The sequence below is a fragment of the Poecile atricapillus genome, chromosome W, assembly GCF_030490865.1.
Source record: "Poecile atricapillus isolate bPoeAtr1 chromosome W, bPoeAtr1.hap1, whole genome shotgun sequence".
In the NCBI taxonomy this organism is placed as follows: Eukaryota; Metazoa; Chordata; class Aves; order Passeriformes; family Paridae; genus Poecile; species Poecile atricapillus.
The window spans coordinates 25724363-25778414 of record NC_081288.1 but is presented as its reverse complement, the minus strand read 5'-3'; the positions used below and the strand labels follow the sequence as shown (position 1 = coordinate 25778414).

The following is a 54052-nucleotide window of genomic DNA, read 5'->3' as shown; positions in this document are numbered from 1 at the left end:
TTCATTGTTTATCTGGGGACATGGCTTTTTGAAAACAAGTCAGCAGAAACTCTCAGACAAATTGTCTGTGCAACTGCTCTGCTGTAAGATGAGTAGAACCAACTGAAAGCAGCTCAATTCCACTACTTTCTACTAGAGATTACAGCTAGTAATAATACTAACTTGACAGAATAATGCTAAACCTACTAAGAATGTTTATGATTCTGCAGTACTTTCTTGTTCTGATCTCAACCAAAAAAAAGGATTGCTTTTCTGACAAAAGGCAGATTTCTACCTCAGAAGAGTGGACAGCTGATTGGTTAGAGGGATCACCAAGGCTGTGAGACTAAGATTGGAAACACTGCTTTGACATGTTCTTCTGTGCCAAATCAGTGCCTCAACTACCATATGTTTTCTTTCCATTTCTACTATTCTGCTACTATGGTAGAAATAACAATTCCTTTTATCTGGGCCAAGAAAATAGGCTGTCTCTAATCAAACATACCTCCTTTCTCTGTTCAAATAATTATTTTAAGAATGAAATAAATATCCACGACAAATCTGATAGCCTAATGACAGTACCTATGTCAAGAGATATGCCTGCAGTAGGAAATTTCATCAGCTGACATGGCCAGCTCTCAGTTTTGAGAAACCCCATCTTTACACTATGGCTGGCATGGTCATTGTGGTGCTATGCACTGACCCAAATGCATGTGCAAGAGAAAGCAGGAATTCATCCATGTGCACAGAATACAAAACAAAAATTGTTCCATTAAAGGAGACTACTAAGAGAATCCTCAGATGACTGAATCATGACCATATGCTGCCACCACTATATGCCTCTTCACAGTTCACAGTCTCCTCTATTATTTTGGACATGCCTGTGAGCTGTGAAACTGTGGCCTTCTGTCCAATGCACCTGTTGTTAGAAAACACATGTACAAGGACACATAGCACCCTGTAAATCTGACAGTATCAGTTAGAACCAAACAACCAAACAAGTCAGGAATTTCAATGAAAAATAGGAATGTAGTCCCAAATCATCAGAGATACATGAACTACTAATAAAAGGTAAACCAAAAATTGTAGCAGAAATACTCAGCTGAATCTTTTGGATGACAGCACTACATACCCATGTCCACTAGAGCAGCAGCTACTGTACCATTTTGCATGACTCTATAGAATAATGGATTCTCTCTGATGCACCTGATCTTACAAAACTGCTGTGCAGTTATGCTCAATCACCTGCCATAGAATAAATCTTTCAAGTGACAGGAGAAAGTAAGCAAGAATAAAAATGTTAAAAGATGTCTGATCACAGATTAATCTGCAAAGGAAATAACATTAGCTATCACTGCAAGGAAGCTGAACATCAAATAGAAACACATACGGCAGAGTTGGCTTGCAAGATACTTTCATTCAACCTATTGTTTTTAAAAGAGATGTGGAATGTTTGTTTCTGTAGCATACACATCATTAGCAGTTGGATGCCTTGTCTCCTGTGGTTGCTTGAGACTGAGCTGCAACTGTAATAACACTGATTTGGGAAGTATTTGGGGATCTTTTCCATTTTCCTTTAATAATATTTGTACAGACCACCAGCTTTACAGAATGCTTTAATAGAATTTTACAATATTTCTTTTCAAATACAGCCATGTATAAGCTAGCTATTATTTTTATTATAGCACATTAATAATTAATTACAGTTCTGTAAAATTTCTGGACAAAAGTTACATTAGATAAGCTATCCGTGTCTGTCCTGCAATCTTTGGAGCTCTTTTGCAGGTAATGTTATAAAATCCTTAGGAGACAATTGGCACAATGGTAAGTAATAAGACTGTTTCTTCCCCATATGCTATCAGGACAGTGAAAAATAAACCATTAAAAAAAAAAGCTGAAGTTGTCCTATCTTTCTGAACTTGAAACTTTGAATAAAAAAACCAAAGGGGACATAAGTTGAGAGCTGAGCTGATTTGCTTTGTATTCTTCATTTGATAATGGCTTAATTCATAGTGTCTGAATGTATGGATATTCTCCCTGTCACACATTGTGTTGGGATTAAAAAAGCCACAGGAGCATGGATTGATAGATTTTGGAAATGTGCTTTGAATTAAATCTGGACACAATTTCCATGATTGCTTTTTTAGGGTGAAAAATAGCTAGTAGGTATTTGCAGAAAAAGACTCTTTTCATGCCCTGCTGATATAAACACAACAGAATAATCCATCTTGGACTGAAGAAATCTAAAGGTCAGCATCTACCACAGTTCCTGACAGTGAATTTAATGGTGTCATTCCCAGAATAAAGAATGGAACATGGAAGAGGTTTACAGAACCAAATGTTAAAGAAAGAGCAGCATTTTTTTAAAATTACTTCTTCTCAGAACATCAAACTAAATCATATACCTGAATCTTGGCTTTTTCACCTCTACTGCTTGAGCAAAATAAGGAATAACTATTGCAGGGGGAAAAAAAAGACACCCCAAAAAGTGAGGTTTTTCTTTTGACATTATCAGCTATTTTGGAAATATGCAACCAAAAGTACCATTCTGAGGTTTGAGAGTTCATAATTCAATAGGCAGATCTTCCCAGCTTTTCTTATGCAGGGAAATATCACAAGCAGTATTATGATCTTCCTCTCTGTGGAAAACAATTCTTCTTTTAAAATAAACCTGCTTCCTTTAAAAATCTTTTTAATTATACAGGATTTCTTCCTGATAGGGCAGAATCACCTAGATTGGAAGAGTTAGAAGAAACTTCTTCATGAACAGTGGAGCTTTTTGTTCTTGCAGAGCTCAGATGGATATTGGATGCCCAGGACTAAACCAAGTGAGAAAAATGGAAGCTCAGAAACAAGAAGAGAACATTTCTTCATCCAGATCACATATCACTTCCTGGATAAAAGAGGCAAATAAGGAAGAAATAGGGCAGAGCTTGTCACTGCTATTGTGCATGACAGATGCAGGATGGAGGTGGAGCCCTGTGCTCCAGTCAACTTCTCCAATGTGAAATTCTGGTAACTGGCCACTGCAGACAAAAAAACAGGAAAGTTCCATTCAAGCAGTCCTGAGTTATGCCTACAACCATCCCTCCAGGACTTTAAAACCTAGTTTTAATGCCCAGCAGCAGAGCACCTTTGTGGCAGGGGGTTTTTGTGTTTTAAGTCTCCTATTTATCTCGAGAATTAAAAATCTGTCAGAGTTATTGCTACTCAAGACAAAGAAATTCTGCTTCATCTATTTCACAAGTTCAAAAGACCTATAAAAATTACCCAAAAAAGTTTCACTGTACTTCCCCAAATGGCAAAACAGGGTTGGGATTTGCTAAAATTTGTGCACTGATGCATTCAAATCAGCCTACACTGTTCCTAACAGTTTAATTTCTTCATCCATTTGAAGAAATCTTGTGACCAAATTCCTTTTACCTTAGTAAGAAACTTTAGGTAAGTGCCTGTAGTTAAGTGAAGTTTTCTAAAAAGTTAAGAGAAACTGGCACCACTGGCCAGTAAATAAGACCCCAAGTGGGCCAGTTCTCCCTATGAAGGTTTTATCTCTCTCCTAGGAATATATATGAATTATGAAATGGCTATATTCACAGCTTTGTCACCTCAGGTTTCTAAAGGTAAGGTAATAAATCTGTCCATTACTGTGGACCTAGTTATTACTGGTACAAAGGTACCTTCTCATTCGGGACTCAGCTATATTTGGATATGCACTTTTACACTGGTATAATTGTCTTTACCCTAGGGGAGTTGTACTACTTAAGATACACTGATATAGTCAAAGAAGCACAATTTTCTGGTGCAGAAATATCCAGTCTGCTCTTTATAGAGAGTTTATGGCTCATTTTCTAATGGTTCATAAATTGGGACAATATTCCTTAATAAAATCAGGGGGCAAGGGGGCTAAAGATTAGGATAGGCAGGCAAGTGGCAAATATAGAGGCAATAAATAGCAAAGCTCTGTGTTTTTTCAAAGTTCTGCTCTGTCTATTCCTCACAGCACATACTCACAGCCTGCCTCACCTGCTGCCTCACCTACCAGCCATTTATTACCTCAGCCTTCATTCCCTGAAATATAAGATTGTGGAATTAATGCACCAATTAACATTTCAATGAGCAATTCAATCCCATATCAGTGGCTGGACTGTCCATTTCAAGTGTGGAAGGCTGGAGTTTATGTCTCCCATACCTCAATAGGCAGAAAGCTGCCTCATTATGTGAAACTGGGTCTGAACAAGAGATCTCTTAATTAACTGCCATAGCAAGTTCAGCCACTGGTTTGCTGTGTGTAATTCCTTCTGCCTTATCTTTGCCATCTGTAAAACAGGGCTGACTAAGACTTTTCTCATGAGGGGGGAGGTGAGAAGGAAAAATGCTCAGTACAGGTATAATTCTTGGGGAAAATCAGGTAAAATGTGAGAAACTATAACCATTATTCTTTGCAACCCACCTACACTCAAAATCACCTGCAGTGCAAACAGAAAACAATGTAAAAAGGTTGCTCTTTTAAAATGTGCCAGTAATGTTCCAATGCCAGGCCTTAGAACAGATTCCCAAACCCTCAGAAAAGACTATAGTGGATAAACTATCACATATGTTAAATACCAGTAGCCAATAGGCCTGTCCTACTACAGAAAAGAACAAGGAAAGGAAATGAAGAATTACTTTCTTCAGAGTACCATTTAATTTTGGAATACATCATTGTGCTTGTGGATTGCTTCAATAATCTGAGCCAAACAAAGATATTGGAGAACTTTGAAGTTGTGATTTCAAGAAATGAGTATATGGTAACGGTAACAGCTTAGGAAATTCCCTGTCTTCACATACTCTTGGTGTTTTTTTCCTGCCTCACAGGATGGCACATCTGAGGTTATGCTGCAAAATATGTCAGCTAACTAAGACAGCTGTAAAAACACTTTTTTAAGCCACAGATCAATTTCCCAGCCCAGCTCACAGAGCAGACATCAACATGATGAGGAGAATGAATGGGGAGGAATACATTAAACAAGCACTACCTGATAACTTTGTCTTACAAAAGCAGACTGCTCTGACAACACAGTGAGTGTATGTGTGTACATGCACAGCCCCAAATAATTAATTTTATTTCTTGATAATCCATCTCCACATGCAGATACTAATGCAGCCTCTTTCATGCATATGCTTCAGGGCAACCTAACAGTAGCATGGCAAGAATTTTACCACTTTTAATGACGTATGGAAGAAGCCAAAGCACACCCCCAAACCATAACCTTTGTTGTAATAGCTTTTCTGAATGAGACAGCAGCTACTGAGGTAGTATTTACAGAACACAGTTCTTGAGTAGCTGTTCCTCTCTCCCTTAGTGCCTTTGCACTGTTTGCCATCACTTTATTCATTTGCCATCACTTTATTCATTTTTCCAGATTTCACTACAAACAACTTGTACAAGCTGTTGCACGATGTGAAAACAGTGCCATAACAGTGGGTTTCTCATCAGGAATCATAACACAGGTAGGTGGAAAAGAGGGCAGAAAACCGTATGTCAACAGCACTTTTTCATGATTGAAAGGTGTTTTCCTTGTGAAAATGCCAAAATAAAACTTAAAAATAAAGGAGGAAGGGAAGGGAGGGGAGTAAAAATCAAAAATGCCTGTGACTAAGACATACAATAAAATTTTTTTATTACCCAAATAATTCTTAGTCCAAACAAGGTGGTTATGACACTCTCAGATGTGTCTGCTAAAAAAACTGTAAAAGCTAGAGAGGGATTGATGTCCTGTTCCAGTTCTTTCTGTTCCACATCTCACCTCTTGAGTTCTGCTGAATGTGACATTTTTCCCTGGCACCTAATACACAGAGCTCTGCTGCTAATTTTGTGCACAGAGTTCTCATGCTGTGTAATTTGAGGCCAGAGACTCCTCCAACAGCCTGCCAGACGGAGTGCACACCCTTCAACACTGCTTCTGCTGCAGAGAAAGGGGGGATGGGACAAGGAAATGAGCCAGACAAGAAACAAGAAACAAGCTTCCAAACTTGTCCAAGATGTTCAGCCAATTTTTGGCTCTTAGATTTACCAGGGATCTATCTCCAGCTCACTCCATCCAGTTTGTCAGAAGATCCATTCAGTGGATTTGCCAGCAATTGCAAAGACTCAGTCAACTTAGGACGCTCAGTTTTCCCTTTTTTTTCCCATATTAGATTCTGTGTGGCTGCTCTAAAACTAAATCAGGCTGTTGGCCAAAAGGGTTTTTTAATACTACCCAGATGAGATAGTACAAAAACTGATTTCTGCAATATTACAATCAAGGATGTGAAAGAGAATCTGTTTCCTCTTTCTCCCCGCCTTGGTTAACATCTCTGCATCTCCCAGAGATATTCTGCACTGTTTTACATTCTACTAAAATGAGAATGGTCAAGTAACCTTCAAAACATGAGCAGATGTACTCAGTAGGGGATTGAACTGGACGTATTCTCATTAACTAACCAGAAAAAAACAGACTCCCCTCTTTGTTCCAGTGCCTTTTAGTGGAATCATCACTTTCTGCAGTATTGAATTAGATCCATTTTCAATACTACTTACTTTTTTCTTGGTGCTGATATTGCCAGAAGGAGAACACCCCACACCACTGTATTCTCTCCACTCCAACCTTCTTTCTCTTGACTGCATAAAAAACAGACAGTGAGGGGACTGCAGTATAAAAAGAAAAAAAAAAACAACAAAAACCTTTGAGAACAGAATTATATCAATAACTTCTTCTACTGTTAACACTTCATGTCAGAACAAAATAATCTGCACTGCCTAAAGATTTCTTTGGATGGTACAGCATCATCCTCACTAATGCTTCTTCTCTGATAATTATTTTGACCAGCAGTATCAAGAACAAACCTAGTCTGAAAAAAAAGGAAGACTTCTCAGGCCCTGCTGTACAGTGAGTACTATGATAATCCAAAGACCCATCTGAGACTAATTTAAATCTTTCTTTAGAATTTGAGAAGAGCTGGGACATCTTCTGCTGTTCACCTGCAAGAAAGAATCATGATCTTTGACATCCAGAGAACTTTCTTTGAACTTTCTCTGCAGTTATCTCATTGTGAAATATGTGCCTCTGGAAAGAGAACAAGGGAGGGAAGGCTGGAAAGAGGAACACAGTCCTTTATTCTATATCTGGGAAGTCAGATAAACAAAAGATTACACATAAAAGTCAGATAACTTCATATATTGATCTACCACAACCACTAACATGCTCCACTGAAGAAAAATAAAAGAATGAGAGAAAAAATCGGGACAATGCATAGCTGACAAAAAGAGTAACATAGAAAGTAAAAATAGGGATATGTAGAAACAAGCAAGTGTAAGGAAGAATTGGGAAGAATCTATCCTTTCTCTAAAGTAATGCAGTGCAAAGTCCAATGCAAGTCCAGACTTGACCCACAAGTGTCTGGCTATCTAATTTATGAGATGTGAAGCTGACCACCCAGAAGGCTGGCTATAAATTATATCTCTTAGACATGACATTATGATTTACATTCAGGCATAGGAAGGGAAAACTGATGAATAAGAATCTTGACCTTACCCTCTGGGGAACTGCCTGGAATATACTCTGTTGGTACCTGAAAGTCTGTAGATGCCCTGAGGTAGTACTATTCCTTGCCAAGACCTCTGCATCATAAAAGGTAATAGATCAGAGCTTTTTTTCCACTGTCTGACAGCATGGCTGGACAACTACAGTCTCAGATCCACAATATTTGCAATTTTGCTGACCAAGCTTTGCTCAAATCCTTGCTTTTTCCTCTTCTTTCATAGATCTTCGTTGTTTATAGCCTTTATTTCTCTCTCTATACTTCCACTTCAGTTTGTTAGGGTTTTTTGCAGTAGCGAAACAATAACCAGTAGGTCAAGAGTAATTATTTTTCTTGTCTTGCAAATGCTTCTCAGGCTGTATCTGGAATACTATAAGACTGTATCTGAAATACTATCACTAGTTTTGGACCCTCAAAAACAAGACAAATAGTGACAGTCTGATAGAGCTCAACCAAGGACAAATAAGGCTGGAGCACACAATATTCAAGGAAAAGCTGAAATAAATTACTTTGTTTAGCTTAAAAAGGAAAAGACTGGGAGGGAGATATAACTGCTACACCAGCAAAACAAAGTGAGATTAAAGAGCAGACACAGCTAGACTCTTCTCCTAGGTGGACAATGAAAGGACAGGAGACAGTGTTGCACAAGCAAAAGAATCTCAGTGGAGGTAAGAAAAAAATAATTCAACGTGACACTGGAACAAGGGCCTAGAAAGACTATGGGGTCTCTGTTATGGGAAATGTGCAAACTTTGACTAGACAAGTTTAACCTATCCTTTATATTAGGTCATCTTTGAGCTATTCATTGCATGTATGACACCTGGTGGCCCCTTCTAACCTTACTTATTCTATGTTCAGTTACCAGATGCTATCTTCAGACAACCAGAGTCTCCATCAGAGTTACTGGTCAGCCAATCTGCTTGACCTAAATTAAAATCTCACAGGCATTTGGTAACTGTGAACACTTCAGACAGTCTATGATACAGTGCTATAAAATTAAGTTTCTTGTATTAAAAAAAAAAAAAAGAATGAGCTGAAACTCAAATTCTCCTAAAGTCAACACTTCTAAAATCAGTACCTTTAATAACATCACAGTAAAATGTATTGATGCATATTCTCAGATTGCATTGACAGAAATAAGTAATCAACTGATCTCCATGCCTTGCCTATACTTCCTGTCTCATTCGTCTGCAAATTCTTTCCTCTTTGATCACAAGTTTTCCAGCTTCACCATTTTCTCTTGGTGGCATGCATCTTTCTCCAAGCCCATCTTCCTCCTCAACCTACTTTTCTCTTCACATAACCTTTTATTTCCTTTATTGATCCCAACCTTTGTTCTTCTAGTCTTGAACTTCTGAGCTGGAAAATAATTCCTCAAGGCACCTCCCCTAAATAGCAGCTAATTATTTGGCTTTGGGCCTGCTCCTACTTTTTCAGCTCTCTTGTCATCAAGTCTATCAAGTGTGTGTGGGGAAGCTCTGGAATGACCAAGAAACTTATAAACTGACCTGGTAATCCCAGGGAAAACCTGGTCTGTGTTAATGATACTTGTAAAATAATCAAGAGAGCTTGATGTGTAAAGTACCTTTGAGCAGCCTTTCTCAAATGTTGCCTGACACAACAAGTATTCAGTGCTCCAAAGGGGGGAGGAGGGAAATATGTCTGCCATGAAAATTAATAGAGAGATTAAAATTATGCACCACACAAGCACTAGACCTGCACTAATTTTATTAACAATTAAACATTTCTTTGTTTTCCTTTGCCTTAGTAGTTTGTCTCCCATTACCCTCAGTCTCTTTATTTTTGCTAATGCTGTGGCCTTTAGACATCAAGAGTCTTAGTATGAGAAATAAAACAATTATAACTTTCACCATGCCTGGCGTGCTTACACAGTGAAACAAAGGATGAAGAAACATTTACACAAGTTGAAATTGGGCTCTTTAGGCTGTTAACTAGTGAGCAGTCAGAAAGGCTGCAGAGTTTTATAAATAGACTTGATTGGGAGAGCAAGAATTACAGAAAATAACACTTTCACCCCATTAATACTTAATTCCAATTGGTATTTTAGAGATATAACTTGAAAAGTCAGTGACATTTTGCTCTCAGTTACAGAAAAGTTATTGTTCACATATTTTGAATGCAAAACATGGGGCTTACCAGTCCACCTACATCATAATGTAAGTATACAAAGAGTTCATGAAGATAGCAAAAATTTTTATGCTAGAAAAATTGTTCATTTCTTTCACTCTTGAATCCATATTATGATTCATCAGAGCAGACCAGTATTTCTAATGTGAATACTTTCTTTTCAATTGTTGTTGCAAAACACAAAAAAAATTTGAAAACCAAACACACTTGCTTGACTTGGCAATACAGTTTACATTCTTACAGATGATTGTCTTATTCTTTCAAAGTCTATCAGATTTAGCTAGGCTAACAACAGGCACTCTGCTTTTACATATAATCCTTCTGCAAATCTCAATAAACTCTTTGCTGAAATAATAGCCATCCAGCTGCTAAACCCACAAGATAATTAAACATTCTATGAAAGGACATTTCTTTTTAAGCAGATTGAAATGCTATCAAATGATTATTCCCTCTTAGTTTGGATAATAATTATTCAAATACTCTTTTCTTTTTAACCTTTTCTCACGTAAGTTCTCTCTGGGGCCCTTGGGTAACAGAAAAAATAAAAATGTAACTGTGGGATAGCTGAAGGCTATGTGAAGGCAGGAAAAAAAGGCATTAAATAGTTACTTCATTCTCATTTAAGCTCCAAATCTAGCTTCAGAGGGACTATTCATAGTCAAAAAGTTTAGGATAAAGAAGACTGTGCAAGATCATAGTGCCTTTGGCATAAGAATTGATTCTTGCTATGTGACATCTAAGTACAATACTTAAAAAAGGCCCCAATTACAGTTGGATCTAGAAAATTTGATGCAGTATAAAACAGCTGAGGAAGAAGCATGTAGAAAGAGAAACTTCTAGTAATTTCCAATAAGTCTATTCTCCAAATAAACATCCGAGTTTTCTTGTACTGATTTGGTTAAAAACATAATGGGGAAAAGAAAATAACAATAGCTATTTTTAAAGGGCTAGCATACTATGTAGAACCACAGGAGAAAGGTGGTTGCTATATAGTACTGATTCCATTCAAGATACCCCCTCCTTCACTTTGGAAAGGGAACAACTTCCTTAAACACACATTTGGATCTCTTTCTTCAAGTGTCTATATCTACAAAAACCACTTCTTGCCCAGCCTTATTTACTTCTCTAAAATATGACTGTATGGCGTGCTACCATTCTAAGGGAGAGTCTAGCAGATGTTTTTGTTTTGCTGTCTCATCTTCAGGCTCCTTTTAAGGAGCTATTAGTCTTCCCTAATCCCCCAACTAAATTTATCAGCAGTTGTTTGCAGCCAAGAGTTAAGCTAAATTAAACTTTGAAATCCCTGTACAGTGTATCAGATGCACTTCTGGTAGGGGAGCACAAAGTTCCAAATGTTCCACTTGCCAAAATGTAGGAGAACTATGTTTTTCTCTACAGGTTTCTCAAAGCTTCCATATATTTTTCAAGATGATCACAATTTCCCTGATTTTGTAAAAGCAGGAACTCAGCTATTGAAACAACTTTTCATTTAACTCTACATCAGGTATGTACTTGTTTTTTTCACATAGGCACATACCTTCCTCTACAAGTGTAGATTATGTGGGGAGGAGGAATGTACACACACACACACTTAGGTTAAGGCTTCATGCATGCTTGAGGCATCTGTTCCAGCTGACACCCACGGTGAAAAGGTATTTATCTACATCTCTCACAGCATGTATGTATCTGTTCCCCAGTCTTCATCCTCACACAATCAATCATTCCCTTGTTTGCTTCTCTCACACACTCATAACTACTTACCAGAACAGATATTCTTACTGGTCTTAGTGAGTAATAAAATACACAGTGTTTTAAAACTTTGTATGTCAATACTTGGTTAGTTTTGGTGACAATATATGATAATTCCTCATTCCAGAACTGTGGACTTCTGTGGTGCCTCTATGTTGGAAGATGGACAGTTATGTATCCTTACATACACACAAAACCAAAACTAAATCAAACACCACCACAGCAAAAAAACTCTCAAAAAAACCCACAAAACAAAACATAATATGACAGTCCAGAATGTACTCCTTCTTATAAACAAAAAGAAAGCACATGCATAAAATACGGATGCTTAAGACAAAACAGCAGAAGAGACAAATTTACTTGGTTTTTCTGCCTTCAGATTACAATATAAAACATCAGCAGTTTTCAGCAGTCACTGATATCAGAAAAGAGATCAGTACCCACCTAGATTTTTGGTGTCAATGAAACCCCTAAATAATTGGCCTTCTCTCTACAAAGTAATTATTCAGTGTTACTAATTGATCCCCATCACACTGCAGTTCTTGAGAATAGCTCTAGAAGAGGACCATGGTGAAATCTCCATTAAAAACACCACAAGAGTCTCAATGACAACTGTGGAAGATGGCTCAGACTCTCAAAAGACAACTGAGTTGAAAATGCAGCTCTCTGGATGTAAAAGCATTTCTTGCAAATCAGGTTACACTAAACTAGTGAAATAAAACCCAACTTCCTCTCCCAAGATTTCACAGCGTTTACCCTGAGGCCAAATCAAAGATTTGTTCACAAAATCATTTGCCTATCCTTTCCCCCAGTTTGGGGTTTTTTTTTCAGGAGAGAAATTGTGTGTGAAAAGTGTGATTTCTGCTGTCTCTATTCCCAAAAGAATAAAGACTAAAAACTGCTAGAAAGGGAATTGGGCACATCACACAAAATGTCAGGTTAACAAATACCAACACAACAGCTCAGAGAAATAGACGCTTTCTCACATCTTCATCCTCCCATATCACACTAAAAGAAAAGGAGAAAAAAAAAATCAACAGAAAACTAGCCAAAACCATGAAAGGCAATAAAATACATCCTTCAGAAATGTAAGCTCACCTAAAAATAGGATGAAAGGTTAAGCAAGTGACTTGGTTTTACTCATAGCAGTAATAAAGGTCTTTGTAAGAGATTTGCACAAGTTCTGTGCTGTTACAGTAGCATCTGACTCCTCATTGCTGGAGAAAAACAGTGGCGAGGATTTAGAACATGTATAACCTGAGAGAGAAATCATCTGTCATTCCCTCACAGGGCATTAGCAAACTTTCCCTCTCCTGGGAGAAGGAAGAGCCCCACTCCTCCCCCATTTCTTGTGAACACATCCTTAGGCATTTTTACAATGTGCTTATGAGTACAGGCTTATGAATAATATTAATAATTGGAACAAATCTAGCCCTATTAAGAAAGGGTAAAAGAAGCCCAGCTGAAAAGAGACAATGTCCTATGCAATAAACAGGGTGAACATGGTAGTAAAGAAGAGGTCAAGTAACAAACAAATCCTCTTATGTGAAAGCAATGATCTCTTTGCTCCACCCCAGTGAGACTGCTGTCACAAAATATAGTTCTCACCATCAAGACCTAGAGCAACAAAAAGAAAAAGGAAGGTCCATTTTGGAAGATACCACCCCATGACAGGATGCAACATGCAATTTCTTGTGCCACTATGCTGTGTGGTCTCATGTAAACAGTTGATTTGGTTTTGTTTCAGTTGTCTGCCCTTTAACAGGAGAAAGTGTTGGAAAAACAAGTCCCTAGGCAGCTGATAGTAACGGAAGACATAGAAGTACACTACCTCAGAGATCAACAAGGTTTTCAGTATGCCCTGATATTTGCTTTTTCCTTCACAAATTACAGAGCAGAATTGTCAACAGAAGTGCAGAAAAATAACTGAGATTATAAATTTCAGAGGCAAAATGCTGCCAGCCAGCACATCACTTACGTCATGCAAGTCTCTGCATCATCCATAAGCAAGCTATTAATGATCAATTTTCTGAAATACCTCATTCTTCAAGACAGCAGTTTCTGTATCCCAGTGAGATCAAACCTTAAAAGGCCTGGGAGGCTATTGCCTCTTAGAAACAACCATCAAAATACCAAAGCATGAGCCTAAAGTGCTGATGCATCTCTACCAAATGGATTGATGCTCTACTTCTAGATTACAACACTCCTTTGAGCTACACAAGGAATATATACAAAGTTTTGAAAGCAGAAATTCAAAAAGACCCTGCAATAGGGTGATTTTTGCAAGAGATTGCCACTGTGAACCTTTTGGGGAAGGAGAAACAATACAAACATCCAGGCAAAAAAAAAGTATGCCCATAATGAAGACCAATTCAGATGTGCAAAATATAAAAAACATAATGTAATTTTCTATTAAAAAGGTTAGCCCAATAAATCTATTTCTGTTTTGCAAATAATTTTTTTAATAATAGGAATAAACTTTTTCACTTTCATAGGAAAATAAAGAAATCCCCATACATAAAATCATTAACAATGTGATGATTATCAGAAGGAATATCTGAAAGAAAACTGTAAGAAGTTGAGATACAGTGGAAATGTCAAGGGAAACATACTTCCCTTAGGAATATGCCTGTGAATCTTTCTTTAATATTTTTTTCTCCTGAACACAGGATAAGGATGTTACAAGAGACAAACTCAGATTTTCAATTTGACATTTACCTGAGGGGATCCCAGGTGAATGCTGCTGGACAAGCTAGCACTTGAATGTCAGTCCATTCTCTTAAGAAGTTTAGAACAGGTAGCAAGAACAGAGATTTCTTTCCTGTAATCTTTCTTTTAGGCAACCTAAAGATATAGAAAAGTGAAAGCACAGGAGAATTCAGCATTTGGGTCAGATTCAGGCCATGAACAACATGGAGATATTCTTTTAGTGCAAGTAAGATAATTTTGTGTGTATTTGTTTATAAACAACTGGGCTGATGCTGTTCAACTCAATTCATCAGGGTGATTGAAACAGTACTACAGAATAATGACTTTTATTTACTATTATTCTCCTTAGCTGGATTCAAATCATCACTTAAACTTGAGAAGACGCCTCATTTACCAATTGTGCAAATGGAAGAACTGTTTTCTAATGAAATATTGACAATAAATAAACAGCTGACACAACAGTTCTCCTGTTCTGGTAATAGTTATAAACTTTCTTATCTAGCAATTTCCACTTGAGATGTTGACAGCAAAGCCCCAACTTGCCATTTGAGCATTTGAGATATAAAATTCTTCACACTTGCTGTTAACTTAGAAAGATATGAGCCCTTTACAAACCTTTGACTTTTAAATCCATCTCACTGGGCACTAACACCTCTGAAATGAATGATAAGTGCATTAATTTTTATTTTTTTTTAAAGGAAAAAAAAAAAAAAGACAAGAAAAAACCCAAACAAACCACAGATTAATTAAAGAATTACTATCAAAATTTGGGTTACCAAAGGATTCTGGCTGCTAAAACTAAAGTCCAGTTTCCCCAAAAGCTGTTTACCCTGATCTAAATACTTTGACTGTTCTCTTACCAGCAGCCTAGTATAAATAGGAATAAGTAATGAAACCATCTTTCTGCTGTGCTAGTTTTTCTGGAATACAACCCCTGTGGTAATAATTACATGGGGCTTATCCATCCCAGCATGAACACCACCAGAGTGTCAATTATAACAAATGTCTGGTACCCACAAGTGTGTGTAGTAAAGAAAACCAACTGTTTCCATTCACTTAACCTTGGGGTCAGGGTTTCCCACTGGGACTAACAGCTTTTTTTCCTGCTGTAAATATCCATTTGAAGTTGCTAGGATGTGTTATGATACACAGACCTACTCTTTCAGCACTTGCCTTTTTCTTGTTTGGTAATTTGAGCCTAACTCTCACCAGGGGTTTACACCTGTCTCTGGTTTTTATTTGTATTATCCCCTTTGGGTGAGACATTTCGCTTTCTTTTCCACACCATTTGCAATACAAGCTGGGGAGTCCCCAAAGCCCACTGGTAGCACAAACTGGTAGTGACCTATTTCTTACCTCTGGGGTATCTCTTGCAGCTATTTGCTATCTTCAGCTTTTGAGACAATTACCAGAGGAGTGGAAAAATCAGTAAAAATGGAACCACTGAGCTTTGATCCTAGGAATACAGACTTCCCTCAGGCAAAACCAAGAACAGGCTATTGCAGAGGAAATTATAATTACATATACAAAAGAAAGGACATTTTCAGTAGTGTAGACAGTGACAGTGGACATAGATAAAAGTGTTTGGAGGAATGTAATTGCAAGGCAGTCCGATTATTACACCTTCCTCTAATCCTATCCCAAATCACAACCAGTTTGGCTCAGGAGCTTCACAGGCTGGATGTGGCCTGTAGGAGTTTGATAACTTTCAGCGGATCTCTCTTCCATGAATTTGTCCACTTTCCTCTCCAACATGTATAAGCGCTCATCATCACAACATCCTTGGCAGACTAAAGCTTCAGGTTGGTCATCTGGAAGAATTTCTTCCCTGAAAGGATGGTTTAGCATTGGAATGGGCTGCTCAGGAAAGTGGGGGAGTAACCATCCCAGGAAGTGTTCAAGAAACAACTGGAAGTAGCACTTAAAGCTGGTAGTGTTCAGTCAAAGTCAGGACTTGATCTTGGAGGTCTTTTCCAACTTGAATGATTCTGTGATTCCATTACATCTTTAACAAAAAAGGAAAATCTATGGGGAGCAAAAGACGGCTGGCTGGTATCCTTGAAGACTGAAGCTGCTTGTCACAACACAGCAGACACAGGAGATAGCAGCAGGGCAAACTTCCTGTTTTAGGATGTTATGCTACTGCTGTCATGATACCATCCCAAATTTTGGATATGTTGGCTGAAAGGGATCCAGAACACCTTATTATTCAGATTACAGTTATATATGTGTGGGGGGAAAAGGAAAAGAAATTATAATGGATGAGCATCCCCAACTCTGCATTGTATATGCATCCTAAAGAGGAAACACAGCCCTAATTTTTTGTGAATGAACCTGATTGAGATGATAGTAAATATGCAACCACATTACCAAAACTGAAAAGTGCAGTAACACAAACTTCCTCCCTAAAATCTACCATTTCACATAGGTGAAATTTCAGAATCTCAGTGAGCCTATTGCCACAACTCTCCACACCTTCCAGCTTTGAGAAGACTTGTACAAATAATCTATATGTGTCAGATTTTGATTGTGTTCTTCTTACAAAAAGAAAAAAAAATCTGAACAATAAAACCCCTTTTAATTAATTAAATACTTGACATGTAACAAAGACCTCACTATATGCCCAACGTGGTCATAAATCTGCTTCTCTCTTTGTAAATAAGCCTTAGAAGGAGCTAACTAAAAGGATAAGAAAGGATTTCCACTAATCAGGATTGCTTTCACATGGCTTTATTACACAGAGGAATCACAATGACTGGCCCTGCACTTGCTCTCCTTTCACCAGTGGACAGATGCAGTCATTCCAGTGGAATAGACAGAAATGGAAGTCATGGCCCATTAGCCAAAAAGACAGTCCTACAATCCTTATCCTCTCTAAGCTGCCAAAGGAAGGTAAAAGAGAAAAGTTGTTCTGCCAGTTACCAAATGGAAATGAAGCATGCAGCTAACAACCATGAGATACTGGTATCTCTAAACAAGAATCTAATCTTGGGACTACACCAAGGGTTTATAAAATGGGAAAGTATAATGCAAACCCCACATGACTGAATTTAGCAATGAGTATACTGTTGATGACTTATACTGTTCCAAAGGCAACGCACCATTTGGTCGAAACATCTGGACCCACAAGAGCCAGCTACTGCACACTGTAATTATTGCCTGCTCTGAGCTAGGGTATGGACACAGTGACTGTGAGAAATTAAGAATGCTGCTGAAAAGTAGTATTCCTTCCCACACTACTGTAGCACACTGAAAACTCAAAAACCACTACAGGAAGTGTAATAGAAAAAAAATAAGAGAGAGAACACAAACGATTGAGTTAACCTTTGTCATGTTTGATTCAATAAAGCTGCCTCTTTAGAAATTATCTAAAGCTGCTGGAGTACTTCCAATTTATCACAGAACTCAGCATCTAAATTATACGGGCAGTAGAGAAACATTTTTAAATATTCCTATCCCATACATACCTCAATTATATTTCCTCATTTCTAGGATCAATTAATCAAGCTAGAAAAATCAGAGCTCGCTTTTGCAGCACCTGCCTTTCCCAGAAGATAATTTTCATTGTATCACAAAACTTTGGTTGCTTTTTAACCTAGGAAATGTTGGGTTTGAGTGCTGAAACAGAAAATAACTTTTTTTTTACTCATAAATGTACTACAGATAAATGCAGTGCATAATCCTTTATAAAATGTTTTCCCTTTCCAAAAAAACATTAAATATCAGGAAACATATCCCCAGATGGATTACAGAATGGCAAATACATTTCATAGGCATTTTTATTGTTGTTATTATTGCTTGACAGAGTAAAAATAGAAGTGTCTTCAAAGGTGTCTTTCCCTGGAATAAGCAACCCAACATAAAGATAATTTATATGCTGAAAAAGTTACAGTCAATGCATTATGGCTGTATATATAGGATCTCTTCATTTACAATTCCCTATCTCTCCCAAGAAAGCTCAGGTTGTAAATTTTTTAGACTTCCACTGCACCTTGCCCAATGGGGCCCTGAATGCAGATTTTGCTTGCCCCTGTAAGTATGAGCAATCAGAATTACACAATTGAGTTTGCTGTTGCCCGCAAGAAAAAAAAAAAAAAAAAAAAAAAGACAGTATTTCCGACTTCCTTCAGGGCCGAGAGGTAAAGCTGAATGTTGTAGCCTTCAGGTGCAGGAGGCAGTTTAGAGCTGTTCTATTTTGTTTCAAATAGTATCTGTCAAGGCTAAAGCAAGAGAAGGGCAAACTCCGGAGCCTATCTGTGCTTTCCCTCACACCAATGAGGGAGTTACATCTTCCCATTCCCTTCATGAGCAGAATCCCATCTCTCGAAATGAACCTTCTAATGCATCGTGATCTCCTCAATGCCACTTTCGTTTGATGTATGATTCATGGTCCTCTGCAAAACGTTTTCCCTTGCCAGAAAAAACATTAAATATCAGGAAAATTGTCCCTAGATGGATTGCACAATGGAAAATAGGCCTCAATAGAATTTTTATCATTGTCATTTGCCTATTTGTCCCTTAACAGCTCACTTTTACTGCTTGTCTCTCCCCTCGACATTGGAGTTTCATATGGACCATCGGTTTGCCAGTGTAATGGGTTTTCACAGCCAGGGGAAGGTAAGCGCCAAGGATTATTAATAGCGTTCCTCGATTAGTTAAGGGAAAGATAAATGTGACACCACCAACAAAACCCCTGAATATCTGATACCAGTGAGGAGTGGGTATCACCTGCCGAAAATAGAGCGAGAGAGATTATATAACTGGGGTTCCTACCCCGAGTTCCATCTCTTTTTGACCACCTCCCTATCTAACACCTTTTCAAGCGTGCTTACGAGAGGTACAAGAGGTAAGTAGCAAGAAAATTCTCAAATCCACAGCAAACATGGATTCACCAGCTCCGGGCAAGAAGCAGGACCTTCGCAGATAAAGATTATCTTCCATCACTCCGGCCTCATTCCCCTTTCCATAAACAAAAGCCCGGAAACAAAGAGATGCAAATCTCTCAAACACTGAGGAATGGCTTCCCGCAGAGAAGACTCCAAACGAGAAGAATGGATCATTAAAAGGAGTAAATAGGTGAACTCATTGAAGGAGAATGAGAAGAAAAGCAGGGGTGAAGGTGGAAATTACAAAACTGGGGAAGGAAGAGAAGAAAGTCAACGAGAACGAGAGTGCGGGCTTGCAAAGAGATTTTAGTGAAATAGCCAGCTGTGAACCGAAGACAAAAAAAACCCACGATATCCAGAACACGTCTAGAAATGACACGTCTCCTTCTGCACAGATGATTGTAAGCGATGGGATGAAATCGCTCTCTTTGGGGTGGTCACTAGGAAGCTAAAGGAAATGTGTCACCATTTTTGCAAAGGACCGCCGTCTTTCTGCTTCAGTTCTTGGTGTGAGGGCTTCGTGCTGCTCAGGAGATTCTCCCTGCATTGTTTGCTTTTGGCAAGGGTTGGCTGATTTCTCCTTAATTTATTTGGTCGTTTACTTAGTAACAATATCGTCATTCCGGCGCTGGTAGAAGGGGGAGTTGATCTACACAAAAGTTTTGGTTCAGACAACTTGGAAATCCACGGCGTGGATTTTGCAAATAGTTCGGGCAGAAAAATTGGCAGAATCTCAGAGATAAAGGAAAACGTGTCATTCATCTCTCAGGGATGATGAGAAAAAGATGAAGGGTCAAGTGAGAAACTGTCAATTCGTGAAACGCCTTTTTTATTAGAATAACAGTTTTGACTACAGGTTGGTGGTTAAAAGCTTCTAGAAATTTGCTAGCTATCCTTAAAGAGAGACACTGCTGAGGCTGGAGCTGGGCCTCACCGCTCCTCCATGTGAGATCCCAGCTGGCCGCTTCGCAAGCCCTGTGTCCCTGCTTTCACCTTTCTGGCTGTGGAGGGTACGCACGGCTTCTGAGCTGGGGGAAATGTTATTTACGCTCTACAGATGGCTCCACCTGATCTGAAGCCTCATTTTTCTGACACCTCTCACTTTTCGCCTCCACAGCATGATTAGGCCGTAGAGGGCTGACGGATCCGATGACGGAGGGAAAGCGGGGCAGTTCGCGCATCGTTAGGGATGCGGAGGGAGCCGCCGGGCTCCCAGCCGCAGGACACGGACAAGGAATGCGCCTCTGGCCGGTTTGCTTGGCATGAGGCTAGTTAACCTGATCAGCGTCTGCCAGCACAGCAGGCAGCGCTGCGCATCGCCTCTGCCAGCCACCAGCTCGAGTTCCCCCCGAGGGCAGCCTCCCAAATGGGCTCTGCCTCGTCAGCAGAGCGGGGTTAACACCGAAACACGAGTCACCCGCTAGGAGAGAGCATCTTCACTGGCGGGTGGGCAGGTGCGCTCCTCTTTGTAAGGACCTAAAAGGAAGCTCTGTGGCTCAACAACGGCTTTGCAAAAGATTCGCAAGAAAGGGAAAAAACCTGCGGAGACTGAGGCCCAACTCTTCTTCAGACTGCACCGATGCTGCACGCAGCAAAGCTGGGAAAGCAGAGGGCGATGTAGCACTGGGCCGGCGGTGTCTGCACTGGGAGCAAGAAGAGATTGTCCTCTCTTTCCTCAGTTAAGGAAAGGTAAAGGGACGTCAATTTCATAAGATATGGCATATTGATCTCTGACAAATAGCTGCATATTGATGGGTCCGCACTTATCCTACGTTTAAAATGGACTAACAATAGGGTTCTAACTCTGAATTCCGCTAAAGCAAGAAACCCCAGTACCCCGAGTGCTGTCTTTACTGCACCCTTCCACCTCCCAGCTCCAAAAAAACCGCTGAGCGAGAATGACCCATGCAGGAAGGTGCACAGAGCTCTTCTGTGGGGCTGCTGTTTATCTCGGTTCAGCATCCCAGTGCTCAGCTCCTCTGTCCCTGTAGAACAGGGAAGGATGCGTTCAGCCTAAGGAGAGGGACTTGGCTCCATCATCCATCTCCTTGTTTGTCCTTGGAGGAAACTAAGCATCTCTTGCATCTCGGGAAATACATGGAAAAGGGAGGCCGGGGAGAAAGTTCCAACGGGAGAAAAACGACAGTCCCTTCCACAATGAAGAGACTATTTTTAGGAAAGAAAAGAAGAAAAAAAAAAGGGGGGGGGGACTCCAATGTCCCCTCCCTGCTCCGTCCTTCTGCGTTCAGTGTCATGGTAATGACTTACCCATCATAGCTGAACTTGGGCCGTGGGAAAAAAAAAAGGGGGGGATGGGGCTCGTACTCTTCAAAGCACAGAGCAATTATCGACAGCACAACCCGAGGTTCTGCGCCAGCCGCCCCCTTTTCCAGGCTGCTCTCCAGCGGCCCCATTCAGAGGAGAGGTGTGATTGTGGCAGCAGGACCGGCCCGTACCCGTCGATCGCGCCTGGGGATCTCGCTGCCACCGCTCTGTCCTCCCCCGTCTCTCCTGGAGCAGTGATGCCAATACTCCTGCAGAGATCTGCCCTACTACTGGGCCCTAACCTTGGCTACCTCAGCCTAATGGCTCCTGCCCAAACTCTGAGAGAAAGTTGGACTACTTACCATATTTTATGTGAAAAATGGGCACAGATCCTTGGAGAGAAAAAAAAAAACCAAAACCCTAGAAAACACATTACAAATCCTAAATGCTTTCTTTTTTTGACTCTAATGGGAAGTGCCTGGTCCTGCCTGAGAAACCCACTACTGCACAGGAGCTCCTCACGAGTGTGTTGTCACCTCGCATCTCGTTTTGCCATACCCTATCGCGGAAGATTCTGCAGCATATTGTGCATTACAAACGGGATCCGTAGGATTCGCTGGGATGTGATAATTAATTCAGTGAGGATGATGCTTAATATGGACTGGCCCGAAAGAAACAAGGTCTAAAAGGAATATGTGTGTGAAGGGGAGGGGGAAGGGAGAAGGGGGAAATGTTTAAAGTGGTTGAAGGATAAGGCAAATGTTCAAAAGCTACATTACATTTGCTTCCCGACCTCAAGAGCAGCTTGAAGCTTGGCATATGCTGCAGTTCCTTACTCGTCACCGAATATAACTGGTAAAGCTCATCCTGACTTACTAAAGGAAAAGGCTCGGCTCTGCACCACTAGTTTGTCCACTGCACCCGAGGACTTGACCTTGGCAAAACTCTTTCTCCAGCCGGTATCACAGCAGACTCTGGCACTGTTCCAGTAAGGCTTAGGCTCCAGCCTCCCAGGGAGCGACCCCCACCCGCATCCTCCCCCACCCCAGTCCCCACAGAGGCATCCCCGTGCCCTCTCTTCAGCTGAACCCTCGCGGCTGTGGACTACTTGGTGCTCTGCAAACTGGAGAGCGACAGCCCACAGCACTTATCCACGCAGAGCTATAGAGCTGGCACAGGTCCAGCCTTTCCCGGTGTGCCATCCCCACACAGCACTGCAGCTTTGGTCATATGAGCAGAAATGATGAGAAAAGCACTTTTTAATCTTTTCGCACTTGCTTCCCTGTTCAAACAGTTGCAGGATGGCTATGACTGACTTGCTCAGCGCTGAGGATATCAAGAAGGCTGTGGGAGCCTTTTCAGGTGAGTACTTTTTTCTATTTTTTTTTCTTCTCTCTTTTCCTCCTTTCATCTCTTCAGGTTAGGATAGCTGTGCATTTATTTCAGCTATGGGAAGATTAGAGGAACTAGCTAGACAAAATTTCAAATGAGGATGTGTTTTCAGATGTTCAACGAATGCCTCTGACAGGTTTATGAAGTACAAGGCTGCATCCTCAGCAAAGTTGTCCTGCACATTAGGGAGGTGAAATGTTTATTTTAAAGGAAAGTAAGCAGCAACTGCGGACAGACTTTGCTTCTACTGAGAGGATACTTTCAAAGGGAACAAACCCCTCGGTGAACCAAGCTGCATTATATATTGGTGTGGGATAGAGAAGTCAGCAGTGGATGTCGGCAGCTTCCCTCTCACTCCTGAAATTTAGTTTCAGATGTTACAGAACTGCTGTTTCCCGTTTCAAGGATATAAGAAACCACTCTTGTACTTCCTATGCAGAATCCCCGGGTGGGCTTTGCTTTTCGGGATGGACAGAAGGCAACAGTACAGCAAGCGGGAGCACTGCTCGACTGCAGGGGCTCCCTGCAGGTCGAATGGCTGCAGTGGTCCACACTTCCCTCTCAGACTCCTCCGAGTATCAGATGTTCCCTGCCGCTCTCACTCATCGCGACCCCCAAACTGACAGCAAGCCCTCTTCGTGCTTACAGAGATTCAGGCAGTTAAGGTTGCTCCCAAAGAAAGGCAGAAATCGTGCTCCGGGATACGCGCTATGCCCCCCTCCCCCAAACTACCTGGCTGACCGCACCATCCCGGGGAGCCGCCTCTGTCTGTCCTGCTCTGTGCGATGACCTTCCCGAACAGACAGAAGCGCAAGACCCGCTGAGCCTGGCTCAGCTCAGAAGCCGGAGAGTGAGAGGGAGCGACAAATTGCTTTTCTGGATCCAGCAGCTGTTTTACTCATTAGCTTCCATTGTTCTATGGCCATCTCCAAGTCCCGGAGCAGATGCAATTAGCAGCAACTAATGACAGATCTCAGTCAGGCAGATCACGGAAGACTGAGCCTCCTTAATTTTATGTAATGGGAAAATTTAATGCGGCGGGAATAAGAATGCATGAGGAACAGAAAAAAAAAAGTCCACCGCACGTTTTGGAGGTCACTGCATGGTATTTCTAATCCACATCTCAGTTGTTAGGCTACCTGGGTGGGACAAAAGCGGCTGCGGTTAAAGGACGGGGGAGGTGGAGCAGGTAAACCGGCTCCGATTTCAAGGGCTCTGGGTTGTTTGTTTCTTTCCTCCCCGGAGACAGCTCCTCACAAGGTCTTGCGAGGCAGCGCGCCGTGCAGCACTCCCTTGCAGTGAGCTCACACACCACGATTGCACATTCCTTTAGCGGTTGAAATGCAAACACTGATTTCTAGTAAGTCTCCAGAAAAAAAAAAACAAAACAAAAAACAGACAGTGCTCTGAAATATTTCTCGCCAATGCTTGAGCACGAGCATTTTTTAGGTTTTTGGTTTTTTTTCCCAGGGGTGGAAATGTCAAAAAGTGACAGCTGTCTAATAGACTGCTCTCAGATGTCTGTTCTAGTGTACAACTTAGACAAAAAAACCCAAAAAACAACCAATAACAGAAACGAACAAACAAAAAAAACCAACCAGACAAGCAAAACCAAAAACCAAAAAAAGGTTTAAGACATTGAAATGAGACCAAGCACATTAGACCTCAGCTCCCAAAGCTTCCAAGTCTATCACAGACTTCTTGTGTGACCTTGGGCAAGTCTCATCCTTCTGTAGCTCAGCTCTTCATCTGAAAAACCGAGATATTGCCTCTCTGCCCCACTGTTTATTTCCATTAGCACCTGCGAAGCACGGACGATTACACTGAGTACACCCATCACCTACCAAAGCTGTGCTCCACTGTTCCTCCCGGGGCAGGAAAAACAGCAGCACGGAAGAAAACCACAGGTATGTGTTGGTGTGTGTGCTTCAATGACTGTTCTAAGCAGTTCTCTGGTTTTTCATCTCTTGTAGCGGCTGAATCTTTTAACTACAAAAAGTTTTTCGAGATGGTAGGATTGAAAAAGAAAAGCCCAGAAGACGTGAAGAAGGTTTTCCATATTCTTGATAAAGATCAGAGCGGCTTCATTGAGGAGGAAGAATTGAAGTAAGTAAAGTTACATCCCTTTCAAATATCCCCACCTAAGGAGTCTAATTTCCTGTGGGTTATTTTTACAAGACTCTAGGTAGTAACACACAGCTCAAACTCTTGACTAGTATTTGTGTGCTACACCAGTTGTTTGCTGAGCACATCATCTAAAGAGTGTTGGAGATAGCTAGTTGCCACTTGGATTGTGGGATTCCTGAAACACATGAATGGTCGATACCTTACAGGTAGTTCTTCAGCCAAATGCACTTTCAGAGTTAACTACTTCTGAATGTTAAAGAAGGTCAACAACAGAAGACACGACGCTGGATTCTGACTTGTGTCTAAAATCAGTGGTAGAAATAAATATGAAGTGCAATTGTTCTGTGGAAAAAAACAAACAAACCAAAACAAACAACAAACCAAACAAAAACAAACAAACAAAAAACCCAAAACAAACCTTCCTTTTTTTTCCTATGCCTCCTTCCCAGGTTTGTCCTGAAGGGCTTTACCCCAGAAGGAAGAGACCTATCAGACAAAGAAACAAAGGCTCTTCTGGCTGCTGGAGATAAGGACGGTGATGGTAAAATTGGCGCTGATGGTATGTAATTAGAGGAGTAAACTTTGACAGTAACAACCGAATGTTACCCTTACACACAAGAACTGAGGAAACCCAGGAATCACGGGGGGCTGTGACCTTCTGAAGGGCAAAAAACAGTTTGGGTTTGATGAATGCCAAGCCCTGCTCCATTTGCCATACCTTGCTTGGAGGCGTTAGAGGAAGAGGAGCCGAGTTGTGACACTAGAGGGGGCAGGAGCTCACAGAAGCCGGCTGTGGGTCGGGCACTCCGCAGCGCAGGACTGAGTACCCAGCCAAACTCTACCTCAATTACTGTATTTTCTCTGTTGATATCAACGGAGTGAGGATCAGGGCACTACGAGTTCAGGGACTGAGGCTTGACTATAAAGCTTGGAAAGAATAATAGCTGAGCGCCAGCATTTTTGCTTGATGTTAAGTTAGCAGGAAAGTAGTTCATGACTTAGCAAAGCAATGCCCTTAAAATTCAAAGTACACCCATTTTGCTACAGAATTTCTATACAATAACAGTCTATCCAGCTTATGCTAGTGTTTACGTGGGCCTTCACACCTAAGAAAGCTTGTCACTCCCTTTTACTGAATATGAGAAATACAAGAAAAGAACAATTTTTCCTCTCACAGCATTGCTTAAAAAGCTAGTGCTGTTTTCTATTCCCCCTTGGGATGAATCAGCTTAGCCCACATACAAAATTTCTCCTTTTTTCTCTTTTTTGGAGGTGAGAGTGAATGAAACACACTGAAGGAGACAAGAAGAGATGCAATTCTAAACTAAAGCTTTCCTCATTGCAGGAGAAGTTTGTGGCCAGAGTACTAAATCACCTAGAGAGCAGGCAATTGCTAGGGTTTTGACATATCAATAAGCCATATAATAAGCTGAAATCTAAAAAAATACCTAAACCCCCTCATATCTCTCTGTGTTTACCTAATCTCTGAGATTTTTCAAAAATGTTATCTCAAAAAAATAAAAAGGTCAATTAAAAGATAAATTAAAGGCAAAGTTAACTAACACAGTCTCCCAGCTTAGAAAATGACACACAAAATCAGCCACTGACATATCAGTCAGGTGATGCACACTGGCATATCAGTGACTATGGCCATGTTCCTAGACCAAGGCTCTTAATTTCTCCAATCATGACTATATTAAGGTTTAGGAAAAGCTCCTACACTTCAGCAGTGCCGCTGAATCCAGTATGAGTGCCATTTCTTGGATCTTCATATTCTTTATTATATAGGTCTTCTTTATACACACTAAAATAAGTGATAGTAGTACTAAAATCACTGGGCAAGTGTTTCAAAAGAAAATTTTATTCAGGTAAGTAAGCTTACAGCTGATCCACCAGCCTTAGATAAATTTTCAGCTATTCCAGAAGGCTGCAAATCAAAACTGGTCTTAATTGGAATAAAATATCAGTATTGCATAATGATTTTGGCTTGTACAGGAAAATACAGCATTAACCTTTATATTTAAGACTACCATAACTTTTTTCTTTGAAACAATGCCTGAAACCCAGTATATTGGAATAAAGCAATATGAAATGCCTCTTCTCCTTATATCTTTCTTCTGAGCTTTTACTGTTCCCTAACTTTAAAATGGAATTACTCTGTATTTACACTTGATAATGAGAAGAGAATTATGTGTTTTTTCCTATTGATTCTTCTGACCATATCCCTACATACAACATTACCAGTTTCTTTCCCATTTCTTAAATTTGACTTTAACAGCCAATTTTTACATCAGAAAAGACTGAAATACATACAAAACTTAACAGGATGAGGATGAGTAGGATACTTCCCAGCTTTTGCTTTGGCCCATAAATCCAATTCAAGACTATAACTGCAAATGTAAATAAAACATCAAGTCATAAAGGTACATCACATTCATATGCAGTATTGCAATGCTGTATTCCTTTTGTGAACCAATTTTGTTTCCTGCAGCTGAATTTTCAAGCTTTACTTCCACTTCTTGTTTCAAACATCAACTTCCTAAATCACTAAACGATGGCAAACAAGCAGCCTTTCACAGGGGTTAATGTTAATTCTCCTGATGGCCCTTGAATGCTGTCCCTCAGGAGCCCACAGCAGTTGTAAGAACTGATCTTTAGGGATTTTTAACACCACAGAGACAACTTTCTCAGATGTATCATCACAAACATTAATCCCAAACTAATCAGCCTTCTTCTAGCTGGGGTCTCACATTACAAATCTTCTCTTAGATCTCTTGCTTTAAACCTTTTCTCATTCGTGCAAGACCATTCAGCTCTGAAATAGCTTCAGCAGTTTACCTCTTGTCTGATCACGGTTTGAACTTGTGGCTGATGAAGCAAAGAGCTGAAAACTTGCAGCCAGTTCCTGTAAGACACGACCATCTTCTGTGCAGTGTCAAGGCCCCTCCATATTCCACCAATGTGGTCAGAAGATGATCAATCTGAAAAAAAATTGCAGGTCATGGCCAGGTTACCTCATTACACAAGCAACCTTAGTTTCCAGATCAGGCTGAAAAATGATGCTGAAGCAGCTCTAGTAGCTTCAGGAAAATATTTATTTGCCTTTATTTCTTTTATAAGAAAGAGGAGTATGAAAAGTATGAAAATTTCTAGTCATATTGTTTTAAATCTATTTTATTTATTGGCATTGGACATGCACATTGTGCTTTTTAGTTTCTTGATATTAATAGACTTGAGAAAATACATACAGAACTTTCAAAGATCATGCACTGTAGGCAACACAAATCCAAATTTGTATCCCTGTATATCAGAATGTTGTAAAAATATGACATTAAGTGTGAAAGATTAAGAATCATGACCTTGCCAGGTGAAAGCCATAACAAAACAAAACAAAAAAATTTGGAATTCCTTCTTTTCTTATCCTGCTTTGTGCTCTTGCATCTTCCAAAATAAATTAGTATAAGTCATTAGTTATAAAGTTTCCTAAACAGACTTGCTGTTGTAAAGAAAACGTAAAAAACACAGTCTGATGAGAGAAATCTTGAGCCTACAACATGTCCTCTGTAATCATGTCTGTCATTTCAGTAAAATACTAGAGGGCATGCATTAGGCTGCTATATAGTACTAAACTGTACTGAACACAGTGAAACAGTCCTCTCCTTTTAAGTCAGAGCTTTGATACAAAACAGCTAGTAAATTATTTTACACGACAAAATGGTCTAAATCCTTGCAATTTAAAGCCACTATTTGTGCAAAGAAAGACATAACTTAATTTTGTTTGGAAGGATAACTACAACTGGAAACAATGATATATTAAATCACAAGGATTCCCTTATTAACAGGCCAGTGAGAGGCAGTAACCATTTACAAGGGAATGATATATAGTGCATTATCTCAGAAGTTTTGCATATATCAGTACATTTTGTAACAATGCTTCCACAAGCCACCTGTGGTTGGACTAACCCTCATGCAAAAATGAGTACTGAATTAATTTAGAAGATTATTCAACTGGAACATCTTTGAAATATTTAAAATACATTGAAAATCCTGGGAAAAGTGAAATTGTTGCAATTATTCAAGAAGGACTATTTTATGGCTTGCTGGCTATCAGAAAATACCTGTGAAATATATTGCTATTAAGTGATAATAGTACTATGAAAATGTATTATATAAAATATTTGGCTGCAAGTCTGAATAACCTTTTCCAAACATAGTCTGTAGACACAAATGATTATAAAAGGTATTTAATTTAGCGGTAATAGGTATGACAACTTGTTTTAACAGTATATGCATAGTTAGTTTTCCCTTTTGGAAAGGTTTGATCCATTGCGGTTCATGTTTCTCTCTGTGGGATTTATTCACACAGAGATTTAATAATCATAGCCTTTCTCCTTTTCTTCCCAGAATAGTTGCGGTTTTTATCACAAGCACTTTATGTTATCTCTTAAATTCAGTTTGCAACACTTTCAGTCTATGTACCCACCATGTACAGGATTTATACATGTTTTGTGTTAAGTAATCTGCATCACTAATCCTAATTTGGATTTACATCTTTCAAAACGATGGATAAATTTGGAATTAATTTAAACCCTCTGACATTTTTTATTTCTCAGTCTGGTTTGTCTGCATTTGGCAACATGTATTTTGGACACGCCATCAAAAGTGCTATCTGTTTGCACACAACAGTCAATTAAGATCTCACTTGTTTAGAGATTAGCATTTTTCAACTGAACACTAGAATATTCTTTAAAATGCCTAATTTTCATCTTCTATCTTTTTCAGTTGCCAGACTTTACTCTTCATTATGTCAAACTTCAGTAATTTTTTCTTGAGCCTTTACGGACTACTGCCTCCCCTATTTGTCATTTTCCTCTCAGCTGATTATGTTAAACCCATAAACCACTCTCTCTGCATACCCTCTAATCCCTTTATCATCTTTGTTGCCCTTCTTGGGATTCCCTCCAGTCTGTCATTTTCAGTGCTCTGAGGCACATACAACTGTGCAAGGTATTCTCATGTGTAACTCTTCCAAGGTTAGATGGAGTTAGGAATTATAACCAGGCAGCTATTCACCAGGATACAAATGTGCCTTTTCCATGCTTTATCTCCCTGCTGAAAGGCATTATATACACTAAAATAACCCCAAACTGCAGATAGATAAGTTTATGTAAATATTATGGATGTACCACTAATAAAAGCCACAGGGTAAAATCCTGGCTCTCTGACACCACAGGAATTTTTCTAATTCTTATAACACAGTCAGAATTGCTACATAGGTTGGTATGAGCCTTCTGTTTTTGTAATCTGTCATTTTCACTCAATTTACAATTACAAAATTGAGTTTAAATGCAATAGAATTATAATATGGGACACGAATACTTTGAAAGTCTCATTAATGATTCTCTTTGCCAAACTGTGATAGAAAGGAAATTTATCTCACTGAAAGATTAAATTTCTAGTTCTTGCCTTCATCCCATTGAGAATTACAAAGAAATAACTGAGAACTAATCAAGTTCTTCAGATGAAGAGTGGTAGAAGTCTTACAGTCTGGCATGTATAGCATTTCTCCCTTTCATTTCTCTGTAAGATTTCCCAAATCATACTTTCCCTTTAATTAACTTGGATTTCTTTGCTCTTCTTTATTGTGATATTTCTGCTACACCAATGACTCTGTATTCCTTGTAATATGCTTCCTCCTTCTTTAAATTTTGGTTTTTAAAATATTTTTTAAAATTCTTTCCCTTCTCCAGAATTTGCAACTATGGTGGCTGAATCATAAAGGCTTTGACCAATGCAAACCCTTCACCCACCCTTCACTGCCCAATTCCAACCACCTCCTGCTGACTGCTTTGGCTCCTGTTCTATTTATTTATGTTATTTTATACTCCAGCTCTGTTCTCTGCAATCCTGCAACTCTGTAATTGTGCTGAAAGACACTGTTAAAATAATAAAGGTCACATCAATCTGGGCTTTCTTCTCTCTCACTACAACTTGTTTCTTATTTCATGTAGGCTTGGCACACGCTGAGAGAAAATGTTACTTGTTTTGTTTTGTTTGGTTGGTTTTTTTTTCTGACATCCCTGCTGCTTTATCCCTAGCTAGGGTAAAGTAGGAAGAAATTTAAAAAATTATTTGGGATAAAACATGCATATAGTAAGTCATTCAGTCCAAGTCCTGAACTGTGGCAAAACTGACTGCATTATTTTTAAGCCACCCCTGCTAAATGGATGTGTACTCATAGCGTGGAAAATCTCTAGTGATGGAAAATCTCTTGTGATGGCAATTACCCAACTTCATTTGGCAGTTCGTTCTTTCAACTTAATCAGTATTATAGCAAAAAAGTATTTCCTAATATTTAAACTACATCTCCCCTGCTGCATTTTGGTGATCAGTAAGTTGATCTGTATAATTTTTTTAATTTACCCATTGCAGGGGGATTTTTGCATAAAAGGTTTGACAGGAATATCAGTTGGTGCCAATCATACATGAAGATAACTTCATAAACTATTAAAAAGTAGTCACTTCTGAAACACAGGGTATGTTTAGTAGTAGTGTTACACAACTATCTAGGACAGGAAGAATGGCATACTCACAAGAAATAACAATATGAATTTCAGGAAAAAGAACACTGAGATTCAGGTGTGATGCTGCAGTTGATAATCCCACTGTTAAAACAGTAAATCAGAAAATCCCATCAAAAAGATTTTATTCTAAAACTTTACCAGGGAAGTGAACGTCTTCTTTGGAGTTATATATAGGAAACTGAGACTTATGCTAAGGAAATTATTAGCCAATAGTAAGCCTATGACAGAGCTCAATATTTATTTCCCAAATCCTGTTCAGTTACTTTGGCACCAATCTTACGCTTTTTACCAGTGTTGTTGGGGGTGTTTTGCTTTTAAAGCAAAGACTAAAGCAGGGGGAAAATATTTTCAGGCAACATCTCCCCAACAACTTGACAAAACATTGATTATTACTGCAGTATAAAGGAAGCATATTTTCCATTTCTGTATTCCAAACTATTCCCTGCAGCAATAATACCTTATTCAATTTAGATTTATTATCACCAATTTAGTGGAGACACAAAGATAAGGCTGAAACCCTGTCATCATCCCACTGTACAGAATACCATCCTCTGCCACAGCGATTACCCAATGCTACTCGGGAAGCCAATAAACGTTCCCTAAAGCCATTCTAGATCCTCACTCTGTAGTAACTCGCAAGGAAGACTTTTTGCTGAAGATGCTGTGCATTCAAAAGAAACCCTTTGGTTTTGCACACTGTATATACGGTTCTGAAGGATGTATTGATTTTTAAGTATTCTAAATAAAGCAAATGAAAACGGATTGCGGTGAAGCGAGTTTATTTCCTGCTTTTTCTCGGCAGCTGCTGACCTCGCGTGGCAATAAAACCACATTACAGGAGCGCACAGGGCTACCCAAAAGGCATCAGGCACCACGCTGCTGCAGCAGCGAGAATGAAGGGCCGGGGAATTCGAGAACCGACATAAAACAAAGCCCTTTATACTCCCTTTTTATTCTCTTGAGCTGCAAGGATTTGTATTTTAATGCTTGCTTCACTGGATGGCACGAAAGCTGAGATTTTATCGAGGGGTTTGGCAAAAAAAAAATAAAATAAAGACTATAGAACAAATAGCAAATAAATAAAGACACTAATGAGACTAAAAAATAATTGTAGCAGATTATGTCAAAAAAATCAAATTACAGCAATATCAATGGCGATATTTCACTAGCATAGAAGTCTGAATACCCCAATGATCCCTGTTTCAGTCTTTCTTCATGTTGTTACCTCAATCACTCTGGAACAAGCAACACTGAGTGCCTAATTTGGCCTGTAAAATTTCAGCCATAGAGTAATGAAGAAGGTGAAAAGAAATATCCTTTATTTGCAAACTGAAAGAGTTACATTGAGTAGAAAGACCTCCAAAATACCATCTCTACTTTTCATGCTGACAGTAAAAGATATTCTAAACCTGCATTTGGTAGATTTATTCAAATATGCAACTGGTATACTCAGATCCTGTATTCTGAGATCTTATACTCAGAATTCTCAAAAGCTCTATTTAAACATTCTTTTTTCCCCCTCCTCCCAACTGCATGTTAAATTAAAAGTTCAAATTTCAATATGCATCTATTGCCGAAGAAAATAAAAATTCAAATACAAGTGTAATATAAGTAAATCTCTGCCCAGAGGCAAAATGACTGGTTTATCAATTGCCATCAAACTACTGGTTTCCTTCCACTGCCGGATCTTCAATGCTTCTTTTAGACTCTTATTTTTCCCCACACAAATTTCTTCTAAATCTTCTCCAATTCTTCAAATGTTTTATTTCAAATTTTAAAAACATTTAAGTTTTCCTTTTATTTGGATGTTATCTAGCCATGACTCAAAATACAGCAAACAAATGTCAAATTTGAAATACAATAAAATATAAAACAAAACATTTCATATACAAAATATTAAATTATTCATTCTTATATATAGCTCTTGCTTTAATGTCTTTGAGACTGTCACAGAAACCACTGTAAAGCCTGAAGAAAGCAGAATTTGCTACATAATTTAATCAGGCTTTCTGCAGTGTGGATTACAGTATGCTTGACAAATACAAAAAATCCACACTACCCTGCAATTTACTGTTTCATGAAGAAAGATGTTTTAATTTTCAGATGCATAAGCAAAGGAGCAAAATTACATTTCTCCAATAAACATTTACCTTAAATTTCTTAATTGCCATCTTACATCTTCTTTGCCCTGAACAGTAAGCGTTCCATAATTTGCTTCCCTGTTGTAATACAGTAGAAGTTATGAAAGAAAAAAAATACTGTAGCCATCCTGTTGAAGACAAATTTTTAAATAATCAGTACATATCCTTTACTTAGATTAATATCCAATGGTTTGCAATGAGACATAATTGAATGACAAATAAAAAAATAAACATTACTTGTTCATACTGGAATTCTGTATTGCTAGAGAAGAAATTGCTTGCTCTGAGCTACAATTCAAGAGGAAAAGCCAAATCTTCAAGTCATAGCTGAACCATCACTTCCTGACAAATTACATCAGCATTTAACAGAAAGAGTTTGCATTAGCAGACTGTCACCAACTCTTAAGATTTCTCCAATCACCATTTACCATTTCTAAATCCTTTACCAACAAATGCATAATTGTTTAGGCTTTAAGGGTCCTGCCAAGCTCTTAATGGAGCTTCATGGATCAGCAATTTTCCACATGTCTTATTTTGGGACTCAATGGACTGCAGGCCATAACACCTGTTCACCTTACAGAAACTGAGCTAGGATTTATATTTACAGTCTAACTACCAAGTCCTGAGATCAACACTGCCTAATGTCCTGAGATTGCTTCCACACTTCCTTCCTTTTATCAATGCAAAGGTTGTTTGTTTGCTTCTTTTGCCTTTTCTAACTAAACTAAATATTTTTGAAGACTGGTAATGTAGTTCATGATTCCCTTTCCTGCAACACACACACAGTTTTAGCAGAGCCTCTGTGCTAGAGTAGCTAAACATTAACAACATTCTGTTCAAAACAGAGTTAATATTGCTATGGAATTACACACTGCAGCATTGCACAATATTTGCAACAAGTCTTGCCTTAACAAAACAACATCAAAAATTGGGCCCAAAGATTCACTGAAGTCGCAAATTAGCTTACAAAATTTTTATTAATGAGCATAATGTACAAAATAACTTAACCTGACTCTAAAATCATAGACTGGCATTTAAATGGCTGGATTATAGAAACTCATTCTTTTATTTATAAAGCAACTTCAAATGAAATAGAAATTATAAGGCATGCACACCAAAATCCAGCTGTGGTTAAATTACATGCTGACATTCTTGTTCTAACCCCCCTCAGGAGCCATGGGTAATACAGAGAGAAGAGCACTGGCTTTAGGCTGGTGCTTAAATATCTCCTCTAAGTCCTGTACTCTCTCATTGCTAACATGGGCTTGAACCTGAGCTCCTGCTCCTTCATTCTGAGCAAGCACTTTAGCTGATTCTCTTTTCCAAAGAGACACACCCTTTGGAAATCCCATCACTCTCTAGACATTTAAAATTACATTTCTCCTAAACACAGGAAAGTGAAGACAAATGTATCTAAATAGGGTTAGCTGTCTGCATGACAGATCAATCATCAAAACTTTTCTGTTTGACTGTAAGGTGGGATAATTGTTTCACAAGGGAGGAAGTATATTTCTGGTTAGTGCCCTTCTGGTCAATAAGCAAATAAGCAAAGCTTAACAAAGGCTGATGCACCTTTAAAGGCAAAAGTTAATATAAATATGAATACTAGAGTCCCTTCTCCAACCACCAGAAAAATAGAAGGAACTGCATGAACTAGAATAGTGAATGGATCAGATGATCCAAACATAAATACTGAAAAGTTTATGGAACTAACAAGAAGCCCTAAGCTAATAAGCCTATGGAACATGCAGCTAGAAAAGATACTTCTTTCATAAATTCATTCAGTCTTCCACCTAGGAAAATCTAAGTGAAAGGATCTTGTCAGTACCTGGATCAGCTTGTTCAACTCATATTGCCACAACAGTTTTTAACTCCAGGAGATGTTTTGTGAGGTTTATGTACAGAAATACAGTTGGTTTCACTGGTATTACAGTAGCACAACACTGGCATTAACTTAGGCCTTCAGGTGGTAAGAACATGGTAATTCTCTATTAATGTACATTTACATCTGACATTAGGAAAAAATTCTTTACTGACACAGGTTGCCCAGAGAAGCCATGGATGTGCCATCCCTGGAAGTGCTCAAGACCAGGTTGGATGGGGCTTGGAGCAAGCTGGTCTAGTGGCATTGAGGCTGGAATGGAATGGTCTTTATGGTCCCTCATTGCACAAACCATTCTATGACTCCAGATGGGTAATGAGAGGTGCAGGACCAGAGGTCAAAGGCTTAACTATTGATTACTGGAGGGAAGGTCCAAGGATTGCTGAAAACTCAAATGGTTCAGAGACATTTTCAGCTTTTGGAAACATGGTCTGGAAGGATTTTTTTTTAAATTATAACATTTTAATTGTTAACAAATTTTACTCCCTGTGTATTCACAATGCAATTCAGCTTAAAAATGAATCACTAGAAAGATACAAAAATATATAAGAAATAGCAAATTTTCTCACAGTTATTTCTGCTTTATAAAGAGGAATAAAAATTATGAGGCTGTGCTAATTTTATGCTTCATTCTGCAGATGAATGAAGATTTTGTCTTAAAAACATTTGCATTCCTCTCCTTTAAAGCAATTTTCAATTTTGCTGGATGCAGCACAATTGCATCTACTCTTTCAGCTGCAATGGGTTGTTGAAATTGAGCTATTGCCCAGCACCTGCTCTTAGTCAGACAGCTGAAATCAGAGGTTAGGGGAAAAAATAAAGATTTTTTGTCATTGTAATGCAAGTCTCCTTTTAGCTTTGCTGCAGTCAGTGTTCAATTATGTTCTGTAACAACCTCCATTACTAGAGCCAGTGTTTTTCTGTTCTCTCTGCATATATTAACTTCCTTGTTCACACGTGAGATCCTTCTTAGCAAGGCAGAGTCTTAAGAGACATTTGCCCATAGGCTTCATGAGTCTCTATCTTTTTTGGGCTGTTGAGGATCCTAGTGTTCAAATGCATCTTCATTTTGAATGCTTGAAAGGTAACTGATACAATAGAACTTAAATTATCTCCCAATGAAGGTCTGATAGGTCAAAATTAACCTGAAATTCCATCTAGTCTGTTGAATACAAAGCATTGAACAAGTAACAATGAAGGGCTCCCACATAATTTTTTATTCTATTTTTACAAGCTCTGAATCCTTCTCCCTCAGAATTTTTATCAGTTCACTGTGTAGCCCAGAAATTTAAGGTTTCATCAGAAGCAGGAATCAAGACCCTACATCTGTAGGAAGAAAGCCACAAAGATTTTGACCAGCAAGGCTCAGCCACAAATGGAAAGGAAGTAGCTGGTGTGAGCAGCTATTGGGAAGGCAGGAGCAGGAGCCTTGCTTCTGAAGCAGGAAGTAAATGGACAGAGAGCTCTGAAACAGAGGTCAGAGGGTGAACAACATTGAAATTCAAGATCTTGGGAAAAGGAAATCCAGAGCAGGAAGTACTGGGATGATTAGAGTGAGGATTTGAAAAGCCTGGAGCAGAAGACATTTTATTACAATATAAATCCATTATAATAAATTGACCTTGAAAAGAAAGGCTATCATTAAGGTGAAAATGTTGGTGCCTCAAAATTTAGCCTGTTATATAAGGGAAGAGAATAGAAAACAGAGTGTTGTAAACTTTTTAAAATTTAATTAAGAGTCTCAAATATTTCTCTTATCCTTCTTCCTCCATTAAACCTCCAAGTCTTGGAGTCACATGGTTGAATCTTAGTTTTCAGCAAAAGGAAAAAAAATTTAGCTGTCATGCCATCAGAGAAAATCTTGAACATTCAAAGCCTTAAAAAATAGGATATAAACCCAAACATTAACTTCTATTTTTTAATAAATCTCATTATTTGAATGTAATCTGTCTTGCAGTTTTTAACATAAGATACAGCATTAGTGAAAGCCTAGCATCTGCCTTCTAAGCAGACAGCAGCTAGAGATCCAAAAAAAGATCCCCAGCTGCTATCATAGTCATCATCAGCACATAATGACTGGCATGCTGGAATTGTGGGTAGCTCATTTAAAGCTGTCACATATTCATGTATTCTCTGTTTGACAGATTAACCCCTTCCCTGGGATGCAGGAGCACACTCAGTGCTCCCTCCCCAGCATCCAATCCCCCTGTGCAGGAGAGCACAACACCATCGCTCCAAGAAGGGCGCTCGCAGCTCAGAAGGCTCAGGCCACACAAAAGGCCACAGCAAGCCCTCAGTGTGTCACAGACACTCCTCTGTGGAGAGATCCAGACAACTTTCTGTGTTCCAGCTCCCTGATCAACAACCCACTATCTACTGCATTGGGGAGTATTTTTAAAAATTAAATAAAGACTTCAGGGTTCCTTCCTGGTGCTTTTCAAGTTTCCATGTGCACGAACAAGAAAATCAAGATTCAAGCTGGAATTTTTCCAGACATATGCAGAGTAATTACTCTCCGGAAATTCTCTTTATCTTCATCCTTGTGGATTTGAATGCATCCTTGAGAAATCTTTCCCTCCTTTCATATTCATCAGAAGAGAGGACATAGCAGTTCCAATTAGCTTACTCGAACCTCTACATCTTGTAGAGGTACCTACCCTACATTTAGTAATTTGCTATTTTCCATTGATACCACGACTGGCATCCATTTCTAACTTCCTCCCAGTGGAGGAGATCAGAAACAAATGGCAGATATTCCAGATCAGTCAGAAGGGGCTGTGGTAACTGCCAACAAATCTTTTGGCTGATTCAACCATTTTGTAATCATCTTATATTTCAGTGCACCGATTCTCAGCCAAAAAGCCTTCAGATCTGTGTGTCAGCCCCCACCACAAAAGAGCAAAATCTGAAGACCTGAACTATAATGGTGTTATCAACAGAGCTAGAGAAAGCATCCAAATTCTCACTTCTGTGCTAATAGCCCCACTCTGAAGAGAAATAAAAGCTGGTTTTGGGGGATGCCAAATGAAGTAGCCCTCAAAATAGATGGAGTATCTATTTATTCCACTGCTTGGGGGAAGTGTAAAGAATGGAAATCTACAATAAAATTTACACATCCTTTCTTGCAGTTTTCACAGCTCTCCAGACATACCAATAAACATTCATAGTCAATCCTATAAGAATCTATGCGGATTTAAAAAGCTGCATGAACTCTGAATATTCATTCACAAGAAACTGCTGATGCCATTTTGTCACAATGCTTCCTTTTAGTAACATAAGATTTTAAAAAGAACTGATGAAATACTTTGTATTTAAGAGATTTCTTACAGAAAAACCTACTAATTCCTTTTCCTCAACATTAATGCCCTCCTGAGAAGCACTGCTTACTCCAAAGAAATCTACAGCTCTTCCTCAGTAGCTTTTATCAGGCAGCAGGTTCAAGTTACAGGTTGTAACCTGCTCAGTTCTGAACATACCCAGAATGTTTGCATCAATAGATGAACAACTGTGGAAACAAGTCCTAGTAATATTAGTGAACTCTGCCTCAGAAAAAAGTCACTTTATAAAAGGTATGCTCTGTGAAGAAGATAATGAAGTGACCTATGCAGTGCCTGACAGAATCTGGAACACCAACCATACCTCAGTCTAAAAGAGTGCACGACCTCAGTTTAATCCCCTTTGTAAAGCCTTACCTGGTGTCTGAAATTCCTTGCCACTCCTGCTGGAGATGCAGTTCCACCATTGCTGCAGAAGGCAGCCGGATGAAATGCGAGCCACACACCACACGTGCAGTTCAACTGCTGGTTTAAGGGAATGTGACTTCAAATTTCAGGGTCTTGTGGCTGTCAGGAAAACTTTTCCTACTCACATGAGAGAAGGGGCACTTCCCACTCAAAATAATCTTGTTTTGTTTGAGGGAAGAATTAAATGTGTGAATGAAAAGAGTGTTCTGTTCCTCCTTAGCTGCTAAATACAGGATTTAACCTAATAAACACTTCTCTAGGGTAAGGCCATCACCCTCTTTTGTTGGGGTTTTTTTTTGTTAAAATCCGCAGGGTTCTTCTTCCCCTCTTTCTCACGTATTCAAGATGAGAGAAGCTTCAGTGAGCACAGCTACCAGCATTCCAATTTATTCAGCAGCAACCCCTGTGGACTGCTAACAGCAGACTGCGATTCTGTTTGGATTACAAGGTGCAGATAAGTAATTCCATCCTTAATCTATCACTGTCAATGCTGGTAGGGGAACAATTTATACCTGTGAGAAGTCAGGCAGAGGAAAAGATAGATTGGGTAAAAAAAATTAAAAATATTGTGGGGTAGAAGGACAGAAGAAATAGAGAGGATACAAGTCCATTAAGAGTTCTGTGCACACATGCATGCAGAGGTAGGAAATGAGGGAATGGGATAAAGGAACAGGGTGCTAATACGAAAGCAGCAAGCAGGAAGGAGATATCCAGGTCCCAAGCAGAAATTTTCAGTAGCAATGAAAATCTCACTTCCAACATAATCTATGCCTTCCATTGCAGTGATCCCAGTGTAAAATGCCAGGGATATTTGTGACCTCTGTAAATGCTGATGGATACCACCACACTGCAGCCACGATCAATAAACCTCAAGTACATCATAATGAAGCCTCAAAGCCTTCGCTTGGAGACCTGTCAGTAAACTGGGGCAATATTACAGATAGACAACAAAGGATAATGCAAAGATTGCAAAAATGGAACAACGCAGAGGCAAGTGAACTTCCTGGAGGATGGAGCGGAAGGCAAAAAGATGAAAGAGGAGGTAAGCTATTTAGACATAAGTGATGGAGAACATCAATAGCCCACATCTGTTTTATGTGATGGAGGACTTGGGGATGGAAAACACAGAAAGTAGTAATGAGACCTGGGATTAATTTTTCTTTTCCCTTTTAAAGGAACAGTAGGGACTCCATCACTTATTTTACTACAAGTCATCATCTACAATTGCAGTCTTCCCACTCAGGATAGTGAAGTCTTGTTCATGTTTTTATCGCAGAAACAATGTTATTTTATGTGTCTATAGAAGACTCCTTTGATTCAGCTATAGGTTCTTATTAATTTTATGTTATTTGCATGCCTGCATAGACACGTCACAGGTTTTATCCCAGGAAAGGCAAAAGAGCCGCCTTCTAAGCAGTTACATAAAAATAAAATGTTGAGATCGAAATAAAACTTGGAAAACTTTTATTTTTGACCCTTGGAATGTCCAGTGTTAAAACCCAAATACAGATGCATTATTGATTTCTCTGTTCTTCCCAAGCTTACTCACTGCTTTCCGCAGTATGCGTGTTCTGTGCTCCAGAATAAACAACCCAAAGTGCAGCCAAGCGAAGTTCATACCCTAAAAAAGTAGGGCATAGGTATAAAAAGGTATGGATTGCTATTAATGGCATGCTTTCTGATGGCACCGATCTTTCAAAGAGGTTGCAAGGAGGGAAAAACCCAGGAAGTTTTGTGGTTCCCTTTTTCAGCTTCCACGCAAACCCGCTCGCTTGGACTGCTTAAGGAAGACAGAAAATCAGTTCTAAGAATAAAAATAGGGAGTAGAAATAGTTCAACAGTAGCCAAGGGAGAGCTTCGTAGAAATATTTTAAAAGTAAGAGAAAACAAATGAAGAAATTAACCTACTGCAGTATGAAAGGCTATAAAAATTAACAAAGAGAGGGGGGAAAGAGGAGAAAACAGCTAAGAAACCAACAAACAAGAGAACTTTCTCCGTGAGTACATTAACACGGCCAACACAAGGAAAAGTGTGCAGCGGAGGGAAGGAGGGGGGATCAGCTGCTGGCCCGGCCAGGGAAGGAGCGCAGCTCCACTCCCACAGGGTGACGGCGGCCTCACAAACCGCCTGTTCCCGCCGTGCTGACCCGACTTCGTGGCCGACTTTGAAGCTGCGGCAGCAAAGCTCGGAGCCCGGCACAGCCGCGGCTCCCGCTCCGAGCCCTGAGGGAAGCGTGACCCAAAAGCCGGGGCCGGGCGCGAAGAACGCGCAGGCCGGGCCAGGCCGGGCTCCGGCTGCGCGCATGCGCAGTAAGGCGCACGGAGCCAGGGCCCTTCCGCACGAAACATCGCCTTCCGCGGCCTCACGGGCAGGAAGTGGGGGCTTCTTCCCCCGCTCGCCTCTTCCCGCCTTGGGGCTGCCGCAGCTCCCTGCCCGTAACTTTTATAATTTTTCTGCCGTGCCCCCAGAGGGTCATTTCAGCCCCCTGGTGCAGGGCCCCTCTGTTCTACCCAATAACAAGCCGGCCTTCGCTGACGTTCTTAGTTGCCAGGCAGAATTCCCCTTCGCGCCTCCCGTACCGCCGCGGCGCCACCGGGAGGAGCGGGGCGTCTGCTTTGATTGACAGTACGGCTAGGGGGCGGGGAGAAAGGCCAGAACCAATAATAACTGTGGGTGTCCTTGATGAGCAGGGCCCGCAGCCAGTGGGGATGGGCGGGTGGTCGCCCGGTTGCCAGGGCCACGCGGTTGCCAAGGCCGCGGCTCAACGCGGTGGCGGCCCCGCCGCCACCGTCCGGGCCCGCCGCCGCCTCCTGCCCCGGGCCGGCGCCATGGTGAAGCTCGCTGCCAAGTGCCTGCTGGCAGGTGAGTCTGGCCCGCCCTCTCCCATCCACCCCGCTGGCCGCAGCAGACTCTAGAGCGGGCGCCGTGGGGTAGGGCGAGGCCGACAACGCAGGCGGTCCGGCCTCCCACAGCCCCTCGTGGAGGGACCGCCACGCCGGAGAAGAGGTGGGGAAAGAGGCAGCGGGAGAGAAGGGAGGATCTCGGCTGCCTGGGGACGGGAACAGTGGAAGTCGCGTGTGTCAGTACCGCTTGGTACCCGCCCCCGTCTGCCACGTGGAGCCGAGCTGTGACCAGGGAGGGTGTGAGGTGTAGTTGGATCGGCTGAAATCCAAAGACAGGATCTGAAAAAGAGGAAAAAAACCCGAAACCCAAACCAAAAAGAGTATTTCTGTAGTGTGGAAAGGTGGGCACAGAAATTGGAGAAAGCGTGAAGGGAGCAGGGTAGGCAGCTGAGTTCTGCCTCATTTGTGAGTCTTGCTTTGGGCTGACGGGAAAACTTCATGTCAGGAATTAGGATGATGCTGAGAGTATGGTAGAAAGGTAAAGCCTAAACAAAGAGTAGAAGGATGAAGCATGAGCACTTCACAGTTGCATCTTTTTCACTAAAGAATTTGGAGGCTAACCTGGGGAAAAAATGAAGACACCAGTTTATTTAGTCAGGATGGATTATGGAGGTGCTGAAAGTAAGTACAGCTGGCTGTCAACGTTTTGTGAAAAAAGCTTTAATTTTTCCCCTCCCTCTACATTGAAGCTCTGTGCAGCCTCAGCCAAAAGCACAAATCCATAAAACCTTTCTGTGCAATCAACTCCCAGGTTTAACTCTTCATTCAAAATTATTTCGTACAGAATAAAATGTTTGCCTTTTTTAACCTCAGAAGCATCTGACCATCAGCTCACACAAAACCAGATGTGGTCTTTGGCAAAGGCAAAATAATTAATCTCCCTTGTGGCACTGCTGCTGTGAACAGCATGAGTATCTTGCCTGTCTTCTACACTTGAAACGTAGGCATCATTTCCAATTTGGAAGTTTCCTGCTCCCAATGTACTGGCTTTACTGAAGTCTATCCAGTTTTGTTGTTCAGTGTTACCAAAGGCCAATTCCATGACCATTTTTAAATCACATAAGTTTTCTTTGGATGACCTGTTTATGTCCTTAATCCTTATTGGGTCTGGAGCAGCCTTTTCAATTCTGTTCACAGCACAAAGAATAGCAATGTCCTATCCCATATGTCATTCTTCTATGTGCTACAATAATATCCGTGTATTATTACAAGTAATAGATTCATGAAGCAGACCAGGCAAAATAGAACCTCTGTTGCAGAAAAAAAACACTGTAGTGAAAGGGACCTAAGATATGAGTAACCACAACAAGCTAAAGGAAACAAGAAAATGCAATTACATAGATAGGAGCAAACCCATCAGAAATGGAACTGGGAGCTCTTGTGGACTTATAGAAATGGTAATAAAGAGCCGGTGACACAGAATTTGGAGGTACACCAAGGTCAAAGAGAAGAGGGGAAAAGGGCTCTTATCAGCAAAACAGAGACTATTAAATTGACAATAGAAGTCGATTCCTGTGTTATCTCAAGGGTCATTTACAGACACGAAAGTAAAGTCCCTGTTGTCTGAGCTTACTTTGGAGACACTACATGAAGGTTTTCATTGTAGAGAAACAACCAGCAGTAGCAGGCATTTTTGACACATGAGACTAAACTGAAAAGGACAAGGAAACTTTGTCTAAGTGTACTGGTGTGATAAACTAAAGAGGATGGCAAAGAATAGAAAGAGGGAAGAAACACCTGGGGCTGTCAAGTGAAAGAAAGGCTACGCATTAGTTAAGAATTTGTGCTGGCTGATGCCTGCACAGTTTGGAGCAATGTGTGCCTCTCTATCTCATTTTACAAAGACAGATCTAATTGTCTATTGAAATACAGAATAGCTTCCACTTAGAACAGAGTGTTGTCTTCCGCACAGGCTTGAGCTGATCAGAGAACAAACAAGCTGACTTACCAGATTTTCCTGTCTAAATATTATGAGCCCAACTCAGCTTAAAGTAAGCAAGCATGCTAAAAATGTTTAAACAAGAACTACATTTGGTTAATGCATCTAGGGGTAATTGTCACTATCCAAAACACCTTTCCTCCTCTGTAATAGTATGTGAGCAGAAAGCTTTACCAATTTCCTTCAAAACACCATTAGGAAGCTGTAATAGAGTCAAAAATATACTCCTTTCTTGGTTTATTCATTAACAACATAATGTAAAATACCTCCTTTCTGGCTTTATTTATTAAGAACATAATGTGAAAGACTTGTATTCCAGGCTTGGCTGTTATGAGTGTGCCTTTAAGGGTAAATCTTTAATCACTGAGGTGTTTAATTACTGGCTCCTGTCCTTTTAACTATGCAGGCTAGCAAGACATTATGTGGAGAAATGATAAGCTCTTTGGAAGCATTAAGGTTTTGTTTAGAAAGGGGGATGATTTATGGTTTTTTTCATGTAGTAATACAGGCATATGTGAGCTCTGCAGAGCCTGAGGAAATGGCCTGAAGTTGTGTCAGAGGAGGTTTAGGTTGGATATTAGGAAAAGGTTCTTCACCCAGGGGGTGACTGTGCTCTGAAACAGCTCTCCAGGGAAGCAGTCACAGCAACAAGCCTGGCAGAGTTCAGGAAGCATTTGGGCAGTATTCATGAGCATATAGTGTGTCTCTTGGGTATAGTCCTGTGCAGGGCCAGGACCCCGTGATCCTTGTGGATCCCTTCCAATTCAGTGTATTTGGTGGTCCTGTGATTGCTTTGGATCTCACAGAGTTTTGTAAGAGCAGGCCAAAGCAGGCAGCTGCTAGGTTTGCCTGAAGTGTGCAAGCCATATCAGAAAGCCTTGGCTCTAGAGGAGCAGAAGCCAAAGCCCCTTGCTTTTCCTTCCACACAGGGATGAATCAGCAGGCTCTTCCATCCAGCCATGTGCTTTCTCTCTGACATTTGCTTCTGTTATGCCCAGGATGCAACTAATGAGCCACCAGCAGCATTGAGTCAGCAAGAGTTGCTCTCTTAGCAGGGTCAGCAAGAAGAGTTCATTGAAAAACATTACCAGCTTAAGCAGCTTTGTCTCAGCATATAACAAGGATTTGAGTCTGGGGAAATGGGTACCCTAAGGAGAGGAAATAGCCTCCTAGGAAGCCCAGTCCCTTCTCACATTGCAATTTTCTCGACATGATAACATATCTGGGAAATTTTAATTCCTGAGTAAGGGCTGTGGAGAAGGCATGAAGTTCAGAACAAACAGCAGTTCCACCCTGATCTGGCAGTCCTTTTGCTGTTGTGTATAGGTCAAAAATCAGATGTCAGCCACTAGTACACATCATGGCAATATTCATTTAGTTGAGTGGGTATTACCTTTTAGATGGTTTTGTGCTTCATGGGACACTTAAATTGCCTGTATTCAGAGTTAGAGCATCTAGGCTCTTACAACATGTGATAGTAACAAAACTGAGGAAAAATAAGATTCTTAAGTATGAAACGAAAATATTTTATACTTTTGGTTTTGCAGGAGATCCAGCTGTGGGCAAGAGTGCTTTAGCCCAGATGTTTCGCAGTGATGGGGCTCATTTTCAGAAGAACTACACACTGGTAAGCATATAACAAGCTCGGACTGCTGTCTAATATTTTTCTAAGATGAACGGGAAAACTGAGAGGCCTAGAACAAAATAAATATGATTTTAAGTTGAGGCATTCAAGGTGGGATCTTAGAGGGTTTTCTTTCTTACACCCTAGATTCTGAAGAGAAAAATTTAACGTTCTGTAAGTCTGCATTATGTAGGTGCTGTTGAAACTTAAGGTACAATAATTTAGTTAATCTTGTGATTTTCCTGCTGAACCAATGTTTTCATAAGGTTTTGTGGTGTTAGAGAGCTCCCCCCTTTAGGGACTACTCCATGAAAAAGTACTGCTGAAGGAGAAAGCTTTTAATTCCAACTATTAAATGTGCATGTGGACAGTGCGCTTATCGCTGTGCAAACACCAAGATGTGCTGCATAGCCCCAAGATAATTATAATCTACAGAAACTGTTCCCAGATGAAGAGGATACAGTTTGCAGTCTTTCAGTGTAAGAATCAATGGTGATGACTAATCAGAAGCAGGATAAAAATAAAAGTAAATATAAGTAAAGTAAAAAAAGGAAAATATGAGTGTGGAGGAAAAAAACCCTAAAATATGTTTGTTCATTGAAATAAAGATGGAAACCAGAATTTAAGGATAGAAATAGAACAAGCAAATGAGCTACAAAGCAGAATAAGATAAAAAGTGGAAGAAGCACAAATAATCTCAGTCCCATATGTTAGCTCATCACATGGTTAGTGCAAAACGTTCTAAGGCGTGCGTTAGAGCAGCAGTGTGAGAGTGAACGTAGACCTTCAGACTTCAGCTAATACTCTGAGCTGTATAGAAGGAAATCTCTTTGGTTTTCCTCCTTTTTCCTCCTTCTGAGCAAATCTACGAGTCTTTGACATATTGTTGAGATTAGGTTACCAGAGCTAGAAGGAATATTGCTGAGTTTCCAGCAGTCTGTGTTTGATGGAATCGTAATGATTCACAAGAATTGCCTCAATCCAGTGCACGGTTGGTATGCAGTTGGACAGGCTCTTGAAAACTCTCCTGATCCTCATTTTCCTGATTCTTTTTGACAGACAGCGGGCATAGAACTGTTGGTGAAGGCTGTATCAGTTCCAGAGACAAGTGATAGTGTGGTGAGTTTTTCTGTGACATAAATTGGGTCAGAAAGACGTCCAGAACTCAAGCCCCACACGAGTCTCATTCTGGTGGAAGATCACTATGCATGTTCATAGGGCAATTAAGTTATATGAAGGAAATGAGGCTGACCATGTATAATTCCTGATACTTAAGGGTTAGTTTAATCTTAAAAATGTAATTTCTATATGCTTGTATCCAACACAACATTTTAAACCAAAGTTATTGCCAGCTTTGTTGAGATTTTGTTCTATCCTTTGGGGCACTCAGATTTAGTTCATGATTCTTGGAACTACAGAAGCTGAAGCTTATCTGTTATTTTTCCTTAATGCCTTATACTCCCACTAATGGAATGTATATAATTTTGTATAAATAAAGGTTACTGTGCCACTCCACATATTCTGTTTCCAGTAGGGATGGAAACTAGATTTGGGGCCTTGGAAGTAACTCATTTACTGCTTATATTTGAAAAATGGCTATTTATTTTCTCATACTATCTGGGGTTCTCTCAGTGCAGGCATCCTGGTTTAGGGCAAACCTCCAAATGGAGTCCCTCTAGAAAACCAGATTCCAGCAGCCCCTCCTCCATCTGGTTTGGGAAAAGATTTCCTTGGAGAAAAAGGGAAAAAAATGTTTATTTAATGAGCAAACTATTCACAAGCATAAAAAATGAATAATATTAAACAATGAAACCTCTTGCTGTTCTGTAGAGATGGCAAATTCAGAAAGTCCTTGTCATGGTGTGTAGCTCAGCTCACTCAGTCTCTTATCTGTCCCTTTGGTGATGGAATGCAGCCTCCTGGCCCCTGGTGGGCCACAGGCGTGAGCTCCCAGTGTTCTTCTGGGTTTTCAGTCCAGAATAGGTTTGAACAGTTCCACGCAAAAGGAAAAAAAACACAGTCCAGGGAACTTCTCTGCCTCAGCTAGCTAAAAACTAACTAAAAGCAAAGGACAGCTCTGTTCCACTGTCTGTCCATGCTGCAGGCAACACAGTCTGGGAGCAGGATGTGGTGGAGTGAGTGCAGTTTCTGATAACAAACTCCACTTTTCTCCCTCTTTGCTCTCAGAACCAGTATCAAAGGTGCAGAACTCAATGTCCAGCATAAACAGGACAACTGGGGATACAAGCATCATAAAGTTACCCCAGGACAGTGAGGAATTTGTCCCTTAGAGACATGACACTGCTGTACTGAATAAAATGCTGGACTTACAAGTTGCAGTATTTATTTCCAAAACCTTTCCCTACACTGCATTTTTCTTGGCAAGAGCCTTCTTTCTGTTTCCGCTTTCAGGAATTCTTCATTTTTGACTCTGCAGGAAAAGATCTATTTTCTGAAATGCTGGGGAAACTGGTAAGTCTTATGTAACAGTCCTCTTCTTCCAAAGAAGTGCTTTTGCTTTGAAGATCTGAGCTCCCCAGTCTGGCAGATGTAGCAAACTTTGTCTTTAGTGTAAACGGGAGCAATTACCTCAGTTGCCAACGCATCCTGTTCTACCTCTCTAAAACTTGTGTAAGTACTGGAAGAAATACTTTCCAAAGAAAGGAAAGCAGATAGGCAGTTTTCTTACAAAAGAAATAGGGAATATTAACTGAGAATTTCTGTGTGCTGTTGTTTAAAGTTATTTTTATTTCTTAGAAAAACATCTGTTTTGCTGCAGCTTCAACAGTGGGAGGGCTTTTTTTTGTGTTACAGTGATGTGTTTGATCCAACAGGATTTGTTCTTGTCCTTGAGCATAATCCTGCCCTTGGGTTTTTTCCTTCACATATTTGTGACCTTCCCTGTACAGTTCTCTACTTCTACTGTGTTATCTCAATTTGAGAAGCAGAATCAGTTAATTAATGTGAGCTTTCATAAAATGGCTAAGTCAACCTAATGGTTCATTGTCTACAAGAGCAATTCCACTTTTACGCTTGCACTAGATCTGGTTTGCAAGGGACTTCTCTAGAAGCTGGTTCAGCTTCTCAAACTGGAAGAAAACCTTTCTACTTTTTTTCTAGGACTAATTTTGTGCTGATTCAGCATGAAAAATCAGCTTCCCTGGGGATCAGATGAGTGCCAGAGCTGATACAAGTAAAGGGGCAGGACTGCCCAGACACAACTAGGGAGGAAAGCAAGACCATCTCTCCCAATGTCAGTGATTTAGTTGGGTCCACTGAAGTGTGAAACCTCAGCCAGGGCATAGGATTCCTGGGTGTTAGGCTTTTTATTTTCATCTTAGCAGCTGTGTTTGCCATGTTTACAGCCTGGCTGTTGACCACATCAGTTTCATTAGAGCTGACAGTGTTCCTTTCTTGCTGTGCAGTGGGAGCAACCCAACGTCCTGTGCCTTGTGTATGATGTCACTAATGAGCAATCCTTCAACAACTGTAGCAAATGGTTGGAGAAACTGAGGGCTCAAGCAGTTGGCATGCACATCCCAGGTAAGAATGGGGTGTGACTCTTGTTACCTACTTCCCTCTTGTATGACAGCAGTTGTTTCTGTTGAGCTGTGGAATAGAGCATTTATTTTAAGTGAGAGCAGACACGGATTCCTCCAGCTTCTTTGCTTTTATCAAAAAGCAGATAAGGCTTGAATATGTTTCTTTTTTGGAATATTTTCTAGGTAGTTATATTGTCCACACCTTGAACTTTTTAAGTTACTTCTGAAAATGTTCCACTATTTATGGCTTACAAGTCAGCATTGATGAGTCGTGGTTTTTTCCTTTTCTTTCATGTCTTTTTTTCTGTAGGTGTCTTAGTGGGGAATAAAACAGACCTAGCTGATCGTCGAGTTGTGGAGCAGGAGCAAGCACAGGAGTGGGCTGAGAAACATGGCCTGGAATACTGTGAGATGTCAGTGGTGAGTATCTGCTCCTTTCACCATCTGTGCAAGGAGATGTTTGTAAAGTTATCTTCTCTTTCAGGCAGAGAAAGATAACTGGGGACTCTCTTCCCCTCGTTTGTCATCTAACTCAGTTTTAATCCTTCTTTGGTGAAACAGAGCAGAAATTGTCAAATGATTGTTCCATCTGCAATTCACAACTTTCTCCTTTCTTTACAGAAGGAAATGAAAAATTTTGAGGCCCCATTCCACATTCTGGCAAAATTATTCCACCAGCTGTACAAAGAGAAAGTGGAAACTTTTCACTCACTAGCCTGACTGGTATGATTTATTTATCCTCTAAGCTTCTTCTAGTACTGAGAATCCTGCTGGATTGAATACAGAGAGAAGAAAAAATATGAGCTATTTGCTACTTCACGGTCATCCTCTGGTAATTCAAAATAAACTAGAAATAAGCAAGTGGAAAGACACTCTTCTGAAGCTGCTACCTCAGCATTCCTTTCATGTCTTCTAACTTGGTTCTCTGCTCATTGAAAGTCTGCTAGGTTGGAGGAGGCGGAGAGTAAAAGGGGAGGACAGAATGGAAATTGCCAGCTCTTTGCTTTGATATCCTTTTGTCTGAACAGACTTCCTGCTGCTACAAGCAAGGATTTAGAGGTTTGGAAAAGCAGAGAGGAAGCTGACAGGATGTTTTTCGACTTAAGCCAGCCTTGATACATACACTGCAGGGCAGGACCGATTTGGCCCTACCCCCTGAAAAGCATTTTCAGGAGGAGGCTTACAGCCCTAAAATCAACACCTGGAGACTGAGATGTGTGGGGGCAGAGCTGGATTTAGGTGTGTTTCCAGGAGTGCCCAGAGTCGGAGGCCAGTTTTAACAGTGTTGCCCTTATCAGTTGTAGGATTGATATGTTGGTGACTAATGCATGTTTCTAATTTCCAGAATCTGTTTCTTTCCTTCTGCGTGGCTCACTGTCCCTGCCTGGTGGGAGCCGCGTCGCGTCCAGCCGCTGTCGCTTGGTGACGCAGTGCCCTCTGCTGGTCCCAGGTCACAGGAGTTCTCCAGAGGCTGCCACCTCCCTTGAAGTGAACAGGAACGGCTTCCTGCAGCCGCTTCCAAATTGGATAAACTGCAAAGTGGAGTCAAATTGCAAGAATACCTTTTCTATTTTAAAGATTAATCTAAAACTTATAAAAAAATTACCTTTTCTTCTTCATGTCTTTATCATCTTACGTATTGTTGTGTCATTTTTGTCAGCTGAATTTGGCAATACCATTCTGATTAGGTGCAGTTCTCAATCTGAAAATCAGAGTCCTCTTATTAAAGTCTCTCTGCTTGTCATTGAATTTCAGATAAAAGACCATGGTTCTGATGTTGCTAGTGGAAACAGGACTAAGGAAATGAAAGCCTGGCTAAGTTACTCTGACTCAGCTGTGTCTGGCTAGAAGTTTCATATTAGAAAGGGTAAAAGCCTAGAGAGAGTTGCTCTTTTGTGTGCAGTATTGATGTTGCATATGTAAGAGTCTTTGCTAATGCAGTATGCAGAAGCACCTGTGGTGAGGTCCTGCCTTGTAACTGAGCCTAACACCAAGAATTTCAAAAATTTAACCATTATCTTCCAGATTATGGTAGACCCCCGTAGGCAAGGGAAACTGAGTTTTGTAGAGACTAAGCACTGAGTGATTTTTCAGGCAGTCTTTTCAGGAATCTGTGTTTCAAGACTTTTATATGTGTGGTTTATAATAATTTTTATGCCCAGTGCTAGGAAAAGTACATTAAATTGAACATAAGAAATATGGCTGCAGATGTTGCAGGAGAGTTTATGAAGCACTTCAAGAATCTGGAGAAGCACTGCCCTCATTTCACTGGCAACAGTGTGTTGATGCTGGGAACTCACTAGGGAGCATAAATACCAGTTAAAGAGGGTGAGTAGGAGCTCAATCTACAAGAAGTGAAAACAAGAGGTTCTTTTGCTAGAAGCCAACTCAAAAATGGCAGAACAAGGTGGGAAAGCTCCTGCTTTCTCCAAAGAAGGAAGGGGTCCTCCATGAACTTAGGGTAACAAGAAGACTTACTCTTTTTAAAATTGGATTAGCATTACTGGCATTTGTGTCTTACATGGGCTGCCTTGTTAATCCTGGGTATTTTCTATTGATTTACATAGGCTGTATAGATGCTTGCTTGCAGGTGCTGATGTCTCTGACTAGTAAGAATAAAAACTATTTTGGATGCTGTGCTGATCTTGTTAAAGAACTAAAGAAGGTTTGTTTTTATTTGGTATTTCATTTCCCCCTGCTTCCATTGATGATGTGATCACAAAACAAAACACATATTTTTTCATATTGAAAATAACATAGCAGACGTGTATGTCACCTGTGACATTGTGTATCTAGGGGGGATGAATGCCTTGGGAATAGGTAATAAAATGAATTCTGTGCAATCTTTAACCAGGGAGCCCATCTCTCTGCACCTGAAGGACCTCCCATAAATTCAAATAAACACTCTGAAAGCACCAGTAAGATGAAGACTGGTGAATGCTGTTTTATAAAATAAATGTAAAAGCTGGAGCAGCTTATTAAGGGAATGTTTGCAGTGGTGATTTGTGATTTATAGGGAAGCTGCTTTTGAGAAGTTAGTGAAGAAAAATGCTGCCCATGCAGGGAAAGATGTATTGCCTAAGAGAGGAAATGCATGATGTAATTACCTTATAGCAAGGATTCACCCACTGCCCCTTTCCCTCTTCCACAGACCACAACTACAATTAGAAAAGAAATCATGTCTAAAGCATGTTGTCCAACTTGCTTTTTACAGGACTATTTCAAGCACTAATGTGGACACAATTTAATGCCCTTCAAAATAGTGTGTTTGACAATAACAATCTCAACCATTTCAAATGCATTTTAACAGCATAATATATTGTCCTTCCTGGCTAATGTGCTGTATAATACCAGCCTGATGCAAATGGTGGTTGTTGCTATTTTCCTGGCTTAAATGTGACCGTGGTTGTAGAGGCTAGGAGCACAGAAGGGGTAGAAAACATGGGAGCCAAACATGGGAAGGTTGTGGGAAATAGTTTTGTCTCTGTTTGAAGGAGTTCAGGGTAGTGACTAAGTGAGCTGGACCAGCAGGATGAGTAAGAGTCTGGAGCCATTATTAAGTTTCTTCTCCCTGTTTACTAACTGTGGCAGACACATCTGTAGAATGAGGATGCATGTTTACTGCTTGTAGGCTTAGCATCAATCTGAATTACAGATGCTGTGGAGAACAGTGGGAGAAAGACAGGAAGCCTGTCTGCTGACCAGAAGGCTTCTTGTCTTCTTACAGCTCCCCTGCTTTGTCCAGCTGTGCAGTGCTGCAGGTGCTCAGCATGAGTGTTACAGCACAGAAAAGACCCAGCTCAACCAGAACTGAAATTTCAAAAGAAGGGGAAGGAAACAAACATGCCTTTAACTAGTTTTAATAGATATGTAGTCCTTTTTCCTGCTTGTTTGATTAGACAAAACCATTTCTTTCCTCTCAGGAGTCCCTCCTCCTTACCTTTCCTTTGGTCCTCATGGGTCTGCACAGAATCTCTGTTATACTTGTGCCCTGCTTTACTTAGCTTGATACATCACCAGCTGATTTTTTTTTTTAATCCTTCTAATTTCTGCATTATCTATTCCCAAGGCTGAAAGACATTTCTTCTTAGATTAATAGACTAAAGGAAACAAAAGTGGAATTTTTAGACAAATTGTCTTGGAAGAAAAAGCCTTAAGAAGCTGTCTGACATTCTGAAATTTTACTGGAAATTCGTTTGTGTAAAGTTGTCATATTAAAGATGCTTTAATGGTTTTGTTTTGTCTTGCCAGACATAGTCTACTGCAGAGTGAAATTCAGGATGTAAAATTCCAGAAAGATCAGGTTTTATTGTGGGAATTAATAGGAGTTTCAAAGCTGATCACGCTGTGATAAGATCTGTTAAGTCTTAACAATGGAGTGGTCACTGCTGTTCATAATGAAGCATTAAATACACTGAAACGGGGCTGTCAAAACAGTTTCTTCTAGAGATTTGTTCATTTTAAAGACTTTAAACTTAAGAAAGGACATCTTTTAAAAGACTGATCTGATAAATGATACCATTTGGACTAGGGTTATTTCTGATATAGCTTCAGTGACTTAAAGAGCTGGATTTAGTCTTTTATGCCAATTGACTCCCCTGGGTAAGCTTCGTTTCTTTACCCACCGTACATCTTGGACCAATCTGACCTGATAGCAAAAGACACATGATGTTGTTGAAAATGAAATACTGCCTTGGGGCAGAAGGATAAACTGTGTGGCCTCCTGAGGTCCTCCCAGCAATACTTTCTATAATTCTATTAGATTAAGTGAGGAAAGAAGTAGCGTGGAAAGCACAAAACAGGCTAAGTCATAAACTAGCAATTAAACTGGGAGCTGGGCTGGGCTGCAGCAGAAAACGTACAATCTATCCCAATTAA

The 54052-nt window shown here is 40.1% G+C and overlaps 2 protein-coding genes and 1 long non-coding RNA gene across 3 annotated transcripts; 2 read left to right on the top strand and 1 right to left on the bottom strand.

Annotated features, from left to right (window-relative positions):
• Positions 1-14154: 14154 nt before the first annotated feature.
• LOC131592251 (uncharacterized) lies at positions 14155-41773 on the bottom strand. Its single transcript, XR_009280554.1, has 3 exons — positions 41677-41773; positions 27654-27796; positions 14155-14280 (listed from the first exon to the last, which is right to left on the bottom strand). It is a non-coding gene; the product is annotated as an uncharacterized LOC131592251 (long non-coding RNA).
• On the top strand, positions 18892-32161 carry LOC131592250 (parvalbumin, muscle). The gene is made up of 5 exons (XM_058863644.1): positions 18892-18991; positions 22591-22658; positions 24662-24794; positions 25265-25374; positions 30566-32161. The coding sequence occupies exons 2-5, from the start codon at positions 22598-22600 to the stop codon at positions 30592-30594; spliced, it is 333 nt and encodes a 110-aa protein (XP_058719627.1). The 5' UTR covers positions 18892-18991; positions 22591-22597; the 3' UTR covers positions 30595-32161.
• Positions 41774-41890: 117 nt separating the features above from the next.
• On the top strand, positions 41891-53522 carry LOC131592286 (intraflagellar transport protein 27 homolog). Its single transcript, XM_058863697.1, has 8 exons — positions 41891-42028; positions 45556-45635; positions 46692-46751; positions 48045-48104; positions 49058-49175; positions 49485-49594; positions 49796-49897; positions 50520-53522. Exons 1-7 carry the CDS (start codon positions 41995-41997, stop codon positions 49892-49894), a joined length of 561 nt encoding a protein of 186 aa, XP_058719680.1. The 5' UTR covers positions 41891-41994; the 3' UTR covers positions 49895-49897; positions 50520-53522.
• The last annotated feature ends 530 nt before the right edge of the window (positions 53523-54052 follow it).

Excerpts from the sequence above, each read along its gene's own strand:
- LOC131592286 (XM_058863697.1), top strand. The coding sequence starts at position 41,995 with ATGGTGAAGCTCGCTGCCAAGTGCCTGCTGGCAG. Across the intron at positions 49,176-49,484 it reads AGTTGGCATGCACATCCCAG|GTGTCTTAGTGGGGAATAAA; the intron begins GTAAGAATGGGG and ends TTTTTTCTGTAG. Across the intron at positions 49,595-49,795 it reads AATACTGTGAGATGTCAGTG|AAGGAAATGAAAAATTTTGA; the intron begins GTGAGTATCTGC and ends CTTTCTTTACAG.
- LOC131592250 (XM_058863644.1), top strand. The coding sequence starts at position 22,598 with ATGGCTATGACTGACTTGCTCAGCGCTGAGGATATCAAGAAGGCTGTG. Across the intron at positions 22,659-24,661 it reads GGCTGTGGGAGCCTTTTCAG|CGGCTGAATCTTTTAACTAC; the intron begins GTGAGTACTTTT and ends CATCTCTTGTAG. Across the intron at positions 24,795-25,264 it reads ATTGAGGAGGAAGAATTGAA|GTTTGTCCTGAAGGGCTTTA; the intron begins GTAAGTAAAGTT and ends CCTCCTTCCCAG.